General features: G+C 45.2%; 2 long non-coding RNA genes across 2 annotated transcripts; both read left to right on the top strand.

Moving 5' to 3' along the window:
• The first annotated feature begins 25,946 nt into the window (after positions 1-25,946).
• On the top strand, positions 25,947-28,129 carry LOC109785879 (uncharacterized). The gene is made up of 5 exons (XR_002238193.4): positions 25,947-26,696; positions 26,783-26,830; positions 27,031-27,075; positions 27,294-27,338; positions 27,417-28,129. It is a non-coding gene; the product is annotated as an uncharacterized lncRNA (long non-coding RNA).
• A 35,765-nt stretch (positions 28,130-63,894) lies between these two features.
• Positions 63,895-66,069, top strand: LOC109785878 (uncharacterized). The gene is made up of 5 exons (XR_002238192.4): positions 63,895-64,636; positions 64,723-64,770; positions 64,971-65,015; positions 65,234-65,278; positions 65,357-66,069. It is a non-coding gene; the product is annotated as an uncharacterized lncRNA (long non-coding RNA).
• The last annotated feature ends 6,020 nt before the right edge of the window (positions 66,070-72,089 follow it).

Here is a 72,089-nt window from a genome sequence, read left to right as displayed (position 1 = left end):
AAAGATACATGCACCTCTCTCCACATCATTATCTCCCGCAACCTCATTGCTCAGCAATTAAAAAGGAATAAGTCTCTGGAACAATCTAGCATGCATGGTGGCCGCTGCCGCCTGCCGGCGCCGTCCATCCCCATGCCTCCCCCCATTCCGACCACCAGTCACCACCACGCTCCACTCCTCCTCGCCTTATCTCTCATCTTTCATTTTTTCGATGACATTCTCGAGATACCAGTTTTCCGATAAAATTCTCGAGATATCATTAGTTTTTACACATGGGATTACTCCTGCATGGGTCAATCACAACAGGTGTTCTATAAAAAAATGCATATTGATGTTCCGTGCAATGCACGAGAATCTTGCTTGTAATTATATAACGCAAATCACGAGCAGGAAGTGACATTTTTTTGACACAACCACGTTAACATGGCCACGTAAATCACTAGCTAAAGTAAATACCATTATACTTATATCCTGATGCAAAAGGTTGAGTACATGTCCGAAGAGTAGAGTCGCACACACGCACTCTGTCTCTCAGAATCTCTCTCACACACACACCAGTTACGTGACGCCCATTTGCGCATTTATTTAAGCCGGAAGGCGAACCCAAACAGTAGCTGCATTCATTCCCCTCCCACCGCCTCTTCTCTGGTCGCCGTCGCCCGGTAGCCATTGGCCGGCCGAAGGTAACAACATACGCCATACTCCCGCAGGAGCGGCGCTTTAATATGGAAATTTTAGTGGTCATGCATGCATCTTTTTGTGCTAGCACTACTATATAAGGGTTGATCGGTCGCTTCCCGTGGACGTGCGCGGGTGGTGGAAGAGGAAGGAGAAGGGAAGCGGGCTGTGGAGTAACGTTTTTTACCACAATTTCTTAGGAAACTGAGTGCAATAATTGAGTAGTTTTGCAAACTACCGGTACTACACCTGAAAGGGTTCAAAACCTATACTCCCTTGCCAGCGCGCGCTTCCCGCGTGAAACGGTCAGCGTCGCCCTGGAGCGTCAGTGCCGCATTGATGCCCGGCCAGAGCGGAGGCGACCTCTCACTGGCGCCGGCTTTGAAGTGGCGCGACGGCCGAGAGAGCGCCGCTTCCCAGTGCACGCGACTGCTCCGCGTCGAGACTGGCCATAGGCCCTGTTTGGATCCATGGGTTAGAGTTAGTTTGAGCTAGTTGGGGCTCAAATAGCCCTAAAGTATCCAAGCATGAGGGTTTAAATTGGAGCAAGTTGCACCAAACCCACCAAAAAAACTATCCCACCCAAGAGGTGCTAACTAGAGATAGTTCTCATTGGGACCACTGAAAAATCACTTTTCTCTCTCCATGAAGTGCATTTATTGTCAATCTAACCCTGTCACCCAAACACCTCTTTGGCTATAGTTAGTTTAGGGTTAGTCGTGAGTTAGTCTAACCTCTAGCTAAGTTAGAGTATCAAACAGGAGCAGTATAGGACATGCAAATTGCTCAAAGCATACATGCAAATTCGTATGTGAAAGGATTTTTTTCTTTTTGAAAACGGAACGTGAAAGGAATTTTTTTTAGAACGCTCTTGGCATGTCGCTAACATGTGATAGTTAACCGACCTCAATAGACGGCAGAAACGCCAGCCCGCCGCACTTTGATAGAGACGAGGAGGGAGAAGCGATAAAGGCTGCTGGAATACTAGAGATAGGTGTCGCACGGAAGCCAAGAAATATGGTGATAGCGTGGGTTAGCCATGTACTGGTATGATGTAACTACACTGGGCTGCCGTGTTTCGTACTCTTCCAGTCCACTCTGGAGATGATTGGTTAATTTTATATCGCTGAATAATATTAAATATTATGAGTGCAGACGCTCCACCACGAGGTTCCTTGCTCCTTCTCGGTCGTCTGGAATCTATGTTCTTCCACTCTATTTTTTTACGTGAGCTTTGTTCATCCTTTTGCCAACACGCGAGACATCTAGCATCAAGGTGCACGTGTTATGCAAGGATCGTTCCATCTATATGAAGAACACGTGGGACTGGAACTACGAGACAGACATGTACCCAGGAGTGGACGTACGAACCTGAGTAATGTAGTGCAGTAAGTGAAGTAGAAAGGCACAAATGGTATGAACATGCGTGGCATATAGGGTGTGTTTGGTTGCGTTCTCGTCTCAGCATAGTTGTTCCCTCTTCATGCATGCTCAACTCAACACCCCTCTTCATGCATGCTCTCTTCATGCATGCTTCTAGTGTATTTGTGCTAAACTAGTGTGGACTCATGCACCCTCCATACACTCTACCAAACACCATAAAGTAGGTCGAGAAGGGACCTCTTGGGCGGCATTTGTCTCTTACTACGTACTACCACTAAATGTTGTATGTGTAATGCACGGTGATGTTATGGAGTACGTGCCTAAGTACTCTACTACTACTATATTAGTTGGAGGCACATATTAACTTTTATATTTGTTTACAGTATGCCCCGAGACCTTCCAACTAGACGTGTCTTTCTCTCCAGGTCGCACTTTGTATCGTTCATACCACTAAGTACTACTACGTGTGGTCTCCGACCCAGAAGTGGAAGAAGTGGAGACGCTCTACCACGCTGTTTTTTTTACGCTGGGCTCTACCACGCTGTTCATGTCCCACTCCTTTCACTGACGTGTGGGACATCCAGCACGTGCCGTGTTTGGCACCCTTCGTCGTAAGAGTTGAAACGCTAGCATTCATCAGAAATAAAAAATAATTATAAATCGGCAGTGATACTATTTTTTTGCGAACCATTCAGCAGTGATATTATACCACGCAGTTTCCTTGCTCCTCGATATCGGAAAGAATACTTCCATTTGCCAACATGTGGGACGTCGACCATCCTGGTCCACTTGCCATGCACGCAGAACTCCAAGGGAGATTCACCCAGGTCGTCGCGCCGCAGTAACAATGACTAATGAGCCGTCAAATCACAGGCCCACTTCCCACTTTGAAGTTGCTCGGACGAAGGAACCATCCTGACTTCGTTGAATTCCGCTTCTTGAAGAAAACTACTGTACCAGCAGTACTGCTAGCTACAGTAGTTACTCCAACAGAGGCCTCCTTTCGTTCATAGAATAGGAATATGAAAATCATAGGAAGTGGGATGACATGCATCTCAATTCCTATAGAGAAAGAGATGCCATTTGATGCTTAGGATAGGAATTTTTCCATTTAGTCTAGGCTAATGTACTGGTAATTTGCTCTAAAAACTACAGTAGTAACTAGTAGTATTGGTACATGCTCGTACTCAGACACAGACACACACACTAACTACTAGTACTACTACTTCTCACATGCTGGCCAGACGCTGTCGTTCTCTTTCCCGGCTTTGTCGGCGACACCCCACCGTGCTTGGATCTCCGCTGACCTCTCCGCAGCAACGCGTGCGTCCTTTTCTTTCTTGCGGCGGCGGGCCTCTCTTTTCTTGAGTTCTTTCCGACTTTTCCGCTCCCTCTGTGCGGCTTTGGCCGCCTCTTGCTCTACCGCCCATTCGGCCTTGGCATCTTCAAATTCCTCCCACATAGTTGTGAGGTCGCGAGCGGCGATGAACTCGGCACGGCGGGATGCGATCGCTTCCATACCATTTTGTGTGCGGTCGTGGGCGGCGAGGAACTCGGCGCGGCGGGATGCCATCGCTGCCTTACCGGTTAGTGTGCGGCGCGGTGGCATGAACGACGCTTGGTGAGAGCTCTGGGGTGGAGTGGCCGGACAACCGTATAGTGCATTGGTTTGTCAAGATCTCAAGGATAGAAGCTGAAGCAAATTTGGATTCCCCTTCAATCCTGGTCATTTATTACCGAGTAAAATGCATTGGCGGTCATCGAACTTGTCTTGTTAGCTCACTTTGATCATTGTATACGAGATATGGTGATTATACGGTCACTGGCTCTGCGTATAGCTCCGTATTTGTCTGGTTGACCAGTCAAACAGTCCGCATGTGCCTCATCAGCTCGTGTTCTTTATCTATCTACGCGGGCCTACCTGTCAATGAAGAAAGAAATACTGTAAAAACCAAAATTATGCGTATGTGGGGAATCAAACCACGGACTCGTCGCTGCAACGCACCCTCGTCAGCCAAATGAAAATGAAATACTTCGCTTCAGACACTCACGCTCACGCTGTCAAAGCATGCTAATGCATGCACGTCGCCCTCTAAATCAAAGTCCTGCTCATGGCGCAACGCAAACGGTGAGCCCATCACCTGCGCGCCCCGGCGGTGCCTAACATTACTGTTTAGACGTTTGATGGAGGCCTACGCGAATGCCGAGAATGTATTCACTTGGCTCAACACCAACTGTCATACTCGGACCGCCTTGCTCATGTATATCGTCCATCACAACGACAATCTATAAAACAGCCTAAGCTAGAGAGGGTACTATGGTAGTATGGTACGGAGTATGTACTATCGTGAGCGACCGATCTTAGTGCCACTGCACACCGAAACCCCTTCCATCGCTAGCGCGCGCTTCCCGCCTGAAACGGTCACCGTCTCTCCAGAATGTCAATGCCGCATTTACCGGACTTAACTGCAGGTGCAATTGGTGTGTCACTGACATGCGGGCCAGATGCCCGTTGGGCCCACATGTTAGTAACCCAAACGCATCTGCAGTTAAGTCACTGAAGCAGCGTCCGCATTCACGCCCGACAAACCTACTCCGGCGCCAGTTGTCCATCCGTCTGCCGCGGCTCATTGCCATTCGCCCGCTATATTAACTTGAGCCCCAGCTCCCAGCCATAGCCAAAGACCCACACTTATTCTCCTCCGGTGCCTTCCTTCTGTCGGCACCACTTCAACCATGGCCTCCTGGCGCTCCGAAGCTCTCTTGGACGTACTGTCACAGGAGCAGACGAGGGACATCGGCGGCTCCGCTCTGGGCGCGCTCCAAAGCTCTCTTCGACGTACTGTCGCAGGAGCAAACGAAGGAGATCGCCGGCACCCCCCCCCCCCCCGGCCGCCCTCCGCCGCCACGACCACGAAGCCGGCGCGCGTGCGTGGGCGCAGCCGGCAGCGAGGAAGAGTAGTACACGGTAGGTCGCCGCCGCTTTGGTCCCGGGAAGGCCACCGCTACTCCACTCAGTCGACGCCAAGCTTGGTGGGGTAAACATCGGCGGCCGATTAGCCGCTTGACGGCGATGTGGAGGCGGAAATCTTCAGAACCTTGTGCTCCGGAGGAGGAGGTTATCGAGGCGGATGACGAGGAGGCAAAGGCAATGGCCGGCTTCCTCGGGTTCATGGCCGAACATGGTGGTCGGGCGCCGGCGATCGTTTAGATTAGGTTTACAGTAGGTTTTAGTACGGTTTGTGCGAAATATGTAATGAATTTCGTCCAGTTTGTAGGAAAAGTTTTCGAAATGTAATGAATTTCATCCGATTAATTTGAAATTTGCTTTGTTTGCATGAATTTCGTCCGGTTAGTTCATATAGTTGTCGAAAGGTATGCGGGCAGCATCGGATGGCATCCATCAGTGTCCTCGGACAGATGCCGGTGTAAATTTGTGGGCCAACACTGGAGATGCCCTAACTATCATGCTATAATCGCTAACAATCCTCCATTATTTGGCAGGGAACAGTTATCCCTCGATCAAAATCAGATCCGCGGTGTTTCGCACTCCTCCCGCGTAAGAGTGTAAACTCTTGCTTACATAAAAATGGAGCAAGTGGATGGCACTGTAGCACGTCATATCACTCGAACTAGCCCGCCTAACGAGCGGGAAAGCACCGCCCTCGTCATTTTGTTCTGGATTTCTATCGATCGATCACGCGAAAATGTTACGCTTCGCAAGTTCTAAAGGAAAAGGCGGCACACTTACGACTCGTACGCGTCGCAACCCCGACAGTCCGGCTCGCACGCCACTCACTAGAGGGGACACGCGTTGTCTTGCAATTTCACTGACATGTGGGACCGTAAGTGAATAAACCGTCGATAGCCGAAATCTAATCACTCGGCGGGCGTCGGCTGAGAAGAGAGAAACGGGGGAGGGAGAAGAGATCGCCCGCCCGCCGCGCATGGACTCCAAGACATATATGGTGATAATGTGAGGTGGGCCATGCTGGACTCCGGACCGCTTCCGGAGCCCGCTCTCACCGCCCTGGCCCCTCAAGACGCCAGCTGCCCGCCGCATGCATGCATAGCAAGTAGTACTCCTTATGTGGAGGAGAGAGAGGCATTGACAAAGTCAAGGAGTAGGCTCTGCAAGAGCCCGTCTCTACACGTGCTCCTTGGTATAAAATAATAATTCTAAAAAAAGGCATAAAAACAATTGTGTCTTAAAAAAAGAAAGGTAAAAAACATTTGAGAGGAAATAGATAGAGAGAAAGTGAGAAAAATCTGTAACCTGGGCATTACATGAGGAAGGAGGGAGTGGTGCACATGCCAAGTTCACTGGGCTGCCGTGTTTCACACTCCTCCGTCGTAACAGTGGAGACAATAGCTTTCATCAAAAATAAACAATGAATACTCGTTGCTCGTCCTCTATATCGGAAATAATACTTTCATTCGCCGACATGTGGGACGTCGACCATCCTGGTCCACCTGCCATGCACAAAATTATCCTGGTCTACCCCGGTCGTATCACAGGCCCAACCTTTCCCACTATAAGTTGCTCGGACGAAGGAACCATCATGACTTCGTTGAATTCTGCTTCTTCAAGAAAACTTCCTGTACCCGCAATACTGCTACCACACGCGAAGACTGGACGGCACTGTACCACGTCATATCATTGAAACCCACTAGGCCAAACTAGCCCGCCTAGGTCATCTATTTTGGAACGGAGGGAGTACGTCTCTGCACTGCTATGATTTTGTGTTGCACGTTCTCTGTACTTTTGCTACGATTTTCCTACCCTATGAACCAAATGAGGCCGGAATGTATGTCGACTATTGTCTGCTCGATCGCTAAGCCTACAATTTTAGGAGCTAGGGCTATAGGTCAATCGACGAGGGATAAGTATAAGCGTACCACGAGCTCATCAGCCCCAACGTTTCTCTTCGGTGAGTGTTTTGCAAGTACTATAGCTCGCATAGTAGCTAGCCTACTAACACCAAGAATCATCAAACAAGCCCTGCTGATATGATAAACAGTTCAAACTTACATCTAAGCATGCCATATATTACATCAAAAGCTGGTGAGGATACATCTGTTTCCATAACTCGGAGAGGGTTCGCATGATTCATCGCATGATTCACTATCAAACAAAAGTAGCAAGATCCGCCCACACAAGACAGTGCACTAGCCCTAAGATGGTTTGATAACACGCATTGTTCTGGTAATTAAACACAGGGCAATGCAAACTACCCTGAAGGATTAGCGCGACCAACTATTTCTTGTCATCGATCTCTCGGGCAATGACCACAGCACGGACAGCGGCATGGGAATCAATTTCTGGGGCGATGTCCACAGGACTGACCGCGAGATCGAAATCGATCTCTGGGGCGATGTCCACAGGATGGACAGCGGCATCGGAATCGATCTCCAGGGCGATGCCAACAGGACGGGCCACGACATCAGAATCATCAAGGAAGTCCACCGGCACCTGCACAACCCTAACATATTAGCAAGCACATTGCAAATAATCAAAAACCATAACTATGGTAATAAGCCATTATTTTTACCTTGTGCAGCTCACCGGGGGATCTCATCCCTCCGGGGGCCATCTCCTCGTCCTCGATGGGGGCCATCACCTTGCCAGGGGAATACTGCTTCTCAACGGCGACTATCTCCTCAAACTCGGTCTTGAGCCTCACATAGGTGTCAATCAGAGTTCCTGGGGTAGGCACGGTGGGGCCCTTGCTGTTCTTCCAACTTTCTTTGAGGAGTTCGTCCGCCAACGTCCTCAACTCTTTGGCCAGTGCTTGTTTCTTGGAGTTCTTCGTCTCCATGGGTTGGCCCGCCAACATAGTCAACTCGTTGGTTGGTGCTTCCTGGAGATCGCTGTCTCCAGTGGGTTGTCCGCCGGCAATTCTTTGCCTAGTGCTCCAGGATCCATCAATGAACTGACAAACAAAAAGCAATCGAAAGGAAACCACAATCGCAATGAAAACGGGAAAAGAATAGGATGTGAGAATCGGTCGGTGCTTTGCAAAAAGAAGATTCTTGGAATGAAAATATAGCAGCATAACTGATTCGCCCACCTTTCCTTCGTCGGTACAGAAGAAAAATGGCAGAAGTGAGTAGCCTAGAGTGAGGTTTTCTTCAAGAAAGGGAAGAAAGGGCTTGAACGAGCGTTCCAGTGAAATGATGGTTGCTTCGTCCAGTCCAACTTGGAGGTCACCTTACCACTGCTGGTAAAGGTGTGGGTTTTGTGATATGACGGGTCATGACGGCCACACCGGGGTGACAGGTGAGTCTCGACTGTAGCACCTCGCTGTGATTTGGTGGATGGCACGTTGGCCCGGATGCTTTGAAATGTCCCGCATGTAGATAGAGCGGCTAGTCATATAGGAGTGCTCAATATTGTGCACCACGACCAAGGCGGAGAGGAAAATGAGAGAACTACGTAATTAATGCATGAGTTTAATTAGGGTAGTTTTGTAAAGTACGAGATACATTCCTCCAATCGCAAAATGCCTTGGTTCATGAGATTTGAGATTTGAGCCCTATAAACCGGAAGGAAGGGAGTACTGCACACGGTGTAGTCTAGTCACTTGTTGAAATCTCTAGAAAGGCAAATACTCCTTTCCGGTTTACAAGGCTATACTACTCCCTCCGTCTAGGTGTGTAAGTCATCTTACGAAAACCAAATAGTCCCAAAACACTTAGGCGCGGTGCATTAACTTCTACCTTGTTTCTTGTTTCTTGACATATCAACCAATAAGAGATGAGAGGTGTGCATGCTTTTAATGACTTGCAATGTCTAGTTCATTGCATGCAATGCTATTAATTAGCAAATAAACATTGGTGACCCCAGGAGAAAACGGTGCTAAGCGCGTGGACCTATGCAGAATGCGTATCAACCAATGGATAATGGAGTTTAATTGTTAAACAATAGCAATTTTGTCTCATGCAAGAGCCTGGCTAGTACTCCAAGGAACCGCACCACGCGAGCGTTCGCAACTGCCACGTTCGGGTTGCGCTTGGCTCTTCGCCTCTTCGAGAAGACGAACAATGATGTTACTCCTACTTCTACAGTATCGAATCCACTGCTGCATGTCCGTCCACCTCGTGCGGGAGGGATAGCGTGTAGTGAAAGCTTCTACTTACTGCTCCTGCCTTTGCGCCTATGACAGGTGAGCCCAACAGGTGGTTGGCCCTCCTGTCATGTAGCCAAAGGCAGGTGCAATTAAGGCACCGGAGCTCAGTCCGCGAGGGAGAGGGCATTGTAGTAATCAAATTTCTCGGTCTTGTACGAGTTGACGCGACACATCAAAGCACTGCACTCGATATAAGTCTTTTTACACATTTCAAATGGGCTACTTCGTATGTAGGAGTAGACATATTCTGCTTCGTATGTAGTCACTTGTTGCAATCTCTAAAAAGACTTATATTTGGAAATGGAGGGAGTACAACGCATGCATGCATGCCATGACTTTCCTTTTGATACTTGCATGTGTTGATTTGATGCACCTTGCCAAATTTTGACTATAAATTTAACTAACCAAATTTTCATGCATGTCACAAAAAATTACGGGGCTGTTTGGATTGTGACTATGTTTGTCTTATGTTGCCACATTATTTTTCCCACACTTGCCACACTTGCCTAACCTGAGTTGCTCAAATTGTTAGACACACTTTGGCTTGCCTAAGGGAATCTTGCCACAATTTTTGTGTCCATGACATGTGGGGTTCACTGCTAATAAAAAAATTCTTGTCTTAGGTGTGGCTAATAAAAAAGACTTATATTTAGGAACGGAGGGAGTAGAAAATATAAATAATAATGCATGTTGGGGCAACCCACGTTTTCGCTAATTTTAGCCGTGGGCTTGTTCACAAGTTTTACGAGGGGGTGGTTGTTCATTTAATGGAGGGACTTGTAGTACCAGACTTGAACGATACAAAGTGCGACCTGGCACACCATAACACCACTTGGAACAAGCGGGTAGCTATCTCAAAAAACAATCAACAAGTAAAAAAACCGCGACCTGGCATGTAGTAGTACACAATTTTAAACGATTGTTTTGATGGAGTGAAAAAGGAAAACTACCCCACCACTTATATATAGGCCGGAGCCTCCGCGCTTGCTTGCTAGGGTTGCTCTATTCACACACTCTCATCCTCTCCAGATCTAAACAAGATAGGGGTAGTAACACTGTCTTTCTCCCTTCAAAAAACACTGGCTTTCTATCCTCATCGCTGGTTACAGATCCGGACGTATCCCCCTCCGCCGGTGAAGGGGAGGAGGGGCAGCGTTTAGGTCGTCGTCGACAGCGAGGGAGGAGACCCACTGCCGGCCGCACCGTTATCTCTGGTCGAGCGCCGGCGCGGGAGGTCCTCCGATCCCTTCGCCGTTGCCTGTGGGCGGATCCGGCCTCCCGCCGCCTACCTATCCACATCCCGATGACCTTCAGGTATATCTTCGTTCGAAACCGCCTTAGCTCTACTTCCCCAGCTCGCTACATCGCTGCATGTGCATCAATTTCTACCTCTCAGCCCCTCTAGATCGGATGGTCCAACGTCACATTTTTTTCTTCTATTGTTAGAGGTAAAGTTACTTCATGGAGTCGAATCTTGTACTCCCTCCGTCCGAAAATACTTTTCATTGAAATGGATGTATCTAGATGTATTTTAGTTCTAGACACATCCATTTTGATGACAAGTAATTCCGGACGGAGGGAGTACTTGGTTCAAACAAGAAATAAAGTGGGGGTGGGGGAATTTAGTATGTACACCGTACTTGGTAAAAACAGGAAGGAAAGGGGGTGAAAGTAGTACAGACTGGTCATCCAACCGGTCTCTTGGTCGAACTGGGAAATATAGGGGTAACGTTGTACACAGTGGTATGACCAGGACTAGATTTGCTATCCACACATAGAAGTAGGTGGCTAGAGTGAACAAAATGGGACCAACCCAGATATGTTTCTTGGATGTTTGTTTCTCGGGGCAACAAACTATGAATCACCACTTTATGCCCCTGTTTACGTACATGGTGCTGGACTGCTGGTGCACCCACTGTCCCATGCCCTTATACCAAATATTTAGGCTCCGTTCGGAATAAAGGGGCAGAAAACATAGGTCTTGATGAAAATAGAGGAATAGGAAAGGAATGCAGGTATAAAACTATGGAACAGCGAACCGGAGGAAACTCTCAAGAGAATGTGTTCGGATGGACTATGAAATGTACATATTTGTTTTTCTAGAGTAGCATGCTTGGCAGTATGAGATGCTATTTGTTTATTCAGCTGCACAGTGACTACTCTTGTCCTCACCTCACGTACCACACATAGGTTGATTTTTTTATTCCGGCAACACAGCACAGCAACATGTCTAACGCATGGCAGCGAGCGCCTGCCTCGGGCTTCCGCCCAAAAAATGAGCAGCGCGTGGATGTTTCTAATTCTATGGAATAAGTACTACCAGACCAGCTTTCCTATGAAACACTATCCACCTTTCCCGTGTTCCGAACGGTTGGAAGGGAAAGAATACCGTAGGAATTGTGTTCCTACGAAAATCTTGCACCAAACCTGTGAACCGAACGCAGCCTTAGTTGTTCTTAATCTAATGTCCCTGGTAAAAATGAAGCCATGCCACTGTTATAAGCCATGACAAGTTTAGCTAAATGTTTTTGCCTGTAATTGTTTGAGACTCTGACTGTTTCCTCTGTGCCTTTTTGTGCAAACAGGGATATCCAATTCACCTGGTTGCTGTTGTGACCTTTTGGTGCACTGCACAAAACTCTTCTTAAAAGAAGTGACTTTTGTGCTGTTTAACTGGAATGTCAGAATGGAACAATTGGTTCATTTTGGTGGAACTGCACAAAGGGAGATCTGTGTTCCAATCCTCATCATCCATATTGGCGCCATAACCTTCCTTTAGGTAAGAATGATATTTAATGCATGTGTTCATCTCTATTTTCCGACTGCCATGAGAAAATAATGCAGTTTTTTACTAGTACACTTGTGCTCCCTCACTGACAAAACCAATTCTTAATTAGAAGGCCAATCATGTACTTGGTTTCACCAACTGGTGAGGAGAAAGAGAAACAGAGCATGAAGAGGAAGAAGAAGAAGAATAAACAGTGCCAAGACGATCTTGCTGAAGCCAGAGGCCTCAGTCGAGGCCATTCAAGGGCTCTGGCAACGACTACCTTACATGTGAGACGATCCTCCAGGGAGCCCTTCCACTTCTGATGTCTCACATAATTAATTAGGAGTACTTAAGTACCACTAATTTATTACTGCCTAATTTTCCTGTTGGAGTTAAACAAATCTTTAGTAGGACCCTATGCTGAATCATGTACGTGTGTATGTTTGTCTATGGAAGTGAATCATGTGGTGGAGCAGGGAGGGAATATTATTAGTGTCATAGCATAATAGTGCTATTGGTTTGCATGTCAATTTATTGCCATTGGTTCAATGAGGCAATGTTTTGCGTATTGTCCATCATGAATTTGATGCTACTGTTTGAGTAATATGCTAATGTCTTTCTATCCTTTCTCACTAAGCTAATGAAGGTTTCACCTTGTTCCTACTTGTGCAAACAGGGATCATGTTGTGCCAATCATACATTTTAGTGGAACTACACAAGACAAGACAATACAATGAACTGTATCCCAGCCAGTGCTTTAACTCTGCTGGAAGTTCTTGATAATCATTCGATATAATCTCAGCACTGGTAAACAAGAGTGATTTCAACCATACATTTGAAGTGCACAAAAATATATACTATTGTGTGATTCCAGTGAGTGCTTTATCATCTCTTATGGGACTACATGAATAAGCTTTTTTCTCAGGTTGGTACGGGCCTAAGGCCTTCATCCATATTAGTTTGCTATCATCTCTATTTGTATCGTGCTACTGTCATGAGAAACTCCTTTATCTTTGCACGTTAAAGTTCTGCAACCTATGATAAATGGCAATGCTTTGAGTGTTTAGTTGAGCTAATTGGCACTGCTTGAATAAACTAATACCTCTCTTTAAGCAAGACTACTATGTTGCTAACTTTACCCATTAAGATAATGAGGGTGCTTCTATTTGTTAGTGTATGTTTCATCAACTAGTCCCACTATTACAGTAATCTCACTCTCTCAATATATGTGCCAATAGGGATGCTCGATTTTCGTGGAACTGCACAAAAACTTTGGGTGCTTCATTGCCTCGACAGCTTCCGTCTTTTCCTGTCAATCGCTAATCTCCGCTTGCTTTCTTCCTTTGCTGTCAGTCGCTTGGCTTATCTCGGCTTCCAGTCAAAGGAAATAGTAATTGATATGCTACCTCACACAGGTTGGTACTGGTCTTTATCCTGATTATTGTGCCTGTCATATGTATTGGTAATTTGGTATTGTGCTACTATTTGCCGATTTCATAAAGGAGTAATTTGGAGCCTGAACTCGCAGGCAAATCATTACATCGGATGATTTCAGTAGAACTGCACAAAATGATCAGATGGACAGGTACTTATGCTGCTGCTATGTAATCCAAAGTTCACTCAGACAAGCATCGATGTTGACAAGAAGTGCCTATATTCATTCGAGTATCAACCGGCGTCAACCAATTGTCAAACTCGAAGTATTAGGAGAGTGAACGCCAAAAATATTGCTTGGTGCATAGCCCAGAAAAACGCAGTCCAGTCTTTGGTCCCAACTTGTGTCTTTTGGTTATCGGCACATATGGTAGCGAACTGTATGGCATGGAGTCTAAAGATTCCAGACAAGTTGGTTGACGCGTATATTCATCTGGCACTTAATCAGTCTGCACGCCAAGGATGCTCCATTTCAGTTGAACTGCACAAAAAATTTGGGTGGTTCATTTTCTCAACCGCCTCCTTTCTCGTCTACAATGTAGAATTTTGGCGAGATACAGGACCAAGATGAGCCAGTAAACTAGTTGGATGAAAGTAGTGGCCAAGTTGCTCAAACCTCCCTCGGCACGAGGCCACTATTTGAGGATAAACCTACAAGCAAAGTTGAGATTGTCTGTGCTGCCTCTTATGTACTCGAAAGTTTACTCGTACAAGAACTAATTTTAGCAAGAAGTACCTCCGATTGAACACCATTTACCAGTCTGTACCCTAGGTAATTAAAGTTCGTCCATGGATCATATTGGTTGTGATCTCAATCATTTGGATGCATAAACATACTGAACATGTATATATCTGAATCTTTTTGTGAATTATGTATGAATATTGTCATGTGATCTATCAATCATTTGGATGCATAGATATGCTGAGCTTGTGTATATATGAATCTTTCGAGTTGTTGATAGTGAATGTTGGCTATGAATATGAACGTGTCCTGTGAACCTGAGTTTGATATGAATGTTTACCTTTTCTGTTGTATTTGTGTGTGAACTTGGGGATATTCCCTTTTGCTCCTACGTGCATATGCACCCATTGTCGAAATACACATTTCGAAAAGTTGAAAAATTCGGAACAAAAATCCCGCGTGTATATCCGGACATTTTATGTCCGTTCACAAGGTTTCGGTGAAAAACGACGTTTTTTGTGGCTTGTGTAAAAAAGACAATTTCTGATGCTTCATTCTAACTATTCACGAGGCATTTCTTTATCTTTTTTACACAAGCCACAAAAAACGTCGTTTTTCACCGAAACCTTGTGAACGGACATAAAATGTCCGGATATACACGCGGGATTTTTGTTCCAAATTTTTCAACTTTTCAAAATGTGTGTTTTCGACAATGGGTGCATATGCACCTAGGAGCAAAAAAGCCGCGTCCCTTGAACTTGTTAGTATGCCTACTGTGGGGTGTAAAACGCAGGTCTCTTATAAAAGTAATGTTGTGTCCAATTTATGTTTTCCCTTCTAACCACATTATATATATTTATATTATTACTATTATCGTATATTTTATAGAGACTTATATATACATTATAAAAAATCCCACGTGTTAAACTTATAAAAGTAAATGTTTAACGGAAGTTGGCAAGGAAAATCCTGGTTGTTTTTGACTCACATGCAAGGAAAATCCTCGTGATTGCGTACAAAAGCTTGCGAAGATTTTAAGGACCAATTTAATAATAACGCGCTCATTTTTATTTTGAGCAATAACTCGCTAATTTCTTAATTATATATATATAATGTGCCTCTCCGGTTTATTCTTTGATATTAATTGCTCCTTCTAACCTAACATTATATATATAACGAGCCCACCTAATTCGTGTATTTCAAGGAAGTGCAAATGGGCTAGGATCTCTTAGAAAATATAAATGGGCCTGATTGATGCGAAATTATTTGTTCACCCAGCCCAGCAAATGGACTGTACATTCTAGAAAACATGGGTTAAATATATGCCACATTTTTGCAGGCTGACATGTGGGCCAATAAGTCGAAGCCTACGCAGGGCGTTGTCAACTTGGTCAATAAATGATTGTGTCAACCACAGCCATTGGACTTACATCCAACGGCCGGCATGCACCTTCAATCTCTCGTCTTCTTCCTCCAGCGTCGTCGGGACCGCCTGGTCCGGCTTCCGGCGGCTAGCGGCTCTGCTTAGCACGCATCGCTGCGAAGCGCTACCCACTACTAGGAAAAGACCTGCTAGTGGCGCACCTCTTTTGCCTACTAATGGCGCACTACAGGTATGCCACTAGCATCACGCCATTAGATTTTTTTACTAATGGCGCACCACAGGTGCGCCATTAGTATCTGGTATACTATAGCGCACCAGGCAGTGCGCCATTACTAACATTTTTTTTCAAAAAAAAAAATTTCATTTTTTTCTTAATCTTGGGTCACTATGGCTTAATCTTGGGTCAATATGTTTAATCTCAAGTCAAATAGCACTCCGTGGTCAAACTTCCCGAAAGATCACCCATCCTCACACTACTCCAACCCAAGCACACTTAACTTCAGAGTTCTATCCAACCCCAGCACCAGCTCACTTCACAGGCACTTGTTGATATATCTATCATATCAATCTTATTAAACCTTGTTGATGTCTAGGACTTTGTTCATGTTCATGAGTGTTATGAAATTTGAAAAAATATTTCAAACTTCCCGGTCATATTACATATCATATTTTGAAAAAAAAATTCCAAAAAAAAAGTTTTTTTGAAACCAATTTTTTTTCTGTTACTAGTGGCGCACCTAGCAAATGGTGCGCCACTAGTAAGTTTGAATTTTTTTTCATTTTCCCCCCTCTAGATCTTAAAAGCCCTGTATCTTTCGTTCTGTTAGGTTTTTGGGGATTTTGAAGATGTTGAACAACGTTCCCCCGATTCAATCCGTATGTAACTTTTCGAGTAGATTATTTTTCATATATAAAACTTTTTAATCCGAGTTCGTATGCAAAAGTTATGCCCATTTTACAAATTCCAGAGAGATTTTGCAAATAAAGTCGAAATTCATATTTGTAAATTTTCCCAACAACTAGACCACATATCACATGGGAAACTTATTTTATTTTTTTGACATTTTCATCATTTCCTTTTATTTTTTCTAAAACTGAAAAGGTGGTCCACGGGGAGGGGGGTGCATTTGGTGGAATTTTTGGGCAAAGTTACTAATGGCGCACCGTGGGTGTGGTGCGCCATTACTAGTTTAACTAGTTTAAATAGTAATGGCGCACCACACCCACGGTGCGCCATTACTAACTTTGAAATAAAAATAAAAAATTGTTAGTAGTGGCGCACCGAGGGTATGGTGCGCCATTACTAGTTAAAACTAGTAATGGCGCACTGTCCCTGGTGCGCCATTACTAGTTTTGAAAAAAAAAATTGCTAGTAGTGGCGCACCGAGGGTGTGGTGCGCCATTACTAGTTAAACTAGTAGTGGCGCACTATCCCCTGGTGCGCCATTACTAGTTTTGAAAAAAATAAAAAAATTGTTAGTAGTGTCGCACCGTGGATGTGGTGCGCCATTAGTATTTGGACACTAATGGCGTACCAACACATGGTGCGCCATTAGTATATAGTAGTGGCGCACCACATGTGTGGTGCGCCACTAGTGTCCATATTATCTATAGCCCTTTTCCTAGTAGTGACCCCACCGCCGGCCAGGCTATCCCTCCACCCCTTGACACCTCCTGTTATTCTCCACAGACTACAGCCCCACGCCGCAACATAACCAGTTATAACCCTTCTCCTCCTCTCAATCTGCGACTCCACTGCCGCGTTTTCCCATCTCCGAGTCGTTCCCGTCCGGGGCCTCGCCGTCGTCCACCGCCTCGCTGCGTTCGGTGCGGCGTGGTCAACAAACGAGAGTCATCGGAAGAGGACTGTACGTGGAGAGCCTGACGGCTGGGACCCACGAGGTCCATGGTCGCACGCAAGGAAAGTTCCTCCTTATTAAGCTGAAAAAATGTTTCCTCCACCTGACAGCTGGGACCCACCGGCTGTATCTTTGCACGGAAGGAAGTGCCTCCTTGTTTTGCGAAAAAAATTATTCATCCCGTTGACAGCTGGGACCCATCAGATTTGGTGACTGACTTGTGGGCCTACTAAGAGGACGTGTACGCACGGCTTTGTCAACTTAATCAACAAATGATTCTAGCAGTTGGACCGTTGGATGTTAATCCGACAGCCGTGCTCCTTCTTCAACCTCTGTTCTTGCTCCTGTCTCCCGTGGGCGGCACCGCGGCAGTGCTGCTGTGCACCCGAACCAGTGAAGTTTCCCACTCCTCTCCATCTACGACTCCACTGCCCCATCTTCCCCATCTCCGGGTCGTTCCGGTCTGGGTGCGCTCGGCACGGTGTGGTCAACGTGGTCAACAACTGAGAGTCATCGGAGGATGACTGTACGTGAGAGGCTGACAGTGGGGACGCACCACGCCCATGGACGCATGCATGCAACGGAACGCGGCGAGGTCAACGTGGTCAAGGAACGACTTCCATCGAAGTATACTGTACGTGGAGAGTCTCAGCTGGGTCCACGTCCGCAGCAAGTAAGTGCCTCCTTATTACGCGGAAAATAATGATTCCTCTAACTGACAGCAGGGACACACTGGACGGGCCACCGTATTTTGCGAAAAAAACATTTGCCCCCTGACTATTGGAACCCACCTGATGGGCCACCGTATTTCGCAAAAAAAAACGTTCCCCCCGCTGTCAGCTCGGACCCATCGGAAGTGCCTCCTTATTACGCAGAAAAAAATGAATACTCCCCCGGCTAGCTGGGACCCACCTTGGTGGGAGGCTGACTAGTGGGCCTACTAAGTTGACGGGGATGAAAGGCTTTGTCAACTTAGTCAATATGAATGATTCTAGCTCCAGTGACCGTACGATGTCCATCCAACGGCTGTAGTGCTTCTTCAACCTCTGGTCTTCTTGCTCCAGCCGCCCAAAGCAGCGCCGGTCGTGTCGCATGCTCCTGCCTCCCATGGCCGGCTGTGCTGCCGCGGAGGCCTCACCGCCCCCTACTATTCCCACCGCTGGCCAGGCCCTGCGGCGACGGCAGCCTCACACCGCAGCCGAACCAGTGAACCCTCGTACTCCTCTCCGCGCGGGCTTCCAATGCCGCGTCTTCCCCGGCTCCGCGTCGTCCCCTTCCTAGGCCTTGCCGTCGTCCACCGCCGTGGTGCTCTCCGCGCGGCATGGTCAACGTGGTCAAGAAACGACTTCCATCGGAAGAGTACTGTACGTGGAAAGGCTGACAACTGGGTCCACGGCCATAGCCCAGTTTTTTTGTGATTTGCCAAGTAAGTCGCTTTGTCAGGCCTGTTGGGCTGCAAATCTTTCAAGACGAGGAGAGCTTTCATTCGGCTGGCCGAGAAAATGGCCCATCAGTAATGAGAAATGGGCTGTACATTTTTAAAACACATCAAACCGGCAATTAGTTTCAAATATCTTTTTTTCATTTCGAGATTTTAAATTACATTAATTTTTATGCGTGGAGAATTTGTTGGATTTTATATTGATATACATTTATTTTTAAAATCAGTTTGAATGTGAGTCGAAATTTCGGGATTAAAAACAGTTCGGACCGCACCGAAATATGCAAAATTTCGTATAATTTTTTAACCGTGGCCACAATATGGGCTGTAATGCTAACAAAAAGAATATGGGCTCAAAAAAACCTTAATAATTAGCAAATGGGCTGTAAATTATTAGAAATAATGGCAGATGGGATGTATGCTGTTTTCCACAGATTTGAGGCTTTCCTAAAAAAAGGTTGACGCACAAGCAGTGACTGTTGGATGGCCATCCAACGGCCGTCGTGCTTCTTCAATCTTTGCTCTTCCAGCTCCAGCCGCTCAAACAAGCGCCGGCGGGACTGCCTGCTCCCTCCTCCCCGCGGCCGGCTCTGCTGCCGCGCAGGCCTCACCGCCCCACCGTACTCCCATCGCTGGCCTAGCCATCCCTCAACTCACCCACACCTGCTGTTATTCTCTAGCGACGGCAGACGAACCAGTAAACCCTCGTACAATCGTACTCCCCTCCGCATGGGAAACAAACTGCCGAGTCTTCCCTGTCTCCGTGTCGTTCCCTTCCTAGGCCTCGCCGTTGTCCACCGCCCTGGTGCTCTCGGGGCGGCCTGGTCAACGTGGTCAACGACCGACATGCATCTGAAGTGGACTGTACATGGAGAGGCCGACAGCTGGGTCCACGGCCGCACGCAAGGAAATGCCTCCTTATTACGCGCAAAATAATGATTCCTACACCTGACATCAGGGACCCACCGAAAGGGCCTCTGTATTTCGTGAAAAAAATGTTACCGCCGCTGACAGCTCGGACCCACCAGCTATATCTTCACACGCAAGGAAGTGCCTCCTTATTACGCACAAAAAAATGAATACTCCCCCTGTTAGCTGGGACCCAGTATAGTGGCATGCTGACTTGTGGGCCTACTAAGTTGACGGGGACGGAGGGCTTTGTCAACTTAGTCAATATGCACGATTCTAGCTCCAGTGATCGTACGATGTCAATCCAACGGCCGTAGTGCTTCTTCAACCTCTGGTCTTTTTGCTCCAGCCGCCCAAACCAGCGCCGGTCGTGCCTCGTGCTCCTGCCTCCCGTGGCCGGCTGCGATGCGGCGGAGGCCTCACCACCCCCTACTACTCCCACCGCTGGCCAGGCCATCCCTCTACTCACCCACACCCCCTGTTATTCTGCGGCGACGGCAGCCTCACGCCGCAGCGAACCAGTGAACCCTCGTACTCCACTACGCATGGGCATCCACTGCCGCGTCTTCCCCGGCTCCGCGTCATCCCCTTCCTAGGCCTCGGCTTCGTCCACCGCCCTGGTGCTCTCGGCGCGGCGTGGTCAACGTGGTCAAGGAACGGCTTCCATCGGACGTGGACTGTACGTGGAGAGGCTGACAACTGGGTCCACGGCCGCAGCAAGGAAGTGCCTCCTTATTACGTGCAAAATAATTATTCCTCCACCTGACAGCGGGGACCCACCGGACGGGCCACCGTATTTCGCGAAAAAAACGTTTGCACCTGACTGTTGGGACCCACCAGCTACATCTTCGCATGAAAGGAAGTGCGTCCGGGCAAGAATAAAAACCATTCGCCCCCCTGACTGCTGGGACCTACTAGCTACATCTTCGCAGGCAAGGACGTGCCTGACAGTCGGGACCCACCTGGTCGAAGAGTACATAGCGTTGTCATTCTGGTCGCGAACGTATACGTACATATATACTGGTTGATGTAGAGGCGCGCACGTGTCGTAGTAGAGGCGCGTACGTGTCCTAGTAGAGGTGCGCATGTAGCATGTACACGTACGTACAGCGGCCAAGGTGCAAGAAAGAAAATACGGCCACGTATGTGTACATACGGGCGGGGTCTCGAACGCCTACTGGCGCATACGTACGGCCAGGGCTCGTGTACATGGGCTGGGCCGGAACGGAGAAACAGCGTCGTCGTCGTGTTCATGGGGAGGCAACGGAATGCGTCGTGTTCATGGGGAGGCTACGGAATGCGTCGTGTTCATCGGGAGGCAACGGAACGCGTGGGAGCCAACCGGCTGGGTCGGAATGAAATGCGTGGTCGTGTTCATCGGGAGGGCTTGGACGGAACAGGCGATGGAAACGAGGCCTGGCGTACCGCACAACGGAGGAAACGGACCACCTACGTTCGGAACGGGGTCCTGTTGATCGGGAGGGGTGTGGCGTACCGCAAAACGGAGGAAACGGACCTCCTACGTTCGAAACGGGGGTCCTGTTGATCAGGAGGGGTGTGGCGTACCGGCAAACGGACAAAACAGACCTCCTACGGTCGAAACGGGGGTCCTGTTGATAGGGAGGGGTGTGGTGTACCGCAAAACGGACGAAACGGACCTCCTACGGTCGAAACGAGGGAACTATTCATCGGGAGGGGTGTGGCGTACCGCAAAACGGGACTCCACGAGATACTGATCATCTCCACCGTCGACCTCCTCCAGCCTCCACGGGCTACCGTCGGCCTCCTCCAGCCTCCACGGGCTCCTGTTCATCCAGCCTCCACCGCGCGCTACTCCACCGGCTACTATTCAACCACCCCTCCACGGGCATCCATCCATCGTCTACTGTTCATCCAGCCCTCCACACCACGGGGTCCTGTTCAACCACCCCTCCACGGGCACCCCTCCACCGTCTACTGTTCATCCAGCCCTCCACCACACCACGGGGTCCTGTTCATCCAGAGGCAACGCCACCGCTCACTGTTCATCCAACCCCCTCGCCCCCCCCCCGCGCAACGCTCACTGTTCATCCCAGAGGCAGCATCGATCGGCTTCAGTTAGCAGCAGTAGCGAATGAATCGCTCGATCGGGTTCAGTTAACAGCCATCGATCGATCGCTCGGGTTCAGTAACGCGTAGCCTGCAGTGCAATCGCTCGGGTTCAGTTAGAGCCCAACGCCTCGCTCGGGTTCAGTTAGAGCCAACGCCTCGCACACACGCGCGTACGTGTACGAGAGAAATGCGCATCGCTCGGCCCCCGACCTCCCACCGTAACCGGGAACTCCCCGAAATTTTCCTCGCCCTCGCTTCTACCACGGTTTTTTCCGTCATGGACGGCCCAAAGAATGTCATGCAGCTGCGTCTCCGGCCCGCCTAGGACGAAAAGCCCATTTTCTGTCATGATTTTTTGTCATAGAAGTAGGAGCCCACCACATCTATGATGATACCGGGTTTTGTCACAATTATCGTCATAGAAGTGTCATATGTATGACAGAAAAAAATTTCGTTCGGCCCAAAATGTCACGGATGTGTCTTTTTTTGTAGTGTAATAGTACGGCTTTCCTACGACTCAAATCCACCGAAAAGAAACGTAGAAAAACGCCGTCTTCAATAGTCTTCGAGGGGCACCAAACCATCTTGAGCCTAGTGATGAAAAGTCTGAAATACTCAAGGCACACGATTAGTCCGCAAAAGCATTGTCATCAATCACCAAAACACCTTAGGGATAAATATGCCCTTACAGATAGTGACTAGAGAATTCTGTCAATCACTATCTTATCTGGAAGATTAACTCCCACTTGATTCAAGTGATTGTAGTACCCAGACAATCTGAGCACATGCTCACTAGTTGAGCTATTCTCCTCCATCTTGTAGGCAAAGTACTGTCAGAGGTCTCATACCTCTCTACACGGGCATGAGTATGAAATACCAATTTCAACTCTTGGAACATCTTATATGCTCAGTGGCGTTCAAAACCTTTTTGAAGTCCCGGTTCTAAGCCGTAAAGCATGATGCACTAAACTATTAAGTAGTCATTATACCGAGCTTTGTCAAACGTTCATAACGTGTGCATCTGCTCCTGCAATAGGTCTGTTACCTAGTGGTGCATCAAGGACATAATTCTTCTATGCAGCAATGAGGATAATCCTCAGATCACGGACCAAGTCCGCATCATTGCTACTATCATCTTTCAACTTATTTTTCTCTAGGAACATATCAAAAATAAACGGGGAGCTACATCGCGAGCTATTGATCTACAACATAGTTATGCAAATACTACGAGGACTAAGTTCATGATAAATTAAAGTTCAATTAATCATATTACTTAAGAACTCCCACTTAGATCGACATCCCTCTAATCATTTAAGTGATCACGTGATCCATATCAACTAAACCATGTCTGATCATCACGTGAGATGGAGTAGTTTTCAATGGTAAACATCACTATGTTGATCATATCTACTATATGATTCACGTTCGACCTTTTGGTCTCCAGTGTTCCGAGGCCATATTTGCATATGCTAGGCTCGTCAAGTTTAACCCGAGTATTCTGCATGTGCAAAACTGGCTTGCACCCGTTGTATGTGAAGGTAGAGTTTATCACACCCGATCATCACGTGGTGTCTCAGCACCAAGAACTGTCGCAACGGTGCATACTCAGGGAGAACACTTATACCTTGAAATTTTAGTAAGGGATCATCTTATAAAGCTACCGCCGAACTAAGAAAAATAAGATGCATAAAAGATAAACATCACATGCAACCAAAATATGTGACAATGATATATGGCCATCATCATCTTATGCCTTTGATCTCCATCTCCAAATTACCGTCATGATCTCCATCGTCACTGGCATGACACCATGATCTCCATCATCTTGATCTCTATCAATGTGTCATCACATGGTTGTCTCGCCAATTATTGCTTTTGCAACTATTGCTATCGCCTAGCGATAAAGTAAAGCAATTATATGGCACTTGCATCTTATACAATAAAGAGACAACCATAAGGCTCCTACCAGTTGCCGATAACTTTACAAAACATGATCATCTCATACAAAAATTTATATATCATCACGTCTTGACCATATCACATCACAACATGCCCTGCAAAAACAAGTTAGACGTCCTCTACTTTGTTGTTGCAAGTTTTACATGGCTGCTATGGGCTTAGCAAGAACCGTTCTTACCTACGTATCAAAACCACAACGATTTTTCGTCAAGTGTGCTATTTTAACCTTCAACAAGGACCGGGCGTAGTCTCACTCGATTCAACTAAAGTTGGAGAAACTGACACCCGCCAGCCACCTGTGCGCAAAGCACGTCGGTAGAACCAGTCTCGCGTAAGCGTACGCGTAATGTTGGTCCAGGCTGCTTCATCCAACAATACCGCCGAATAAAGTATGACATGTTGGTAAGCAATATGACTATTATCGCCCACAACTCTTTGTGTTCTAATCATGCATATAACATCTACGCATAGACCTGGCTCTGATACCACTGTTGGGAAACGTAGTAATTTCAAAAATAATTCTACGATCACGCAAGATCTATCTAGGTGATGCATAACAACGAGCGAGGAGAGTGTGTCCACATACCCTCGTAGACCGAAAGTGAAGCGTTTTATCAACGCGGTTGATGTACTCGTACGTCTTCACGATCCGACCGATCCAAGTACCGAATGTACGGCACCTCCGTGTTCAGCACACGTTCAGCTCGATGACGTCCCACGAACTCTTGATCCATTTGAGGTCGAGGGAGAGTTCCGTCAGCACGACGGCGTGGCGACGGTGATGATGAAGTTACCGGTGCAGGGCTTCGTTTAAGCACTACGATGATATGACCGAGGTGTGTAACTGTGGAGGGGGGCACCACACACGGCTAAGACAAATCTTGGAGTACCTTTGGGGTGCCCCTGGCCACGTATATAAAGGAGGGAGGGAGAGAGACCGGCCCTAGGGGGCGCGCCAAGTGTGGGGAGTCCTACTAGGACTCCCAAGTCCTAGTAGGATTCCCCTTTCCTTTTCGGAGTAGGAGAGAAGGAAAGAGGGAAAGAGGAAGGGAGTAGGAAAGGGCAAGGGGGGGCGCCACCCCTTTCCCCTAGTCCAATTCGGACCCATGGGGGGGTGTGCCTCCTTCCCATTGGCCTGCGTCCTCTATTCCCGTATGGCCCAATAAGGCCCAATACTTCTCCCGGTGAATTCCTGTAACTCCCTGGTACTCCGAAAAATACCCGAATCACTCGGAACCTTTCTGATGTCCGAATATAGCCTTCCAATATATGAATCTTTACCTCTTGACCATTTCGAAACTCCTCTTCATGTCCCCGATCTCATCCGGTCCTCTTGAACATTTATTATGATATGGTATCATGATATGATACTCAACCCTCTTCTTTATTTAATTGTATGCCATCTATCAAAATTACTTAGTTGGCATGCATGATACTAGTTATGATACTACCATTACGACTAACCTATGGCAACCAGTCTCTGAATAGACCGAGCACATGTAGGATGTAGTCTCTAGTAATGATCAGATATACTTCAGAACAGGTTGATAGGGCATAGTCGTCCAGCGAGGGATCTAGCTTGAAACCTTACATGTCGCTCGGGGACTTTTCTAGATGACCATGCTCTGCACCACGGGACAGCGATGGTTGCGTTCATTTTGTTATGTAGAGGTCTGATATATGCTCAGCACACCTGTATCATCTTGATATAACCATGGAATGAAAGTGTCATTTATCGAAAAAGAAACTATTGAGAATTACTTTGTCTCCTTCCCTGGAAGAAATACCAAGCTCATTTTGTACTTGTTAATTAGCAAACTGCCCAATACATAATCAGGAAATATATCATGCAAATTATACACGTAAGACTTGACTGGATGTATTGAAAAATTAATTTTATTCCAACTTGGAAGGATCAAGGAAAAAACTACCATATATATGCACATCGGCTAGTCAAATGAAGGAAAATTCCGCCATAATAGTTAGACCATCTGCATACCAGTAGCTGTTTATGTAGAATATCAAGACCTAGTAGCTAGTTAGAGAGCTATTGCATTAACTCCCAAAAGACTTTACCTAAGAAAACTCTCAAACGACTTGTGCTAATTTAAGTGGCATGATCAACGAAATTACACTCGACCAGACTCTTGCGAGACATTCACACATTGAGTGGATTCGTTCATACATATCGTGTTGTTTTCTAGTAATATATATTTTTGTGCATTTTTCATTAACATATATAGTTTGGGCAGATACATGTTTTTTAGGTGAACTACTGTGGATATTATTTTTTTGCGGGTTGAACTACTGCGGATACTAGCCAGCCTGAACCATGTACAAGCGGACCACAACATATGTCACTTGACAGGACAATAGTATATTTGCTAGGTTTAGCCATGTTCAGGGAACTGAACTTTAGAGTGCATTACTGAGGGGTAGAAACAACATCTGAATCTACTTTCGAATAATTATCCATTTACTGTGCGTATGTAGCTAGGTTACTCTCGCCTTTTGGTCTGTTTGGACATCATCCAGTTTCACTTATTTCCATCTGAACTGCTATTCTGATATAATTATAAATAGTAATGGAACCCAGCTCCCATTTGGTAGGCATATGCAAAAAAAAAAAATCCCTGTAACTCTGAACTGCTTATGTGATATATGCATAGACTGGGCAAAAACCCTGGTCAAATTGAAGATTTAATGACAGTGGCACTCGTATGAATTTATGCATGTATACATCTGTCTAATTAATCAGTTTTGTAAATAGATAATATATAAAATATTTCCTGAAGAGATGTCATGATCGTCCTAATTAAATGCAATTTCTAGGTTTTTTCCATGCGTAAGCCTATAACAAGCGAACTTTTTTCAAGCATTTGGCAATCCACAGGCCACAGCTCAAACTTGCTGAACACGCCTAGTTAGGGATCAAGGCCTCTCTTACTCCAAACAACATGCCGCCCAAGTCGAAGGGTGAGCTAGCTAGTTAACCTCCAGCTATCATAGTTCCGTTCATTAACCAATTAAATTAAAGTTTATATCTTTTTATTGCCATTCAGCGTCGAGTAATAAAGGTCCTATGCCTGGACTGGAAACTTATGCGCAAGGTTCTCATCGACTCTATCTTCATCGCAGCCTCTCCAAATTTGGCCTTCTGTTACATTGAAAAGCATAACCGGTCTCCTAACATCTTAATCACATGCATGAATGCAAACTGATTGATTTTCATATCCATGTAGTACTAGTGTTTGATTGATTTTCATATCCGTGTAGTACTAGTGTTTGATTGATTGATATTGCCGTGCAGGGAAACCACCAGCGCCTGTGCAGAAACCACCTGCTTCTAATGGTGGTTAGTAGTACTCCAGCACTCGAGATTACATTACTTTAGTCTCTAAGTAAGAGTAGCTACTAAGCTAACATACCGATCGTCGTGTGCATGCATGCACCATCGTCGATGTCGGCCTACCTTTTTGATCTAGCTTCTTTTCCTCGTTCTCCAAAAGATTTCTGTTGCACTTTCTCTTGACATGACCAATTGTTGTCTCTTATGCGTTCGCATGCATGCAGAAAAGAAGAAAGATAAAGCACTAAGAAACAAGCCGGATAAAGATGGTAGATATATATTCGTCTGCATATAATTCATGTGGCGCTGCTGAAACCTGATGTACAGAAATTTTATTTTAATTTCAGGCAAGGATACAAGTACTTCCAATTAATCGGCAAATTCAGGATCCAGATATAAAATAATTCTCTTGTTTGGATTTATCGATGCCGAAGAAGTATGATATGAGAATCTACTGCAGACTTGCTAGTATTTATTAGTAAGTGTTAAGAGGTGGAAAGGAAATATGGATCAATCTATTACGTGTTAGTAGTTTGTACGTGCTTGCTTTGGTGCATTTGTACACTTTCCTAAGTTCATATGTTGGTCTCGTATTCACATGTATTAATAAATTGGGATTGTATTGAGTTTTATCTTGTTTTTTGGCATGGAGTTTATTTTATCCTCATTTTTTTGTTAAAACCTGTGAATTTTATCTTGAGCAGTGTCAGTCTGGATCTTTGACAAACTCTGCATAACATGAATAAATATTCTATCACATCATGAGTTCTCACGAATTGAATACACTTTCTGGAAATTTATGTAATTAACTAGGCAATTACCTGCAAAAAAAGGCAATTGCCTCATGCATTGCAATAGAGTCTTGAACATCAACGGCACTAAAATTTTAATTACTAGTTTTGTACACAATAGCCACAATTTACCTGTAGTTTTATCATTAATATGATTGTGTGGCAGACAAATAGAATTCAATTGCCTCTTGAACCATCACTTATTGGCTTAGCAAAGAAAACATGACTTTATTTGTTAAGCCAATATGATGTGGGGCAAGTTGAGATGGTTTTCAGGACAACCAGTGAGGAAAAACCAATGATTGGGGCGGGGGGGGGGGGGGGGGGATCAAAGGTGAGAGGGGTGGGGGGGATACCCAGAGGTCCGGCGAAGGAAGAGCCAAAGAGGGAACGCTATTACAAAATTATATTACCAAGGTTTTTTCGGTTGGGCAATATGTTGGTGGGCACCGGTTACCAGTAATAGCAGTCAAAATAATGCCCTGAATTATTAAATCAAATTTTAAATTTTGAAAAAATTTGATCTCTTTCTTTCAGTCTAAGCAAACTTTGCCAAAATCGGTGGGGGTACCGGAGGTGCCCTGTAGAGCCGAACCAGGAAAATCACCCAAGAAAAGAAACCCGTGAGTAATACCACAACAAATTACTTCACAATGTAAGCATATGTTCTGTCGCTTGGTGCCTTTCGAATATATAATCACAATCTTTTACTATGATGAATATACCATATAGGTACAATGTTTACACATTTTGCACTAGTGCAAGTCTAACTCATTTTCCCTAATTCACTTGTCGATATTTATCACTAACACTACTACTTTAGTATTTTTCCCGTATCCAGTAAAAAATATTTTTTCCTCGAGAAAGGTCGTTTCTATTAACACGAAATGTAGCACTAAGGGGATACTACACATGATGGGCAACCACACGGCCTCGGCAAAACTACTGTGGAAAGCACATTTATTTGCCCGGAAGCCGCTCCCACCACCACAACGACGCACCACAGTAGTAAAACCCTAACCCTACCTACTAAGCAAGAATAGAAGAACGAGATCCCCCTCCCTCCGGCCGTCGGAGTGCCAAGCGGAGGGAGAAGGACCGGCGCCCTCGCCAGCGGAGATCGGGTATGGAAGTTGGTCACCGCCTGTCTCCCGAGAATAGACAGGGCGAAAACTCAATGGGGGAGTTAAACCACTAGGGCCGTGTAAAGGGATATTAACGTTTGATACCTTTCTACTATATAATCCCAATCTTTTACTGTGATGAATATACCATATAGTTGCAATGGTTACACAATTTGGACTAGTGCAAGTCTAACTCATTTTTTGCGAATTCACTTTCCCATATTTCTTATTGACACTACTACTTTATTATTTGTCCCATATATGTGAAAAATACATTTTTCTTGATAAAGAGTGCTTTTATTAACTCAAAATGTAGCATTAGGGGGATTCTATGCATGATGCATGGACAACCACCTGGCCACTGCATAACTACGATGGAAATGTGAAAAATACATTTTCTTGATAAAGAGTGCTTTTATTAACTCAAAATGTAGCATTAGGGGATGCTACGCATGATGCATGGACAACCACCTGGCCTCTCCATAACTACGATGGAAAGCACATTATGGTTGAAAATTCACTTACCATATATAATGTGCCTTCAATCGTAGCTATGCAGTGGCCAGATGGTTGTCCATGCATCATGCATAGCATCCCCCAAATGCTACATTTTGAGTTAATAAAAGCACTCCTTATCAAGAAAAAATTATTTTTCACATATATGATTCATTTTTTTCCGTTTCAATAATGCGACATGGTCGAGTCAATGCATGCTTTGTTGGACAGGGAACCATCCACTTGTCAATGGATTAAATACTGATTTGCATACCTGTTTTTCTACTGTAACAATAATCAAGCCAATAATAATAAGATTTCTCTGTCATTGGCAATCTTTGTCCCATTGATTGATCTCAGTTGAAGGTTCTGTGCTGAGCTGGTTGTGATTTCACTCGCTGACTTCATACTCCGCGGCTGTGCACATGTACACACGTCCAAATAGATACATATACGTTCCACATGGTTTTACGCCCCTAAGATGTACCATCCCAAATTTTCAATTTGGATGTTATACATAGGTCATTTAGATCTTTACGTTCCACATGGTTTATTTTTTTGGTTTATCTAACTAACGAACGTTCGTTCATTTAGATCTTTAAGTGAACGATTTTCGTTAGATTAGTTCTGTTAGCGAACGTTCGTTCGTTAGTCTTTTCTTTTTATTTTATTTTCGGCCAGGGACCTATCCGCGATTATTTTTATCGCAGATTAGCCCCTGATTTTCAAACGTGCGCAACTTTTTAACCGTTCGTCCAAATCCAGTGAAACCAACGCCAAAATCTTCGTCTCGAACCCCTCTTTCCAGTTAATCAACTTGAACATGGTTTTGACAATTTAAAATTTGGTTTCAAGCAGATTTTAATTCGAATTTCTTTTGATCGTAGTTTGAGTTTCGTAGCTCCGATTTGATTGATTCTTTTTGCAAATCGACGCTCTTCAGTTGAACGTTCAGATTTGATCTTTCTCATCTGAGTCTTACACTTGCATCTATGCTTGAGTGCTTATGTATGCTATTGTTTGTTTGCGATAGAATTTTCGGAGTGCGAAGCATGCTACTACGAGTCTCTAGGGTTTGCAGATCGTCAGCAAGGCAAGTAACACTTTGATCATATTCCTCTATTACCCAGTAATTATGCATTAGTTTCAACCCTCAAACATTGCATGAGTAGGATTAATAACATGTGGGTATTGGGAAGTAGATGATGAGGTTGAACCTATTGTCCTTATTATCAAACCTTGGGAGTTATTTCTACGTTATGCTTATACTGCTATGCTATGCTCGTAGACGTGGATTGGTTGAGTGTATCCTTGACAGATGTGAGAGTTGTTAATTAATGGTTAACTTATGGTGGCTATTTAAACACACATCTCGGTGGATTGGTTGAGGCACCCTGGAGCACCCAGTGGTTGTCTGGGATATCCCGGAGTACCAGTGTGATCATCCTATGGTTCGCCACCCAGGCTCAAAGGGATCATAAGATTATTCATGCTAGAAACTTCTGTGTGCAGCCACAAGCCATTATGGGCTCTGGCATAGTTGAGTATGTTGTGTGACCTCTTTCAGTGGTAGGCTAGCAGATGTAGGGGAAAGTAGGTGTAACTGTCTACCCAGAGTAAAGAGCTAATGCTTCGGAAAGACTGTGTCTCAATCATCCGTTTCTCAAACATCATGTAATGCGATAAATTCAACGGAGGAGATCGAGTGTGGTGGGAAAAAGTGCGCAAACCTCTACAGAGTGTACAAACTAATCATGGTTAGCCGTGTCCTCGGTTATGGACATCTTGAGTATCTAGTTCTTGAATTATCATGTTGATCTCATCACTCTAAATTAATTTGTTGGGTTATTAATATTAATACTGTTTAATTGGGATTGAGTTGGAGGAACCTTCCCAATGTTTATCAACTACCATGATAGTTAAACAAAATATATATTCCTTTGTTGTAGGGAAAAATTGGCTTTTCGCAAAAACATGATAACCATAGAGCCTCCACCAGCCATATATGCATGTAGTGTTAGCATTTACCTTGTTCATTGCTCTACCGTGTTATTTTGCAAGCATATTCCATGTGCTAACCCGTTCCGGGCTGCAACGTATTATGTTGCAGACTTTTGAGACGAAGATTAAGGTGCGCTAGGTCATTGTCGTGCACTCAGCTATGCCGTTGGAGTTGATGGACTCATTTACCTTTGATGCTTCCGCAGTTATCTTATTTAGATGGCCTTAAGCCATATTATTGTAATAAGTTCTCTTTTGAGACATTCGATGTAATAAGTGTGTGATTGCACTTTGTTATAAATCCTTCAAGTACTGTGTGTGTCAACATTACCGATCCAGAGATGACACTTATACACAGAGATTTGACCGTTTGAGGTCGGATCGCTACATAAGAGCAACTCTAGCAGACCCGCAAAAATTTCACCCGCAAAACGCGTTTGCGGTTCTACGAAGATCGTGTTTGCGGGTCGAAAACTTGCGCAGCCGAACAGAAACCGTATCTAAACCTGCATAATTTGAAAAACCACTTTCGCGGGAGAAATTGCACAAACATAGTTCATCACATGATCAACAAACTACAAGCATAGTTATACTACATACTACGTTAAACTAGTACTAGAGGGGTTCGGATCAGACGGCGGCGAGGTCGCGGCAAATGGACGACGCCGTGGACGAGAAGGACGCTCAATCCTCCTCGCCGGAGCTGCATAGGTCGACGTACTTCACCGCCTGCTTCTCACGGATGCGGCGCCACTCCTCGGCCTTCTCCTTGGCCGCGAGGTTGGCGGCGACCGCCTGCCGCCACTGGAGGTCTTCGAGCTCCTCGGCATGGCGCCGGCGCTCCGCCTCCTCGCGCAAGCTCCGCTCGTCGATGGCGGCCGCAACGGCGTCGACGTCCGCGACGTAGTCTTCTAGCCCGACGACTCCGCGGCGGCCGAGTGGAGCGGGCTCCTCGGGCTCCTCCTTCACGGGGACGAAGGCGAACGGCGTCGGCTCCTCCTCGTCCTCCGACCACTCCCTCTTCACGGGGAGAAAGCCCGTGCCGGAGGACGAGGAGGAGCTCCCGGCGTACGAAGACCTCGCGAAGGAGAAGGACGCGCGCCGGCGGCCGTACTCCTCCGTCTCGCTCCGCTGGAAGCTCGGCGGCGGCGACATGCCGCGGTTGGTCCACTTCCGGGCGTCGCGCTTCCTCGCGCGTCCGACCGGATGCGCCGCTCGCGCTCCGGGTCCCTTCCACCGCCGGATGTGCTGCTCCACATTCGGCCCCACATGGCGGCTGCAGGCGGGCCGGTGGTCGGCGGCGGCGACAAATGTGGAGAGGGGGAAGGGGAATCGCGTGGCTCGGCGGCGGGGGGGATAGGGTTTGGACCCGCAAACGAGTCGCGGAACCACGGTTATAGCGGTCGGGGCGTGCGGTTTGCGGGCCGTGGCAAAAAATTTAGCAGGCGGGCGAGTATGCGGGCTCTGTTCTAGTCGGAAAATTGGGCCAAGCCCGCATACTCGCCGGAATTTTGCGGGTCTGCGTGTTTTGCGGGGTCTGCTAGAGTTCCTCTAAGTTGTAGAGGCTACTTAGAAAACTCCATCTTTTCATGTTCAAGTGGAATGTATCTCATGTTCAAGTGGAATGTATATCAATTTGGACATGTGTACGTGTGCACAGCCGCGGAGTATGAAGTCAGCAAGTGAAATCACAACCACCTCAGCACAGAAAGTTCAGCTGAGATCAATTAATGGGGCAAAGATTGCCAATGACCGAGAAATCTTATTATTATTGGCTTGACTATTATAACAGTAGAAAAACAGGTATGCAAATCAGTATTTATTCCATTGATCCATGGACAAGTGGATGGTTCCGTGTCCGACAAAGCATGCATTGACTCGATCATGTCGCATTATTGAAACGGAAAAATGAACCGTAATAATAAGTTGTACTCACTCCATTCCTAAATATAAGTCTTTGTAGAGATTCCTCTAAAAACTGCATACGGATGTATATAGATATATTTTAGAGTGTAGATTCACTCATTTATTTGCTTCATATGTAGTTCATAATGGGATCTTTTAAAAGACTTATATTTAGAAACGGAGGAAGTAGAAGTCACATGTATGCAACTAATCAAGGAATCATCGACCACTCGCATTCTAGGGAACGTTCTGCCGAGTATTACTATTCCTTCTCGTCTTCTAAGACGCCAAATCCTACATAGAAAGGGAGTTGATGGATATAGAGGTTGTGGCAATAGGCTGTGTTCCATATTTATATATGGTGCGTCAAAAAATCTGAAAAATATTCGCACAATTGTACTGTCTCCATTCGGGTTTATAAGTCGATCAGGGATTTTCTCTTCATTTTGACTAACGCAAGATGTGCTATATGCTAAAAAAAATCTTTAGATTCGTTGTCGAATGAAATTTCGGTAGGTATTGCATCACCTAACATTTGAACCGGACCCTTGTCGAAATACATGACCATAGGCAGTTTCTAGAGTCCTTATTTATGAAGAAACCCTGCCTCGGGTTGGATTCGGCCCGCTCTTAGGACTAGCCAAATTTTCCCTGCCCCACCATAAATATTGTCACAGGGGTTCGTTTAGGTCGGATTTATTTATTTAACTAGATGATAACCCGCGCGTTGCTGCGGAAATTTTTTAACACATAATGATAGAGCTAATATTCGACAACATCATGTGGTTCAAATGTTCAATAAATAGTACTAACCCAAATAGAAATAGTATAATTAAAGGAAGTCAAGTATAAGTAAATGGGGATGAACAAATCGACAAGGAGAAAACCGACAAAAGAATATGCAAACATGTCCAGGTTAGAGGAGGCGCGCGATAAGCTTACGTATTGCAAGTAAGAAGGGTATGACTAATCAGAAACATACACACTATTATACGGAACAAATTGTGTCGTTTGACCTTTTTCTACAAAAGTAGTCTACATGACACACAAGAAAACCAACATTAATATATTAAAGATCCTCCAAAAAACATTAATATATTAAAGAAATTACACAGAGAAAAATGACTGTAACCCATTATACTTTGTGACTGGGTAACTTTTTTTTCAGGAATATTTATCTGGTGCCCTGTGACGACCACTAGATGGCAGAGTAGACGCCATAAGATAGCTGGGTCACATAAATGAAGTCCATATCAGTGCATATGTGCGAGGGTGTCCATGGCCGTGTCTGGGCATGGACGTCGGATGGCTGGGAGACAGAGCATGTAGCCGATGCGGTGTGTGTGCATAGTTCAGGCGTACGTGTTGGCCGGGTGCTGATGCATGACTCCAGGCTCTCGTGTGTGCATGGCAAACCGCCGATGCGTCTGTCTGCATGACCTGGGCGCTTGTGCATGGACGAACTCCACTCCAACTCTATCACACTCTCCATGAAGACGCACACGTCCATGTGTGTGCACACACGAATGCGAGGACACATATGCCCCATGAGCTTGCATATGCTCCGTGGACACCGGGAGAGCAAGCATAAAATAAAATAAATAAAAACTGGTGGAGAGGCCTATGAAAAACTGGTGATGTTGATCGTGCTCCGGTCTGGTCAATAAAAATTATGGAGTTAGTTTAGCGATTACATAGGCGCACCATCGTCTCACATTCTAGTCGGATCTTCAAAGTCAACTCCGGCCAAATCAACATGTATTTCTCTTCAAAAGATCAGGACACCCTTGTACGTATTACATGCCATGGATAGGAGGAGAAATGGAGATGGAAGGTGGACCTTGGGGGAGGGTGATGTGACGAGTTCTCCAACCTGACACACATATAGCAGAAAACACGAATGGAAACGTGCAAAGATTACCGACCTATGTAAAACTGGTGGAGAGGCCTATGAGCTAGATACGCGCAATTTAGAAGAAGATGCCGAGGGTGATTTTGGTGAGGCGCTCGGGCAGGTAGGCAGCGATGCCATTGCAGAGTTGCAATCACCTTTTTCTTGCAGCCCTACTGCCTCTTGCTTTGTTCCAGTATTGTGTGTGTCGTCAACAATGTGTGCTATGGTGGGAGACAATGACAGAGTTGGAACCTGGAAGCAGGGGTAGGGAGTCGAGCGGGCAATTTGTTGTTGGGGACGTCAATGATGTGGATGCGCGGGAAGTCCAGGTGTTTCAAGAAAGGGGCCGATGTTGGAGGAAGCGGTGAAACAAAAAGGCGAAAGCCCACTAGATCAGAACCCACGATGCAAACGGGACAGCTGCTGTAAGCCTAAATTATTATCATTCGTAATTTATTTTACTCAATACTAAAGTAGGGTTTCCTTAATACTAACACGTAAACATGGCACCTCAATATGTCATCATGCATTGAAAAAATATTAGTCATTTTCAATCTATTATGCCACTTGTATTAAATAAATATTTTACAGACATATAGTAAATCATATATATTTAAAGTTTCCGTTATCGCATTACTAATCGAAATGTCAACGTTTCAGTCCAACAAGCTTTTTTGGGGGTGGGGGGGGGGGGGGGGGGGGGCGTCATTGCACAGGACACTATCATGTCATGTGTATCTAGAAACATGGTTTGTGCTTTGCATACAATTTCTGAGTGGAAGAACAAAGACGGGATATCGTGATACCCATATTAGACTATCTACTACTCTGCCGGCTCCGTCCGTGGGTGTGTTCAAGGAGGTCGCACTCTACCGGTGGAAGTACTAATTACACTTGGGGCATTAGGTAGGTCACCGCTTGTCTCATCTTACATCATGTATGTCATTTAGATATAGAAACATATTGTGCAATGAATTATCTCTTTGTGTTATATCTGGCAGTTAATATTTCATGCTCCTAAAATTGTGGAATGATTAAACTGAACTAGAAATATATATATAGCTAAAAATGCCATCTTTTACAATAGATGGAACTATCTTATCTTTCTAAGTGAGAGATCATCTCTTAGCTAAGAGAAGGCAAATATTTTCTCATTTCTCTCTCATCCAACTCAATAATTATCCTGTGGGGCATTGCTAAGATAGCGACATTGACAAACCCTAATTGACCAATTAATAATCATGAACGTATATCGTCCAAATACTACACGTAAAAGGCTTGACTTGATGTGTTGAGAAATTAAATTTTACTCTGATCTGCAACAACCAAGGAAACATCTACCATATATATACACATCATCTAGTCAAATAAAGAAAAATTGGGCCATGACAGTTATTTATACCATCTGCATACCAATAGCTGTCTATGAAGAATATCAAGACCTAGCTAGCCAGAGAGTTATTACATTAAGACTTGTGCTAATTTGACGGCAAGATCAAGGAAATTACACACGACCAGACCCTTATGGCAGGATATTATGTTCACACCATGAGAAATACATGGTTTTCCTAAATAATGAACCCGCAGTTATTACTATGTTTTGTTAAACCATGAAAAGCCAATACCATGGTATCTGTTTTTCAATAATGCGACATGGTCGAGTCAATGCATGCTTTGTCGGACAGGGAACCATCCACTTGTCCATGGATCAATGGATTAAATACTGCTTTGCATACCTGTTTTTCTACTGTAACAATAATCAAGCCAATAATAATAAGATTTCTCTGTCATTGGCAATCTTTGTCCCATTAATTGATCTCAGTTGAAGGTTCTGTGCTGATCTGGTTGTGATTTCACTCGCTGACTTCATACTCCGCGGCTGTGCACACGTACATACGTCCAAATAGATACATATACGTTCCACCTGGTTTTACGCCCCTAAGTTGTAGAGGCCACTTAGAAAACTCCATCTTCTCATGTTCAAGTGGAATGTATCTCATGTTCAAGTGGAATGTATATCAATTTGGACGTGTGTACGTGTGCACAGCCGCGGAGTATGAAGTAATCACAACCAGCTCAGCACAGAAAGTTCAGCTGAGATCAATTAATGGGGCAAAGATTGCCAACGACCGAGAAATTTTATTATTATTGGCTTGATTATTATTACAGTAGAAAAACAGGTATGCAAATCAGTATTTATTCCATTGATCCATGGACAACTGGATGGTTCCCTCTCCGACAAAGCATGCATTGACTCGATCATGTAACATTATTGAAACGGAAAAATGAACCGTAATAATAAGTTGTACTCACTCCGTTCCTAAATATAAGTCTTTGTAGAGATTCCTCTACAAACTACATACGGATGTATATAGACATATTTTAGATTGTAGATTCACTCATTTTGCTTCATATGTAGTCCACTATGGGATCTCTTAAAAGACTAATATTTAGAAACAGAGGGAGTAGAAGTCGCATGTATGCAACTAATCAAGGAGCCATCGACCAATCGCATTCTAGGGAACGTTCTGCCGAGTATATTATTCCTTCTCGTCTTCTAAGATGCCAAATACTACATAGAAAGGGAGTTGATGGACATAGAGGTTGTGGCAGTAGGTTGTGTTCCATATTTATATATGGTGCGTCAAAAAATCTGAAAAGTATTCGCACAATTTATTGTCTCCATTCGGGTTTATAAGTCGATGAGGGATGTTCTGTTCATTTTGACTAACGAAAGATATGCTATATGCTAAAAAAATCTTTAGATTCGTTGTCGAATGAAGTTTCTGTAGGTATTGCATCACCTAACATTTGAACCAGACCCTTGTCGAAATAGATGACCATAGGCGGTTTCTAGAGTCCTTATTCATGAAGAAACCCTACCTCGGGTTGGATTCGGGCCGCTCTTAGGACTAGCCAAATTTTCCCTGCCCCACCATAAATATTGTCACAGGGGTTCGTTTAGGTCGGATTTGTTTATTTAATACTCAACACAACTGCAACTGTGTGTACTTTGTTTGTGCCTAACACAAACCAAGACCACTTTATCTATATTCACAATATCCAGATTACATAGTATAGTTCGATTGCTTCAAGAAATTAGACCTTCATGGTGATGTTGATTGTGCTCCGGCCTGGTCAATAAAAATTATGGAGTTAGTTTAGTGATTACATAGGCGCACCATCGTCTCACATTCTAGTCGGATCTTCAAAGTCAACTCCGGCCAAATCAACATGTATTTCTCTTCGAAAGATCAGGACACCCTTGTACGTATTACATGCCATGGATAGGAGGAGAAATGGAGATGGAAGGTGGACCTTGGGGGAGGGTGATGTGACGAGTTCTCCAACCTGACACACATATAGCAGAAAACACAAATGGAAACGTGCAAAGGTTACCGACCTATGTAAAACTGGTGGAGAGGCCTATGAGCTAGATACGCGCAATCTAGAAGAAGATGCCGAGGGTGATTTTGGTGAGGCGCTCGGGCAGGTAGGCAGCGATGCAGTTGCAAAGTTGCAATCACCTTCTTCTTGGAGCCCTGCTACCTCTTGCTTTGCTCCAGTATTGCGTGCGCCGTCAACAATGTGTGCTATGGTGGGAGACAATGACAGAGTTGGAACCTAGAAGCAAGGGTAGGGAGCCGAGCGGTCAATTTGTTGTTGGGGACGTCGATGATGTGGATGCGCAGGAAGTCCAGGTGTTTTAAGAAAGGGGCCGATGTTGGAGGAAGCGGTGAAACAAAAAGGCGAAAGCCCACTAGATCAGAACCCACGATGCAAACGGGACAACGGCTATAAGCCTAAATTATTATCATTCGTAATTTATTTTACTCCCTCTGTCTAGGTGTATAAGTCATCTTAGGTTGTGCATCGCGACCAAATGCTGAGGGAAAAATGAGAGAACTTAATGTTTTTTTGCTAGTTAGAGAACTTAATGTTTTTTGCTAGTTAATAGCATTGCATGCAATGAATTAACCACTGCATGTCATGTTTGAAAGATTCAAGTCATTAAAAGCATGCACGGCCCACATCTCTTATTGGTTGATATGTCACGAAACAAGAAACGAGGAGGGAGTTAATGTTCCGTGTCTAAGTGTTTTGGGATTATTTGGTTTTCGTAAGTTACTTACACACCTAAACGGAGGGAGTACTCAATACTAAAGTAGGTGATCCTTAATACGAACGCGTAAACATGGCACCTCAATATGTCATCATGCATTGAAGAAAGATGTCATTTTCAATCTATTATGCCACTTGTATTAAATAAATATTTTATAGACATATAGTAAATCATATATATTTAAAGTTTTTGAAGTACTAATTACACTTGGGGCATTAGGTAGGTCACCACTTGTCTCATCTTACATCATGTATGTCATTTAGATATAGAAACATATTGTACAATGAATTATCTCTTTGTGTTATATCTGGCAGTTAATATTTCATGCTCCTAAAATTGTGGAATGATTAAAACTGAACTAGAAATATATATAGCTAAAAATGCCATCTTTTACAACAGATAGAACTATCTTATCTTTCTTAGTGAGAGATCATCTCTTAGCTAAGAGAAGGCAAGCTCTTTTCTCATTTCTCTCTCATACAACTCAATAATTATCCTGTGGGGCATTGCTAAGATAGCGACATTGACAAACCCTAACTGACCAATTAATGATCATGAACATATACCGTCCAAATTCTACACGTAAAAGACTTGACTTGATGTATTGAGAAATTAAATTTTTACTCTGATCTGCAACGACCAAGGAAACATCTACCATATATGTACACATCATCTAGCCAATCAAGAAAAATTGCGCCATGACAGTTATCTATACCATCTGCATACCAATAGCTGTCTATGAAGAATATCAAGACCTAGCTAGCCAGAGAGCTATTACATTAAGACTTGTGCTAATTTGATGGCAAGATCAAGGAAATTACACACGACCAGACCCTTATGGCAGGATATTATGTTCACACCATGAGAAATACATGGTTTTCCTAAATAATGAACCCGCATGCAGTTTCTACTATGTTTTGTTAAACTATGAAAAGCCAATACCATGGTATATGTTTTCCCTCTTGTCCATGCGTATAAGGAAGGAGTAGTACATTTTTCTTCAGTTTGGAAACGTGTCTGCTTTTTAGGTGAAATATGGTGGACATTTGCCATCCTGAACTATGGACACCAGGATCACCTCCACATGTGACGGAAAATAGTACATTTCCCTCTTGGTTTGTCACGGAACTGAATTATATAAGGCGCATTATTGAAAGGTGAAAAAACTGTTAATACACTTCCAAATAATTATCCGTTTTATTCTGTGTAATTTCTGGTTGCATACGCGATATAAATTTTCTTGACTGAGCACATCCTAGCAAATCTAACTAGATCAAATTAAAGATTCAATGACACTGCCACCGATGAGAATGTATACATCAGCACAATTAATTAGTTCTGCAAATAGAGTGGAATATACAGTTTTTCCTCGAGAGACGTCATGATCGTCCTAATTACATGCAACTTCTACGATTTCACAATCCTTATAAGCCTATAAAAGGCGAACTTTTCCCAAGCGTTTGGCCATCAATAGCTCAAACTTGCTGCAGACGCCCAGTTAAGAATCAAGGCCTCTCCAAGTCCAAACAACATGTCCACCAAGGGCGGTAAGCTAATTAACCTCCACTTATCATAACAGTATATTGCGTGCATGCAGACTAGCTCTATTTATATCTTCTGACACGCCATATATATGCAGTGCCTCTACTGAAAACTAATTCAGATGACACTGCCACGTATGTTGCACCACCAGGTGGCTCAGCATCGCCTTCTGACGATGGTTAGTACCGGCCGCCGATCTCAATTGCTCATTTGAGTAGTACTATCCCAGTCCCATTTTAACCAATTAAATTTCGTATCAATTATTTTTTATGCAGTGATGCATACTAAAGATGTGCCTGGACTGAAAAATTCTGACGCCAGGAAGAAAGGTATTCATCCTGTTGGATACTATCACCATCGCTAGCCTCTCCAAATTTGTCTCATGTTACATTGATAAGCATAGCCAGCCTCCTAACATCTTAATCCCATGCATGCATGCAACTGGTTAAACTGATCGTATCCGTATACTACTCTCTAATTGATTGATATTGCCGTGCAGTTGTGACACCACATAAAGCACCTGCACAGCCGGCAGAGGCATCTTCTACTGGTTAGTATACTCAACTACTCAAACATTCAAGCTTACTATTACGTCTCCAAGCAAGAGCAGCTACTGAGCTACATACTCGATCGTCGTGTGCATGCATGCATGCCCCATCATCCACGTCGGACTTGTTTCGATTCCCTGCCCACCTTTTGAACTAGCTTTAGCATCCCTGTTCTCCAAAAGACTTCAGCTAATCTTTTTCTTCCATGACCAAATAGTCAATGGATTCTCTAATGTTTGTCTCTTGTAATTTTGCATGTGTGCAGGTGCAGCAGCTAAAGCTACAAGCATTCCACACCGCCGCTGAAGGTATCAAGCAGCACACAACAAAACAAGCCAACCTAGGTATACGAACTATAGTTATTGCATATATTGTGTGTGTGGCTCCGCTGAAACCTGACACGCTGAAATTTTAGTTTGTTAGGCAAGGTTCCAAATTATTCTCAGCGGTGAATTCAGGATTCACATATATATTTTAGTCCTCTCGTGTGGATGGATGAAGAAGAAGAACGACATGATACGTATACTGAAGACTCTAATAGTATGTAAGAAGTTAAGAGGTGGAACAGAAATATGTATCAATCTATTGCATGTTTATAGTTTGTACTTCCTTTGGTGGATTTGTTCACTGCCTTAAGTTGGTATGTTGGTATTGTATTGAATTCACATGTATTAATAAATCTGGATTGTACCGAGTTTATCTTCTTTTTTGCCATGGAATTAATTGTATGTTTTTCTTCTCAAACTTGTGAATTTTATCTTGAGCCATGTCAATACGTAACTTTTATAAGCCCCGCATCAGATAAACAACTAATCTATAACATTGACCTCAAACAAATTGAATACACTTTCATGAAAATTTATGTAAGTAATACAAACATTTTGGGGGGTTGGGAAAAATAACAGGTGACCAGCGATGGGACCAGCTACCAATTATACTTGTAACACCCCGGATGTAACTTTCCATATTTGTAACTCCAACTCTTGCCATTTCCGGCTATGTGTTATGATATTCCCTTCATGGTCGGGTTTTGTTTTCCGTTTTGCATTTTGTTCATGTCATGCATCTCATATCATGTCATCATGTGCATTGCATTTGCATACGTGTTCGTCTCTTGCATCCGAGCATTTTCCCCGTTGTCCGTTTTGCAATCCGGCACTCCCACCTCCTCCGGCGCACCCCTTTTCGTTTTCTTTTCGTGAGCGGGTGTTGAACGTTCTCGGAATGGACCGTGGCTTGCCAAGTGGCCTTGGTATACTACCGGTAGACCACCGGTCAAGTTTCGTTCAATTTGGAGGTCGTTTGGTACTCCAACGGTTAACCGGGTAACCGCAAAGTCCTTTTGTGTGTTGTAGCAAAACCCCCCTCCAAACAGCCCTAAACCCCTCTAAGTCACTTCCATACTCTAGGTCGTTCAATCACGATCGTGTGGGCGAAAACCGTGCTCAATTTGGAGTCTCCCAGCTCCCTATAGCTATATATATATGTGAGCCTCCCCAAAAATTTCCGGATCCCCGAAATCCTAGCCTCTCCCTCCGCGCGACGGACGTGTCCGCCCGGCGCCGGACGAAAACCGCCGCCACCCGCAGCCTATCGGAGGCTGCCACGTGGCGCCATATGCCGCGCCGTCGCCGAGCCCGCGAGGCCCGTGGCCGGCCCCCGCGGCCCATGTCGCCTCCATCGCCGCGCGCCGCCACCCGCTCCCGCGGAGCCGCCCTCCCCGCCGCCCTTCGCCGCCCTCGCCGGCCGCCGCGCCCGAGCCGGCGAGCTCCGCCGTCCGCCGCCGCGGCCCGCTCCCCGCGGCGCGCCGCTCCTCCTCGCCGCGTTCCCCGCCGCCGGCGCCTCCTCCCCGCTCCTCCTCGCCGCCCTCCTCTTCCCCTCCGTCTTCGGCAACTCCGGCGACGAGCTCAGCCCGAGCCCAAGACCGGCGAGCTCGGCCCGATCCAGATCCATCGGAGGTTGACTTCTTCCCTTCCCCGATTTGTTCCAAGTCCCGTAATCTTTTATAATATATGTTCATGTTCATTGCATCATAACTCTCTGCATATAGCTCCGTTTCACGCGTGTAATATATCGAAATGTTTGCCTCGAGATGCTCTTCATTTTGTTCCATTGCACCATGTTCATTTGAGTCCGTTTTGATGCCCAAATCTCTGGTGCAAGAGTGCTAGTTGCTGTTATCTGCTGTTACTTATCAGACCTTGAGGATTTGTTATTTTTGTTGCATTTAATCTGTGCATCCTATGGGCATCAGCTCTACATGTGTTTTGTTGTATGACATGCCATATTTACAGAGGTGTATGCCATGTATTTTTGTGATCTCTATGGTGACTAGCACAAGCATGTAAACTAGGCTCCGTAATGTTTCTGATTTCAGGGACTTGGTGATTTTACCAAGTCTGTGACTGCTCTTATTTTGTTGCTATGTATCCATGTGGCTACAGAGAGATCCATGCTCCTTTTGGAGATTTTCAGTAAGGATGCTTTGATATATTGTTGTAATTGATCCATTCATTCCGTTGTTTGCAATTATGGAGTGCCATAGAATGACTCAATCTTGCTCTATTTTTGCTATAAAATATTTCTGGCAGATTCTTAACATGATATTCAATTTTTCCAAGCTTGTTGTAGTTGTTTCATACATGCTATGTACTTGCTTTTGCCATGGGTAGCTTCATAAACTTGCCATCTTGCTGTAGGTATGCTTGTTTTGTCATGCATTGCATTGTGGTGAGTGCATCAAGCTCACAAAGATGCTTTCATAATGTCTGTTTCTGCCATGCTCTGTTTTCTGCTGTCTGGAACCTGTTAACGAAACTTGCTATGTTTACATGGTTGCCATCATATCTTCTTGTCCTTTTTGGATTATGGTCAGTAAGGGACTTTTGTCATAAGCATTTAGTAAAATACTGCCATGCCTTGTTTTGCCATGTTAAGTTCCTGTAGCATGTTGATTTCATGCTCTAAACATTGCTACCTGATGCTGTTTCAGCCATGTCCAGTAATTTCACCAAGTCTGTGAACCTGCTATCTTTTACACTTTTGCCATGCTTTTTTGAGCCTGTTATGTTGTGATCTAGCCGTAGCTCAGTGTTCATCTTTTGTCAAGCATTTCCTGTAGATTACTGCCATATGCCTTGTTGCTATGTTGGAGTGCTGTAGCATTGTTATTTTTGGATTCTAAGTGCTATCATGCTGTTAATCGCAGATTCGTGTCATTCTTGTTTTGCTTGCCATTTGCAAACCGTGCATCCGTTTCCGGTGATCTTTATATCGATTTCAACCGAAATCTTCTCATCTTTCCAGTGGCATGCTTGGTTTGCCAAGTTACTGCCTTGTTCATCATTTTTCCTCCGGAACACGCATATGCATCGCATATCACATCTCGCATATCATACATGTTGTGCATCATGTTGCTTGTGCATTTCTCGTGATTGATTGCGGTTCCATTGCTTGTGTTCTTGTCTTGGGTAGAGCCGGGAGACGAGTTCGTGAACGAGGAACCTGTTGAGTACGCTTACGAGGATCAAGCTTTCGACAACTCTGAGACCCTTGCAGGCAAGATGACCATACCCTCGAAATCACTTCTATCTTTGCTTTGCTAGTTGTTTGTTCTATTGCCATGTTGTGCTACCTACCACTTGCTATATCATGCCTCCCATATTGCCATGTCAAGCCTCTAACCATCCTTTCCTAGCTAACCGTTGTTTGGCTAAGTTACCGTTTTTGCTCAGCCCTTCTTATAGTGTTGCTAGTTGCAGGTGAAGATGAAGTTTGTTCCATGTTAGAACATGGATATGTTGGGATATCACAATATCTCTTATTTAATTAATGCATCTATATATTTGGTAAAGGGTGGAAGGCTCGGCCTTATGCCTGGTGTTTTGTTCCACTCTTGCCGCCCTAGTTTCCGTCATACCGGTATTATGTTCCTTGAGTTTGCGTTCCTTACGCGGTTGGGTGATTTATGGGACCCCCTTGACAGTTCGCCTTGAATAAAACTCCTCCAGCAAGGCCCAACTTTGGTTTTACCATTTGCCACCTAAGCCTTTTCCCCCGGGTTTTCGTGAGCCCGGGGGTCATCTTTATTTAAACCCCCGGGCCAGTGCTCCTCTGAGTATTGGTCCAACCTGTCAGTCTCCGGTGGCCACCAGGGGCAACTCTGGGCTCGCCTATCGGAAGCTTGGACAATCCGGTGTGCCCTGAGAACGAGATATGTGCAGCTCCTATCGGGATTTGTCGGCACATTCGGGTGGCTTTGCTGGTCTTGTTTTACCATTGTCGAAATGTCTTGTAAACCGGGATTCCGAGACTGATCGGGTCTTTCTGGGAGAAGGTTTATCCTTCGTTGACCGTGAGAGCTTATGATGGGCTAAGTTGGGACACCCCTGCAGGGTATTATATTTCGAAAGCCGTGCCCGCGGTTATGAGGCAGATGGGAATTTGTTAATGTCCGGTTGTAGAGAACTTGTCACTTGACTTAATTAAAATACATCAACCGCGTGTGTAGCCGTGATGGTCTCTTCTCGGCGGAGTCCGGGAAGTGAACACGGTTTGAGTTATGAATGACGTAAGTAGGAGTTCAGGATCACTTCTTGGTCATTACTAGATGACGACCGTTCCGTTGCTTCTCTTCTCGCTTTCATTTGCGTATGTTAGCCACTATATATGCTTAGTGCCTGCTGCAGCTCCACCTCATTAAACCATCCTTTCCTATAAGCTTAAATAGTCTTGATCGCGCGGGTGTGAGATTGCTGAGTCCTCCTGACTCACAGATTCTACCAAAACAGTTGCAGGTGCCGACGATGCCAGTGCCGATGACGAAACCGAGCTCAAGTGGGAGTTCGACAAGGAACGTGGTCGTTACTATGTTTCGTTTCCTGATGATCAGTAGTGGAGCCCAGTTGGGACGATCGGGGATCTAGCATTTAGGATTATCTTATTTTCATTTGGATTTTGACCGTAGATGGTCTATGTGTGTATTTTGGATGATGTTTGAATCATATTTATGTATTGTGTGAAGTGGCGATTGTAAGCCAACTCTCGTTATCTCATTCTTGTTCATTACATGGGATTGTGTGAAGATGACCCTTCTTGCGACAAAACCACAATGCGGTTATGCCTCTAAGTCGTGCCTCGACACGTGGGAGATATAGCCGCATCGTGGGCGTTACAATACTAGTCAAAATAACACCTGGAATTATTCAAAGGAATTTTAAATTTACCAAAAGGTATCTAAATTTTTGGAATTTGGCCAAACTTTCTAAAAAAACTAATTTGTAAATACAGGTCATTTTTCTTCTCTAGGGGGAAGTGGGATATGTAGAGCTGGTTACTCGAGAATACGCTGAGTGAAAATTCCCTAAGTAATACAACAAGAAATTCCTTGCACAATGTACGCATATGCCATGTCGCGCTGTCTGTGAGAGCATCTTCAGCCGCGCCCCCAGAAGGGCCTCCCCAGGCGATTTTTTCGCGCCTTCATCGAAAAAACGGCCAAGTCGCGCCCCCAGGAGCCCGATTTTCGCCGGCCTGGGCCGAAATTAGCGCCAGCGGACCCAGGCCGAACCCAACGCGCTAGGGGGCGCCCGGGGGCGCCGGGCGAATCGTTTTTTCCGCGAAATAGCCGCGGGCCCTCCTTGCCAGCGACTCGTCTCTCTTCTCGCCGCTCTGTCGTCCTCATCGCCTTGTTTCCCGCAGCAAATCAATGCCAAAGTGTTGGGGAACGTAGCGGAAATTCAAAATTTTCTACGCAACACCAAGATCAATCTATGGAGTAATCTAGCAACGAGGGGAAGGGGAGTGCATCTACATACCCTTGTAGATCGCGATGCGGAAGCGTTGCAAGAACGCGGATGAAGGAGTCGTACTCGTAGCGATTCAGATCGCGGTTGATTCCGATCTAAGCACCGAAGAACGGTGCCTCCGCGTTCAACACACGTGCAGCCCGGTGACGTCTCCCACGCCTTGATCCAGCAAGGAGAGAGGGAGAGGTTGGGGAAGACTCCGTCCAGCAGCAGCACGACGGCGTGGTGGTGATGGAGGAGCGTGGCAATCCTGCAGGGCTTCGCCAAGCACCGCGGGAGAGGAGGAGGGAGAGAGGTAGGGCTGCGCCAAGAGAGAGATCATCTCGTGTGTTTGCAGCCCCAAATACCTCAAGTATATATAGGGGAAGGGGAGGGGCTGCGCCCCCATCTAGGGTTCCCTCCCCAGGGGTGGCGGCAGCCCCCAAAACCCATCTAGGGTGCGGCCAAGGGGAAAAGAGAGGGGGGCGCCACTAGGGTGGGCCTTAAGGCCCATCTGGACCTAGGGTTTGCCCCCTCCCACTCTCCCTGCGCCTTGGGCCTTGGTGGGGGGCGCACCAGCCCACCTGGAGCTGGTCCCCTCCCACACTTGGCCCACGCAGCCTTCTGGGGCTGGTGGCCCCACCTGGTGGACCCCCGGGACCCTCCCGGTGGTCCCGGTACATTACCGATAGCACCCGAAACTTTTCGGGTGACCAAAACAGGACTTCCCATATATAAATCTTTACCTCCGGACCATTCCAGAACTCCTCGTGACGTCCGGGATCTCATTCGGGATTCCGAACAACATTCGGTAACCACGTATATCTATTCCCTATAACCCTAGCGTCATCGAACCTTAAGTGTGTAGACCCTACGGGTTCGGGAACCATGCAGACATGACCGAGACGTTCTCCGGCCAATAACCAACAGCGGGATCTGGATACCCATGTTGGCTCCCACATGTTCCACGATGATCTCATCGGATGAACCACGATGTCGGGGATTCAATCAATCCCGTATTCAATTCCCTTTGTCTATTGGTATGCTACTTGCCCGAGATTCGATCGTCGGTATCCCGATAACTTGTTCAATCTCGTTACCGGCAAGTCTCTTTACTCGTTCCGTAACACATCATCCCGTGATCAACTCCTTGGTCACATTGTGCACATTATGATGATGTCCTACCGAGTGGGCCCAGAGATACCTCTCCGTTTACACGGAGTGAAAAATCCCAGTCTCGATTCGTGCCAACCCAACAGACACTTTCGGAGATACCTGTAGTGCACCTTTATAGCCACCCAGTTACGTTGTGACGTTTGGTACACCCAAAGCATTCCTACGGTATCTGGGAGTTGCACAATCTCATGGTCTAAGGAAATGATACTTGACATTAGAAAAGGTTTAGCAGACGAACTACACGATCTTGTGCTACGCTTAGGATTGGGTCTTGTCCATCACATCATTCTCCTAATGATGTGATCCCGTTATCAACGACATCCAATGTCCATGGTCAGGAAACCGTAACCATCTATTGATCAACGAGCTAGTCAACTAGAGGCTTACTAGGGACATGGTGTTGTCTATGTATCCACACATGTATCTGAGTTTCCTCTCAATACAATTCTAGCGTGGATAATAAACGATTATCTTGATCAAGGAAATATAATAATAACCAATTTATTATTGCCTCTAGGGCATATTTCCAACACAAAGCTGTCGCGCCGGTCAGCCTCCTCCATTGATGCCTCACGGGCGGCGTAGTGAAGACCGGACGACGCGCGTCCCTTGCCCGCCACGCGTACACACGGCGGCAACGCGTACACGCGGCGCCCCGCCTATATAAGCCGACCCCAGCGCGCCAGTGACGCACAGCCCTCCACCGCCGACGCGCCATTTCTCCCCCATCCCTCCCTTTCCTCTCGTTGTCTCCAGTTCAACCATGGCCGAGCGCTTCCCAGGCGACGGCGCGGCGGCGAACGGCTGCGGCCGCCGCCACCTTCACGACGACGAAGCTCGGCTCCTCTACGAGGCCGAGTACCTGGTCCCGCCGGACATGCGGGTGCCCGAGTCATGGAGGATCAGCGCCGGCGGGGTCCCGGTGCCACCACCGCCCACGGATTTGTTTTTTTAGAGTAGCATGCTTGGCAGTATGAGATGCTATTTGTTTATTCAGCTGCACAGTGACTACTCTTGTCCTCACCTCACGTACCACACATAGGTTGATTTTTTTATTCCGGCAACACAGCACAGCAACATGTCTAACGCATGGCAGCGAGCGCCTGCCTCGGGCTTCCGCCCAAAAAATGAGCAGCGCGTCGATGTTTCTAATTCTAGGGAATAAGTACTACCAGACCAGCTTTCCTATGAAACACTATCCACCTTTCCCGTGTTCCGAACGGTTGGAAGGGAAAGAATACCGTAGGAATTGTGTCCCTACGAAAATCCTGCACCAAACCTGTGAACCGAACGCAGCCTTAGTTGTTCTTAATCTAATGTCCCTGGTAAAAATGAAGCCATGCCACTGTTATAAGCCATGACAAGTTTAGCCAAATGTTTTTGCCTGTAATTGTTTGAGACTCTGACTGTTTCCTCTGTGCCTTTTTGTGCAAACAGGGATATCCAATTCACCTGGTTGCTGTTGTGACCTTTTGGTGCACTGCACAAAACTCTTCTTAAAAGAAGTGACTTTTGTGCTGTTTAACTGGAATGTCAGAATGGAACAATTGGTACATTTTGGTGGAACTGCACAAAGGGAGATCTGTGTTCCAATCCTCATCATCCATATTGGCGCCATAACCTTCCTTTAGGTAAGAATGATATTTAATGCATGTGTTCATCTCTATTTTCCGACTGCCATGAGAAAATAATGCAGTTTTTTACTAGTACACTTGTGCTCCCTCACTGACAAAACCAATTCTTAATTAGAAGGCCAATCATGTACTTGGTTTCACCAACTGGTGAGGAGAAAGAGAAACAGAGCATGAAGAGGAAGAAGAAGAATAAACAGTGCCAAGACGATCTTGCTGAAGCCAGAGGCCTCAGTCGAGGCCATTCAAGGGCTCTGGCAACGACTACCTTACATGTGAGACGATCCTCCAGGGAGCCCTTCCACTTCTGATGTCTCACATAATTAATTAGGAGTACTTAAGTACCACTAATTTATTACTGCCTAATTTTCCTGTTGGAGTTAAACAAATCTTTAGTAGGACCCTATGCTGAATCATGTACGTGTGTATGTTTGTCTATGGAAGTGAATCATGTGGTGGAGCAGGGAGGGAATATTATTAGTGTCATGGCATAATAGTGCTATTGTTTTGCATGTCAATTTATTGCCATTGGTTCAATGAGGCAATGTTTTGCGTATTGTCCATCATGAATTTGATGCTACTGTTTGAGTAATATGCTAATGTCTTTCTATCCTTTCTCACTAAGCTAATGAAGGTTTCACCTTGTTCCTACTTGTGCAAACAGGGATCATGTTGTGCCAATCATACATTTTAGTGGAACTACACAAGACAAGACAATACAATGAACTGTATCCCAGCCAGTGCTTTCACTCTGCTGGAAGTTCTTGATAATCATTCGATATAATCTCAGCACTGGTAAACAAGAGTGATTTCAACCATACATTTGAAGTGCACAAAAATATATACTATTGTGTGATTCTAGTGAGTGTTTTATCATCTCTTATGGGACTACATGAATAAGCTTTTTTCTCAGGTTGGTACGGGCCTAAGGCCTTCATCCATATTAGTTTGCTGTCATCTCTATTTGTATCGTGCTACTGTCATGAGAAACTCCTTTATCTTTGCACGTTAAAGTTCTGCAACCTATGATAAATGGCAATGCTTTGAGTGTTGAGTTGAGCTAATTGGCACTGATTAAATAAACTAATACCTCTCTTTAAGCAAGACTACTATGTTGCTAACTTTACCCATTAAGATAATGAGGGTGCTTCTATTTGTTAGTGTATGTTTCATCAACTAGTCCCACTATTACAGTAATCTCACTCTCTCAATATATGTGCCAACAGGGATGCTCGATTTTCGTGGAACTGCACAAAAACTTTGGGTGCTTCATTGCCTCGACAGCTTCCGTCCTTTCCTGTCAGTCGCTAATCTCCGCTTGCTTTCTTCCTTTGCTGTCAGTCGCTTGGCTTATCTCGGCTTCTAGTCAAAGGAAATAGTAATTGATATGCTACCTCACACAGGTTGGTACAAGTCTTTATCTTGATTATTGTGCCTGTCATATGTATTGGTAATTTGGTATTGTGCTACTGTTTGCCGATTTCATAAAGGAGTAATTTGGAGCCTGAACTCGCAGGCAAATCATTACATCGGATGATTTCAGTAGAACTGCACAAAATGATCAGATGGACAGGTACTTATGCTGCTGCTATGTAATCCAAAGTTCACTCAGACAAGCAACGATGTTGACAAGAATTGCCTATATTCATTCGAGTATCAACCGGCGTCAACCAATTGTCAAACTAGAAGTATTAGGAGAGTGAACGCCAAAAATATTGCTTGGTGCATAGCCCAGAAAAACGCAGTCCAGTCTTTGGTCCCAACTTGTGTCTTTTGGTTATCGGCACATATGGTAGCGAACTATATGGCATGGAGTCTAAAGAATCCAGACAAGTTGGTTGACGCGTATATTCATCTGGCACTTAATCAGTCTGCACGCCAAGGATGCTCCATTTCAGTTGAACTGCACAAAAAATTTGGGTGGTTCATTTTCTCAACCGCCTCCTTTCTCGTCTGCAATGTAGAATTTTGGCGAGATACAGGACCAAGATGAGCCAGTAAACTAGTTGGATGAAAGTAGTGGCCAAGTTGCTCAAACCTCCCTCGGCACGAGGCCACTATTTAAGGATAAACCTACAAGCAAAGTTGAGATTGTCTGTGCTGCCTCTTATGTACTCGAAAGTTTACTCGTACAAGAACTAATTTTAGCAAGAAGTACCTCTGATTGAACACCATTTACCAGTCTGTACCCTAGGTAATTAAAGTTCGTCCATGGATCATATTGGTTGTGATCTCAATCATTTGGATGCATAAACATACTGAACATGTATATATCTGAATCTTTTTGTGAATTATGTATGAATATTGTCATGTGATCTATCAATCATTTGGATGCATAGATATGCTGAGCTTGTGTATATATGAATCTTTCGAGTTGTTGATAGTGAATGTTGGCTATGAATATGAACGTGTCCTGTGAACCTGAGTTTGATATGAATGTTTACCTTTTCTGTTGTATTTGTCTGTGAACTTGGGGATATTACCTTTTGCTCCTACGTGCATATGCACCCATTGTCGAAATACACATTTCGAAAAGTTGAAAAATTCGGAACAAAAATCCCGCGTGTATATCCGGACATTTTATGTCCGTTCACAAGGTTTCGGTGAAAAACGACGTTTTTTGTGGCTTGTGTAAAAAAGATAAAGAAATTAGAATGAAGCATCAGAAATTGTCTTTTTTACACAAGCCACAAAAAACGTCGTTTTTCACCGAAACCTTGTGAACGGACATAAAATGTCCGGATATACACGCGGGATTTTTGTTCCAAATTTTTCAACTTTTCAAAATGTGTGTTTTCGACAATGGGTGCATATGCACCTAGGAGCAAAAAAGCCGCGTCCCTTGAACTTGTTAGTATGCCTACTGTGGGGTGTAAAACGCAGGTCTCTTATAAAAGTAATGTTGTGTCCAATTTATGTTTTCCCTTCTAACCACATTATATATATTTATATTATTACTATTATCGTATATTTTATAGAGACTTATATATACATTATAAAAACATCCCACGTGTTATTAACTTATAAAAGTAAATGTTTAACGGAAGTTGGCAAGGAAAATCCTGGTTGTTTTTGACTCACAGGCAAGGAAAATCCTCGTGATTGCGTACAAAAGCTTGCGAAGATTTTAAGGACCAATTTAATAATAACGCGCTCATTTTTATTTTGAGCAATAACTCGCTAATTTCTTAATTATATATATATAATGTGCCTCTCCGGTTTATTCTTTGATATTAATTGCTCCTTCTAACCTAACATTATATATATAACGAGCCCACCTAATTCGTGTATTTCAAGGAAGTGCAAATGGGCTGGGATCTCTTAGAAAATATAAATGGGCCTGATTGATGCGAAATTATTTGTTCACCCAGCCCAGCAAATGGACTGTACATTCTAGAAAACATGGGTTAAATATATGCCACATTTTTGCAGGCTGACATGTGGGCCAATAAGTCGAAGCCTACGCAGGGCGTTGTCAACTTGGTCAATAAATGATTGTGTCAACCACAGCCATTGGACTTACATCCAACGGCCGGCATGCACCTTCAATCTCTCGTCTTCTTCCTCCAGCGTCGTCGGGACCGCCTGGTCCGGCTTCCGGCGGCTAGCGGCTCTGCTTAGCACGCATCGTTGCGAAGCGCTACCCACTACTAGGAAAAGACCTGCTAGTGGCGCACCTGTTTTGCCTACTAATGGCGCACTACAGGTATGCCACTAGCATCACGCCATTAGATTTTTCTACTAATGGCGCACCACAGGTGCGCCATTAGTATCTGGTATACTATAGCGCACCACCCGAAAGGTCACCCATCCTCACACTACTCCAGCCCAAGCACACTTAACTTCAGAGTTCTATCCAACCCCAACACCAGCTCACTTCACAGGCACTTGTTGATATATCTATCATATCAATCTTATTAAACCTTGTTGATGTCTAGGACTTTGTTCATGTTCATGAGTGTTATGAAATTTGAAAAAATATTTCAAACTTCCCGGTCATATTACATATCATATTTTGAAAAAAAAATTCCAAAAAAAAAGTTTTTTTTAAACCAATTTTTTTCTGTTACTAGTGGCGCACCTAGCAAATGGTGCGCCACTAGTAAGTTTGAATTTTTTTTTCATTTTCCCCCCTCTAGATCTTAAAAGCCCTGTATCTTTCGTTCTGTTAGGTTTTTGGGGATTTTGAAGATGTTGAACAACGTTACCCGATTCAATTCGTATGTAACTTTTCGAGTAGATGATTTTTCATATATAAAACTTTTTAATCCGAGTTCGTATGCAAAAGTTATGCCCATTTTACAAATTCCAGAGAGATTTTGCAAATAAAGTCGAAATTCATATTTGTAAATTTTCCCAACAACTAGACCACATATCACATGGGAAACTTATTTTATTTTTTTGACATTTCCATCATTTCCTTTTATTTTTTCTAAAACTGAAAAGGTGGTCCACGGGGAGGGGGGTGCATTTGGTGGAATTTTTGGGCAAAGTTACTAATGGCGCACCGTGGGTGTGGTGCGCCATTACTAGTTTAAACCCACGGTGCGCCATTACTAACTTTGAAATAAAAATAAAAATTTGTTAGTAGTGGCGCACCGAGGGTATGGTGCGCCATTACTAGTTAAAACTAGTAATGGCGCACTGTCCCCTGGTGCGCCATTACTAGTTTTGAAAAAAAAATTGTTAGTGGTGGCGCACCGAGGGTGTGGTGCGCCATTACTAGTAAAACTAGTAGTGGCGCACTATCCCCTGGTGCGCCATTACTAGTTTTGAAAAAAAATAAAAAAAATTGTTAGTAGTGTCGCACCGTGGATGTGGTGCGCCATTAGTATTTGGACACTAATGGCGTACCAACACATGGTGCGCCATTAGTATATAGTAGTGGCGCACCACATGTGTGGTGCGCCATTTGTGTCCATATTATCTATAGCCCTTTTCCTAGTAGTGACCCCACCGCCGGCCAGGCTATCCCTCCACCCCTTGACACCTCCTGTTATTCTCCACAGACTACAGCCCCACGCCGCAACAGAACCAGTTATAACCCTTCTCCTCCTCTCAATCTGCGACTCCACTGCCGCGTTTTCCCATCTCCGAGTCGTTCCCGTCCGGGGCCTCGCCGTCGTCCACCGCCTCGCTGCGTTCGGTGCGGCGTGGTCAACAAACGAGAGTCATCGGAAGAGGACTGTACGTGGAGAGCCTGACGGCTGGGACCCACGAGGTCCATGGTCGCACGCAAGGAAAGTTCCTCCTTATTAAGCTGAAAAAATGTTTCCTCCACCTGACAGTTGGGACCCACCGGCTGTATCTTCGCACGGAAGGAAGTGCCTCCTTGTTTTGCGAAAAAAATTATTCATCCCGTTGACAGCTGGGACCCATCAGATTTGGTGACTGACTTGTGGGCCTACTAAGCGGACGTGTACGCACGGCTTTGTCAACATAATCAACAAATGATTCTAGCAGCTGGACCGTTGGATGTTAATCCGACAGCCGTGCTCCTTCTTCAACCTCTGTTCTTGATCCTGTCTCCCGTGGGCGGCACCGCGGCAGTGCTGCTGTGCACCCGAACCAGTGAAGTTTCCCACTCCTCTCCATCTACGACTCCACTGCCCCATCTTCCCCATCTCCGGGTCGTTCCGGTCTGGGTGCGCTCGGCACGGTGTGGTCAACGTGGTCAACAACTGAGAGTCATCGGAGGATGACTATACGTGAGAGGCTGACAGTGGGGACGCACCACGCCCATGGACGCATGCATGCAACGGAACGTGGCGAGGTCAACGTGGTCAAGGAACGACTTCCATCGAAAGTATACTGTACGTGGAGAGTCTCAGCTGGGTCCACGTCCGCAGCAAGTAAGTGCCTCCTTATTACGCGGAAAATAACGATTCCTCCAACTGACAGCAGGGACCCACTGGACGGGCCACCGTATTTTGCGAAAAAAAGTTTGCCCCCTGACTACTGGAACCCACCTGATGGGCCACCGTATTTCGCAAAAAAAAACGTTCCCCCCGCTGTCAGCTCGGACCCATCGGAAGTGCCTCCTTATTACGCACAAAAAAATGAATACTCCCCCGGCTAGCTGGGACCCACCTTGGTGGGAGGCTGACTAGTGGGCCTACTAAGTTGACGGGGATGAAGGGCTTTGTCAACTTAGTCAATATGAATGATTCTAGCTCCAGTGACCGTACGATGTCCATCCAACGGCCGTAGTGCTTCTTCAACCTCTGGTCTTCTTGCTCCAGCCGCCCAAAGCAGCGCCGGTCGTGTCGCATGCTCCTGCCTCCCATGGCCGGCTGTGCTGCCGCGGAGGCCTCACCGCCCCCTACTATTCCCACCGCTGGCCAGGCCCTGCGGCGACGGCAGCCTCACACCGCAGCCGAACCAGTGAACCCTCGTACTCCTCTCCGCGCGGGCTTCCACTGCCGCGTCTTCCCCGGCTCCGCGTCGTCCCCTTCCTAGGCCTTGCCGTCGTCCACCGCCGTGGTGCTCTCCGCGCGGCATGGTCAACGTGGTCAAGAAACGACTTCCATCGGAAGAGTACTGTACGTAGAAAGGCTGACAACTGGGTCCACAGCCATAGCCCAGTTTTTTTGTGATTTGCCAAGTAAGTCAATTTGTCAGGCCTGTTGGGCTGCAAATCTTTCAAGACGAGGAGAGCTTGCATTCGGCTGGCCGAGAAAATGGCCCATCAGTAATGAGAAATGGGCTGTACATTTTTAAAACACATCAAACCGGCAATTAGTTTCAAATATCTTTTTTTCATTTCGAGATTTTAAATTACATTAATTTTTATGCGTGGAGAATTTGTTGGATTTTATATTGATATACATTTATTTTTAAAATCAGTTTGAATGTGAGTCGAAATTTCGGGATTAAAAACAGTTCGGACCGCACCGAAATATGCAAAATTTCGTATAATTTTTTAACCGTGGCCACAATATGGGCTGTAATGCTAACAAAAAGAATATGGGCTCAAAAAAACCTTAATAATTAGCAAATGGGCTGTAAATTATTAGAAATAATGGCAGATGGGATGTATGCTGTTTTCCACAGATTTGAGGCTTTCCTAAAAAAAGGTTGACGCACAAGTAGTGACTGTTGGATGGCCATCCAATGGCTGTCGTGCTTCTTCAATCTTTGCTCTTCCAGCTCCAGCCGCTCAAACAAGCGCCGGCGGGACTGCCTGCTCCCTCCTCCCCGCGGCCGGCTCTGCTGCCGCGCAGGCCTCACCGCCCCATCGTACTCCCATCGCTGGCCTAGCCATCCCTCAACTCACCCACACCTGCTGTTATTCTCTAGCGACGGCAGACGAACCAGTAAACCCTCTTACAATCGTACTCCCCTCCGCGTGGGAAACAACTGTCGAGTCTTCCCTGCCTCCGTGTCGTTCCCTTCCTAGGCCTCGCCGTTGTCCACCGCCCTGGTGCTCTCGGCGCGGCCTGGTCAACGTGGTCAACGACCGACATGCATCTGAAGTGGACTGTACATGGAGAGGCCGACAGCTGGGTCCACGGCCGCACGCAAGGAAATGCCTCCTTATTACGCGCAAAATAATTATTCCTACACCTGACATCAGGGACCCACCGAAAGGGCCTCTGTATTTCGTGAAAAAATGTTACCGCCGCTGACAGCTCGGACCCATCAGCTATATCTTCGCACGCAAGGAAGTGCCTCCTTATTACGCACAAAAAAATGAATACTCCCCCTGTTAGCTGGGACCCAGTACAGTGGCATGCTGACTTGTGGGCCTACTAAGTTGACGGGGACGGAGGGCTTTGTCAACTGAGTCAATATGCACGATTCTAGCTCCAGTGATCGTACGATGTCAATCCAACGGCCGTAGTGCTTCTTCAACCTCTGGTCTTTTTGCTCCAGCCGCCCAAACCAGCGCCGGTCGTGCCTCGTGCTCCTGCCTCCCATGGCCGGCTGCGATGCGGCGGAGGCCTCACCACCCCCTACTACTCCCACCGCTGGACAGGCCATCCCTCTACTCACCCACACCCCCTGTTATTCTGCGGCAACGGCAGCCTCACGCCGCAGCGAACCAGTGAACCCTCGTACTCCCCTACGCATGGGCATCAACTGCCGCGTCTTCCCCGGCTCCGCGTCGTCCCCTTCCTAGGCCTCGGCTTCGTCTACCGCCCTGGTGCTCTCGGCGCGGCGTGGTCAACGTGGTCAAGGAACGGCTTCCATCGGACGTGGACTGTACGTGGAGAGGCTGCAGCTGGGTCCACGGCCGCAGCAAGGAAGTGCCTCCTTATTACGTGCAAAATAATTATTCATCCACCTGACAGCGGGTACCCACCGGACGGGCCACTGTATTTCGCGAAAAAAACGTTTGCACCTGACTGTTGGGACCCACTAGCTACATCTTCGCATGAAAGGAAGTGCGTCCGGGCAAAAATAAAAACCATTCGCCCCCCTGACTGCTGGGACCCACTAGCTACATCTTCGCAGGCAAGGAAGTGCCTGACAGTCGGGACCCACCTGGTCGAAGAGTACATAGCGTTGTCATTCTGGTCGCGAACGTATACGTACATATATACTGGTTGATGTAGAGGCGCGCACGTGTCGTAGTAGAGGCGCGTACGTGTCGTAGTAGAGGCGCGCATGTAGCATGTACACGTACGTACATCGGCCAGGGTGCAAGAAAGAAAATACGGCCACGTATGTGTACATACGGGTGGGGTCTCGAACGCCTACTGGCGCATACGTACGGCCAGGGCTCGTGTACATGGCTGGGCCGGAACGGAGAAACAGCGTCGTCGTCGTGTTCATGGGGAGGCAACGGAATGCGTCGTGTTCATGGGGAGGCTACGGAATGCGTCGTGTTCATCGGGAGGCAACGGAACGCGTGGGAGCCAACCGGCTGGGTCGGAATGGAATGCGTGGTCGTGTTCATCGGGAGGGCTTGGACGGAACAGGCGATGGAAACGAGGCCTGGTGTACCGCACAACGGAGGAAACGGACCTCCTACGTTCGGAACGGGGTCCTGTTGATCGGGAGGGGTGTGGCGTACCGCAAAACGGAGGAAACGGACCTCCTACGTTCGAAACGGGGGTCCTGTTGATCAGGAGGGGTGTGGCGTACCGGCAAACGGACAAAACGGACCTCCTACGGTCGAAACGGGGGTCCTGTTGATAGGGAGGGGTGTGGCGTACCGCAAAATGGACGAAACGGACCTCCTACGGTCGAAACGGGGGAACTGTTCATCGGGAGGGGTGTGGCGTACCGCAAAACGGGACTCCACGGGATACTGATCATCTCCACCGTCGACCTCCTCCAGCCTCCACGGGCTACCGTCGACCTCCTCCAGCCTCCACGGGCTCCTGTTCATCCAGCCTCCACCGCGCGCTACTCCACCGGCTACTATTCAACCACCCCTCCACGGGCACCCATCCACCGTCTACTGTTCATCCAGCCCTCCACACCACGGGGTCTTGTTCAACCACCCCTCCACAGGCACCCCTCCACCGTCTACTGTTCATCCAGCCCTCCACCACACCACGGGGTCCTGTTCATCCAGAGGCAACGCCACCGCTCACTGTTCATCCAACCCCCCCCCCCCCCCCCCCCCGCGCAACGCTCACTGTTCATCCCAGAGGCAGCATCGATCGGCTTCAGTTAGCAGCAGTAGCGAAGGAATCGCTCGATCGGGTTCAGTTAACAGCCATCGATCGATCGCTCGGGTTCAGTAACACGTAGCCTGCAGTGCAATCGCTCGGGTTCAGTTAGAGCCCAACGCCTCGCTCGGGTTCAGTTAGAGCCAACGCCTCGCACACACGCGCGTACGTGTACAAGAGAAATGCGCATCGCTCGGCCCCCGACCTCCCACCGTAACCGGGAACTCCCTGAAATTTTCCTCGCCCTCGCTTCTACCACGGTTTTTTCCGTCATGGACGGCCCAAAGAATGTCATGCAGCTGCATCTCCGGCCCGCCCAGGACGAAAAGCCCATTTTCTGTCATGATTTTTTGTCATAGAAGTATGAGCCCACCACATCTATGATGATACCGGGTTTTGTCACAATTATCGTCATAGAAGTTTCATATGTATGACAGAAAAAAAATTCGTTCGGCCCAAAATGTCACGGATGTGTCTTTTTTTGTAGTGTAATAGTACGGCTTTCCTACGACTCAAATCCACCGAGAAGAAACGTAGAAAAACGCCGTCTTCAATAGTCTTCGAGGGGCACCAAACCGTCTTGAGCCTAGTGATGAAAAGTCTGAAATACTCAAGGCACACGATTAGTCCGCAAAAGCATTGTCATCAATCACCAAAACACCTTAGGGATAAATATGCCCTTACAGATAGTGACTAGAGAATTCTGTCAATCACTATCTTATCTGGAAGATTAACTCCCACTTGATTCAAGTGATTGTAGTACCCAGACAATCTGAGCACATGCTCACTGGTTGAGCTATTCTCCTCCATCTTGTAGGCAAAGTACTGTTAGAGGTCTCATACCTCTCTACACGGGCATGAGTATGAAATACCAATTTCAACTCTTGGAACATCTTATATGCTCAGTGGCGTTCAAAACCTTTTTGAAGTCCCGGTTCTAAGCCGTAAAGCATGGTGCACTAAACTATTAAGTAGTCATTATACCGAGCTTTGTCAAACGTTCATAACGTGTGCATCTGCTCCTGCAATAGGTCTGTTACCTAGTGGTGCATCAAGGACATAATTCTTCTATGCAGCAATGAGGATAATCCTCAGATCACGGACCAAGTCCGCATCATTGCTACTATCATCTTTCAACTTATTTTTCTCTAGGAACATATCAAAAATAAACGGGGAGCTACATCGCGAGCTATTGATCTACAACATAGTTATGCAAATACTACGAGGACTAAGTTCATGATAAATTAAAGTTCAATTAATCATATTACTTAAGAACTCCCACTTAGATCGACATCCCTCTAATCATTTAAGTGATCACGTGATCCATATCAACTAAACCATGTCTGATCATCACGTGAGATGGAGTAGTTTTCAATGGTAAACATCACTATGTTGATCATATCTACTATATGATTCACGTTCGACCTTTTGGTCTCCAGTGTTCCGAGGCCATATTTGCATATGCTAGGCTCGTCAAGTTTAACCCGAGTATTCTGCGTGTGCAAAACTGGCTTGCACCCGTTGTATGTGAAGGTAGAGTTTATCACACCCGATCATCACGTGGTGTCTCAGCACCAAGAACTGTCGCAACGGTGCATACTCAGGGAGAACACTTATACCTTGAAATTTTAGTAAGGGATCATCTTATAAAGCTACCGCCGAACTAAGAAAAATAAGATGCATAAAAGATAAACATCACATGCAACCAAAATATGTGACAATGATATATGGCCATCATCATCTTATGCCTTTGATCTCCATCTCCAAATTACCGTCATGATCTCCATCGTCACCGGCATGACACCATGATCTCCATCATCTTGATCTCTATCAATGTGTCATCACATGGTTGTCTCGCCAATTATTGCTTTTGCAACTATTGCTATCGCCTAGCGATAAAGTAAAGCAATTATATGGCACTTGCATCTTATACAATAAAGAGACAACCATAAGGCTCCTACCAGTTGCCGATAACTTTACAAAACATGATCATCTCATACAAAAATTTATATATCATCACGTCTTGACCATATCACATCACAACATGCCCTGCAAAAACAAGTTAGACGTCCTCTACTTTGTTGTTGCAAGTTTTACATGGCTGCTACGGGCTTAGCAAGAACCGTTCTTACCTACGTATCAAAACCACAACGATTTTTCGTCAAGTGTGCTATTTTAACCTTCAACAAGGACCGGGCGTAGTCTCACTCGATTCAACTAAAGTTGGAGAAACTGACACCCGCCAGCCACCTGTGCGCAAAGCACGTCGGTAGAACCAGTCTCGCGTAAGCGTACGCGTAATGTTGGTCCAGGCTGCTTCATCCAACAATACCGCCGAATCAAAGTATGACATGTTGGTAAGCAATATGACTATTATCGCCCACAACTCTTTGTGTTCTAATCATGCATATAACATCTACGCATAGACCTGGCTCTGATACCACTGTTGGGAAACGTAGTAATTTCAAAAATAATTCTACGATCACGCAAGATCTATCTAGGTGATGCATAACAACGAGCGAGGAGAGTGTGTCCACATACCCTCGTAGACCGAAAGCGAAGCGTTTTATCAACGCGGTTGATGTACTCGTACGTCTTCACGATCCGACCGATCCAAGTACCGAATGTACGGCACCTCCGTGTTCAGCACACGTTCAGCTCGATGACGTCCCACGAACTCTTGATCCAGTTGAGGTCGAGGGAGAGTTCCGTCAGCACGACGGCGTGGCGACGGTGATGATGAAGTTACCGGCGCAGGGCTTCGTTTAAGCACTACGATGATATGACCGAGGTGTGTAACTGTGGAGGGGGACACCACACACGGCTAAGACAAATCTTGGAGTACCTTTGGGGTGCCCCTGGCCACGTATATAAAGGAGGGAGGGAGAGAGACCGGCCCTAGGGGGCGCGCCAAGTGTGGGGAGTCCTACTAGGACTCCCAAGTCCTAGTAGGATTCCCCTTTCCTTTTCGGAGTAGGAGAGAAGGAAAGAGGGAAAGAGGAAGGGAGTAGGAAAGGGCAAGGGGGGGCGCCACCCCTTTCCCCTAGTCCAATTCGGACCCATGGGGGGGTGTGCCTCCTTCCCATTGGCCTGCGTCCTCTATTCCCGTATGGCCCAATAAGGCCCAATACTTCTTCCGGTGAATTCCTGTAACTCCCTGGTACTCTGAAAAATACCCGAATCACTCGGAACCTTTCCGATGTCCGAATATAGCCTTCCAATATATGAATCTTTACCTCTTGACCATTTCGAGACTCCGCTTCATGTCCCCGATCTCATCCGGTCCTCTTGAACATTTATTATGATATGGTATCATGATATGATACTCAACCCTCTTCTTTATTTAATTGTATGCCATCTATCAAAATTACTTAGTTGGCATGCATGATACTAGTTATGATACTACCATTACGACTAACCTATGGCAACCAGTCTCTGAACGGACCGAGCACATGTAGGATGTAGTCTCTAGTAATGATCAGATATACTTCAGAACAGGTTGATAGGGCATAGTCGTCCAGCGAGGGATCTAGCTTGAAACCTTACATGTCGCTCGGGGACTTTTCTAGATGACCATGCTGTGCACCACGGGACAGCGATGGTTGCGTTCATTTTGTTATGCAGAGGTCTGATATATGCTCAGCACACCTGTATCATCTTGATATAACCATGGAATGAAAGTGTCATTTATCGAAAAAGAAACTATTGAGAATTACTTTGTCTCCTTCCCTGGAAGAAATACCAAGCTCATTTTGTACTTGTTAATTAGCAAACTGCCCAATACATAATCAGGAAATATATCATGCAAATTATACACGTAAGACTTGACTGGATGTATTGAAAAATTAATTTTATTCCGACTTGGAAGGATCAAGGAAAAAACTACCATATATATGCACATCGGCTAGTCAAATGAAGGAAAATTCCGCCATAATAGTTAGACCATCTGCATACCAGTAGCTGTTTATGTAGAATATCAAGACCTAGTAGCTAGTTAGAGAGCTATTGCATTAACTCCCAAAAGACTTTACCTAAGAAAACTCTCAAACGACTTGTGCTAATTTAAGTGGCATGATCAACGAAATTACACTCGACCAGACTCTTGCGAGACATTCACACATTGAGTGGATTCGTTCGTACATATCGTGTTGTTTTCTAGTAATATATATTTTTGTGCATTTTTCATTAACATATATAGTTTGGGCAGATACATGTTTTTTAGGTGAACTATTGTGGATATTATTTTTTTGCGGGTTGAACTACTGCGGATACTAGCCAGCCTGAACCATGTACAAGCGGACCACAACATATGTCACTTGACAGGACAATAGTATATTTGCTAGGTTTAGCCATGTTCAGGGAACTGAACTTTAGGGTGCATTACTGAGGGGTAGAAACAACATCTGAATCTACTTTCGAATAATTATCCATTTACTGTGCGTATGTAGCTAGGTTACTCTCGCCTTTTGGTCTGTTTGGACATCATCCAGTTTCACTTATTTCCATCTGAACTGCTGTTCTGATATAATTATAAATAGTAATGGAACCCAGCTCCCATTTGGTAGGCATATGCAAAAAAAAATCCCTGTAACTCTGAACTGCTTATGTGATATATGCATAGACTGGGCAAAAACCCTGGTCAAATTGAAGATTTAATGACAGTGGCACTCGTATGAATTTATGCATGTATACATCTGTCTAATTAATCAGTTTTGTAAATAGATAATATATAAAATATTTCCTGAAGAGATGTCATGATCGTCCTAATTAAATGCAATTTCTAGGTTTTTTCCATGCGTAAGCCTATAACAAGCGAACTTTTTTCAAGCATTTGGCAATCCACAGGCCACAGCTCAAACTTGCTGAACACGCCTAGTTAGGGATCAAGGCCTCTCTTACTCCAAACAACATGCCGCCCAAGTCGAAGGGTGAGCTAGCTAGTTAACCTCCAGCTATCATAGTTCCGTTCATTAACCAATTAAATTAAAGTTTATATCTTTTTATTGCCATTCAGCGTCGAGTAATAAAGGTCCTATGCCTGGACTGGAAACTTATGCGCAAGGTTCTCATCGACTCTATCTTCATCGCAGCCTCTCCAAATTTGGCCTTCTGTTACATTGAAAAGCATAACCGGTCTCCTAACATCTTAATCACATGCATGAATGCAAACTGATTGATTTTCATATCCATGTAGTACTAGTGTCTGATTGATTTTCATATCCGTGTAGTACTAGTGTTTGATTGATTGATATTGCCGTGCAGGGAAACCACCAGCGCCTGTGCAGAAACCACCTGCTTCTAATGGTGGTTAGTAGTACTCCAGCACTCGAGATTACATTACTTTAGTCTCTAAGTAAGAGTAGCTACTAAGCTAACATACCGATCGTCGTGTGCATGCATGCACCATCGTCGATGTCGGCCTACCTTTTTGATCTAGCTTCTTTTCCTCGTTCTCCAAAAGATTTCTGTTGCACTTTCTCTTGACATGACCAATTGTTGTCTCTGATGCGTTCGCATGCATGCAGAAAAGAAGAAAGATAAAGCACTAAGAAACAAGCCGGATAAAAATGGTAGATATATATTCGTCTGCATATAATTCATGTGGCGCTGCTGAAACCTGATGTACAGAAATTTTATTTTAATTTCAGGCAAGGATACAAGTACTTCCAATTAATCGGCAAATTCAGGATCCAGATATAAAATAATTCTCTTGTTCGGATTGATCGATGCCGAAGAAGTATGATATGAGAATCTACTGCAGACTTGCTAGTATTTATTAGTAAGTGTTAAGAGGTGGAAAGGAAATATGGATCAATCTATTACGTGTTAGTAGTTTGTACGTGCTTGCTTTGGTGCATTTGTACACTTTCCTAAGTTCATATGTTGGTCTCGTATTCACATGTATTAATAAATTGGGATTGTATTGAGTTTTATCTTGTTTTTTGGCATGGAGTTTATTTTATCCTCATTTTTTTGTTAAAACCTGTGAATTTTATCTTGAGCAGTGTCAGTCTGGATCTTTGACAAACTCTGCATAACATGAATAAATATTCTATCACATCATGAGTTCTCACGAATTGAATACACTTTCTGGAAATTTATGTAATTAACTAGGCAATTACCTGCAAAAAAAGGCAATTGCCTCATGCATTGCAATAGAGTCTTGAACATCAACGGCACTAAAATTTTAATTACTAGTTTTGTACACAATAGCCACAATTTACCTGTAGTTTTATCATTAATATGATTGTGTGGCAGACAAATAGAATTCAATTGCCTCTTGAACCATCACTTATTGGCTTAGCAAAGAAAACATGACTTTATTTGTTAAGCCAATATGATGTGGGGCAAGTTGAGATGGTTTTCAGGACAACCAGTGAGGAAAAACCAATGATTGGGGGGGGGGGGGGGGGGGGGGGGGGGGGATCAGGTGGGGGGGATACCCAGAGGTCCGGCGAAGGAAGAGCCAAAGAGGGAACGCTATTACAAAATTATATTACCAAGGTTTTTTCGGTTGGACAATATGTTGGTGGGCACCGGTTACCAGTAATAGCAGTCAAAATAATGCCCTGAATTATTAAATCAAATTTTAAATTTTGAAAAAAATTGATCTCTTTCTTTCAGTCTAAGCAAACTTTGCCAAAATCGGTGGGGGTACGGGAGGTGCCCTGTAGAGCCGAACCAGGAAAATCACCCAAGAAAAGAAACCTGTGAGTAATACCACAACAAATTACTTCACAATGTAAGCATATGTTCTGTCGCTTGGTGCCTTTCGAATATATAATCACAATCTTTTACTATGATGAATATACCATATAGGTACAATGTTTACACATTTTGCACTAGTGCAAGTCTAACTCATTTTCCGCTAATTCACTTGTCGATATTTATCACTAACACTACTACTTTAGTATTTTTCCCGTATCCAGTAAAAAATATTTTTTCCTCGAGAAAGGTCGTTTCTATTAACACGAAATGTAGCACTAAGGGGATACTACACATGATGGGCAACCACACGGCCTCGGCAAAACTACGGTGGAAAGCACATTTATTTGCCCGGAAGCCGCTCCCACCACCACAACGACGCACCACAGTAGACAAACCCTAACCCTACCTACTAAGCAAGAATAGAAGAACGAGATCCCCCTCCCTCCGGCCGTCGAAGTGCCAAGCGGAGGGAGAAGGACCGGCGCCCTCGCCAGCGGAGATCGGGTATGGAAGTTGGTCACCGCCTGTCTCCCGAGAATAGACAGGGCGAAAACTCAATGGGGGAGTTAAACCACTAGGGCCGTGTAAAGGGATATTAACGTTTGATACCTTTCTACTATATAATCCCAATCTTTTACTGTGATGAATATACCATATAGTTGCAATGGTTACACAATTTGGACTAGTGCAAGTCTAACTCATTTTTTGCGAATTCACTTTCCCATATTTCTTATTGACACTACTACTTTATTATTTGTCCCATATATGTGAAAAATACATTTTTCTTGATAAAGAGTGCTTTTATTAACTCAAAATGTAGCATTAGGGGGATGCTATGCATGATGCATGGACAACCACCTGGCCACTGCATAACTACGATGGAAATGTGAAAAATACATTTTCTTGATAAAGAGTGCTTTTATTAACTCAAAATGTAGCATTAGGGGATGCTACGCATGATGCATGGACAACCACCTGGCCTCTCCATAACTACGATGGAAAGCACATTATGGTTGAAAATTCACTTACCATATATAATGTGCCTTCAATCGTAGCTATGCAGTGGCCAGATGGTTGTCCATGCATCATGCATAGCATCCCCTAATGCTACATTTTGAGTTAATAAAAGCACTCCTTATCAAGAAAAAATTATTTTTCACATATATGATTCATTTTTTCCGTTTCAATAATGCGACATGGTCGAGTCAATGCATGCTTTGTTGGACAGGGAACCATCCACTTGTCAATGGATTAAATACTGATTTGCATACCTGTTTTTCTACTGTAACAATAATCAAGCCAATAATAATAAGATTTCTCTGTCATTGGCAATCTTTGTCCCATTGATTGATCTCAGTTGAAGGTTCTATGCTGAGCTGGTTGTGATTTCACTCGCTGACTTCATACTCCGCGGCTGTGCACATGTACACACGTCCTAATAGATACATATACGTTCCACCTGGTTTTACGCCCCTAAGATGTACCATCCCAAATTTTCAATTTAGATGTTATACATAGGTCATCATATGTATGTCATATCTTATTTGCATTTCGTTTGCGATCCTAGAAATCCTAAGAAACTCAAGGACCCACGGAGAGAGTTGGGGACTTCATTTATTTTCATATTTGAATTTTCTCAAATTTGAAAAGAGGATCATTTTAGTTTTAATATTTTTTCTCTCTGAAATATTTTCGATATTAAAATAAATGAGAGAAGATAATATGACTTATTCAAAAATAGAGAAATATTGGAGGAAAATTTAAAATCAAATAAATATTTTACTTGGATTTTTTATTTGAGATTTTATTTTAATTAGAAACGTATGCATTTTTCAAAATTGCATTTTTGGGCCAGAAAAATGTTCACTTTATTCTAAATACTTTATTTAGACAGCGAAAATTGTTTTTGGCATTTTCAGAATTTTTTTATTTATTTATGATTTTTCTTCGGCGGAATTTATTTTAAAAAAGTTCTGGACTTGCCCGAGCCGAGCCGGGCCAAGCTAGCCGCGCCACCGTACTAGAGCCGGACTCCGTCGGAGTCCAGGTCGGCCTCGCCCGTCACCCCTGCCCCAAGGCACCCCCCCCCCCCCCGCCCCTGAGGCCTTTATCAGCCGCCGCCGGAGCCCCCTCGCCTCGCCCCGCCTCCCACTAGCAGCAGCAGCCGCTGTCGCCGCACGCCGCCTCCGCCGTCCCGCGTCGCCGCTGCAGGAGCAGCCGCCACCGCCGCCCGCCGCCGCCGCCGATCCGATCTCGCCGCAGCCGCCGGTCTTTCTCGTTGAACCGGTAAGAACCGGCTGGCCGAACGGTTTTTTTGTTTTTTGATTAGATCGGTTTATTTTTTTTTGTTTATCTAACTAACGAACGTTCGTTCGTTTAGATCTGTTAGTGAACGATTTTCGTTAGATTAGTTCTGTTAGCGAACGTTCGTTCGTTAGTCTTTTCTTTTTATTTTATTTTCGGCCAGGGACCTATCCGCGATTATTTTTATCGCAGATTAGCCCCTGATCTTCAAACGTGCGCAACTTTTTAACCGTTCGTCCAAATCCAGTGAAACCAACGCCAAAATCTTCGTCTCGAACCCCTCTTTCCAGTTAATCAACTTGAACATGGTTTTGACAATTTAAAATTTGGTTTCAAGCAGATTTGAATTCGAATTTCTTTTGATCGTAGTTTGAGTTTCGTAGCTCCGATTTGATTGATTCTTTTTGCAAATCGATGCTCTTCAGTTGAACGTTCAGATTTGATCTTTCTCATCTGAGTCTTACACTTGCATCTATGCTTGAGTGCTTATGTATGCTATTGTTTGTTTGCGATAGAATTTCCGGAGTGTGAAGCGTCCTACTACGAGTCTCTAAGGTTTGCAGATATGCGGGCTCTGTTCTAGTCGGAAAATTGGGCCAAGCCCGCATACTCGCCGGAATTTTGCGGGTCTGCGTGTTTTGCGGGGTCTGCTAGAGTTCCTCTAAGTTGTAGAGGCTACTTAGAAAACTCCATATTTTCATGTTCAAGTGGAATGTATCTCATGTTCAAGTGGAATGTATATCAATTTGGACATGTGTACGTGTGCACAGCCGCGGAGTATGAAGTCAGCAAGTGAAATCACAACCACCTCAGCACAGAAAGTTCAGCTGAGATCAATTAATGGGGCAAAGATTGCCAATGACCGAGAAATCTTATTATTATTGGCTTGACTATTATAACAGTAGAAAAACAGGTATGCAAATCAGTATTTATTCCATTGATCCATGGACAAGTGGATGGTTCCGTGTCCGACAAAGCATGCATTGACTCGATCATGTCGCATTATTGAAACGGAAAAATGAACCGTAATAATAAGTTGTACTCACTCCATTCCTAAATATAAGTCTTTGTAGAGATTCCTCTAAAAACTGCATACGGATGTATATAGATATATTTTAGAGTGTAGATTCACTCATTTATTTGCTTCATATGTAGTTCATAATGGGATCTTTTAAAAGACTTATATTTAGAAACGGAGGAAGTAGAAGTCACATGTATGCAACTAATCAAGGAGTCATCGACCACTCGCATTCTAGGGAACGTTCTGCCGAGTATTACTATTCCTTCTCGTCTTCTAAGACGCCAAATCCTACATAGAAAGGGAGTTGATGGATATAGAGGTTGTGGCAATAGGCTGTGTTCCATATTTATATATGGTGCGTCAAAAAATCTGAAAAATATTCGCACAATTGTACTGTCTCCATTCGGGTTTATAAGTCGATCAGGGATTTTCTCTTCATTTTGACTAACGCAAGATGTGCTATATGCTAAAAAAAATCTTTAGATTCGTTGTCGAATGAAATTTCGGTAGGTATTGCATCACCTAACATTTGAACCGGACCCTTGTCGAAATACATGACCATAGGCAGTTTCTAGAGTCCTTATTTATGAAGAAACCCTGCCTCGGGTTGGATTCGGCCCGCTCTTAGGACTAGCCAAATTTTCCCTGCCCCACCATAAATATTGTCACAGGGGTTCGTTTAGGTCGGATTTATTTATTTAACTAGATGATAACCCGCGCGTTGCTGCGGAAATTTTTTAACACATAATGATAGAGCTAATATTCGACAACATCATGTGGTTCAAATGTTCAATAAATAGTACTAACCCAAAAAGAAATAGTATAATTAAAGGAAGTCAAGTATAAGTAAATGGGGATGAACAAATCGACAAGGAGAAAACCGACAAAAGAATATGCAAACATGTCCAGGTTAGAGGAGGCGCGCGATAAGCTTACGTATTGCAAGTAAGAAGGGTATGACTAATCAGAAACATACACACTATTATACGGAACAAATTGTGTCGTTTGACCTTTTTCTACAAAAGTAGTCTACATGACACACAAGAAAACCAACATTAATATATTAAAGATCCTCCAAAAAACATTAATATATTAAAGAAATTACACAGAGAAAAATGACTGTAACCCATTATACTTTGTGACTGGGTAACTTTTTTTTCAGGAATATTTATCTGGTGCCCTGTGACGACCACTAGATGGCAGAGTAGACGCCATGAGATAGCTGGGTCACATAAATGAAGTCCATATCAGTGCATATGTGCGAGGGTGTCCATGGCCGTGTCTGGGCATGGACGTCGGATGGCTGGGAGACAGAGCATGTAGCCGATGCGGTGTGTGTGCATAGTTCAGGCGTACGTGTTGGCCGGGTGCTGATGCATGACTCCAGGCTCTCGTGTGTGCATGGCAAACCGCCGATGCGTCTGTCTGCATGACCCGGGCGCTTGTGCATGGACGAACTCCACTCCAACTCTATCACACTCTCCATGAAGACGCACACGTCCATGTGTGTGCACACACGAATGCGAGGACACACATATGCCCCATGAGCTTGCATATGCTCCGTGGACACCGGGAGAGCAAGCATAAAATAAAATAAATAAAAACTGGTGGAGAGGCCTATGAAAAACTGGTGATGTTGATCGTGCTCCGGTCTGGTCAATAAAAATTATGGAGTTAGTTTAGCGATTACATAGGCGCACCATCGTCTCACATTCTAATCGGATCTTCAAAGTCAACTCCGGCCAAATCAACATGTATTTCTCTTCAAAAGATCAGGACACCCTTGTACGTATTACATGCCATGGATAGGAGGAGAAATGGAGATGGAAGGTGGACCTTGGGGGAGGGTGATGTGACGAGTTCTCCAACCTGACACACATATAGCAGAAAACACGAATGGAAACGTGCAAAGGTTACCGACCTATGTAAAACTGGTGGAGAGGCCTATGAGCTAGATACGCGCAATTTAGAAGAAGATGCCGAGGGTGATTTTGGTGAGGCGCTCGGGCAGGTAGGCAGCGATGCCGTTGCAGAGTTGCAATCACCTTTTTCTTGCAGCCCTACTGCCTCTTGCTTTGTTCCAGTATTGTGTGTGTCGTCAACAATGTGTGCTATGGTGGGAGACAATGACAGAGTTGGAACCTGGAAGCAGGGGTAGGGAGTCGAGCGGGCAATTTGTTGTTGGGGACGTCAATGATGTGGATGCGCGGGAAGTCCAGGTGTTTCAAGAAAGGGGCCGATGTTGGAGGAAGCGGTGAAACAAAAAGGCGAAAGCCCACTAGATCAGAACCCACGATGCAAACGGGACAGCTGCTGTAAGCCTAAATTATTATCATTCGTAATTTATT

The sequence above is a fragment of the Aegilops tauschii genome, chromosome 1 (assembly GCF_002575655.3).
Source record: "Aegilops tauschii subsp. strangulata cultivar AL8/78 chromosome 1, Aet v6.0, whole genome shotgun sequence".
Taxonomy (NCBI): Eukaryota; Viridiplantae; Streptophyta; class Magnoliopsida; order Poales; family Poaceae; genus Aegilops; species Aegilops tauschii.
This window is presented reverse-complemented; position numbering and strand designations above follow the sequence as displayed.